Raw genomic sequence first — 72,089 nt, 5'->3', positions numbered from 1 at the left:
GCTTTCTCTGTAAAGAAAGTTGTCCTTTCCCCCTTGCCCCGTCAGTCTGATTTAACCTGACTCATTACTGCCAACCACAGAAGTCCCAGGATAAATAAAGATACTTGCTACATTTTCCATTCTTATGGGATAAAAGGTTCTTAACCCTTCATGTGCTCCTTTAGTGCATTTCAAAGGAGTAAAACATTAAGTAGCCACCAAACAAGATAAGGATTTCATTTACTGGCTTAGTCTTTAAGGCCAACTTAGGCATTCCCTTATTTTCCAGCTATTTTTTTGGAAAATGCTCTTCTCATTTACCATATCTAGAAAGGAAATTCCACAGCATGAAAAGGCTCAAAACCATAACTTTTCAGCTCACATAAAGATGACATCAACAATCTCAAGTAAGAAAAAAAAATTGCAATTGCAGTTGTATTCTCTGATCTGCCACACCCATAAAATCAAAAGCCAATCCAAAAAATTCAAAATGGCTTTACTCACAAAGAAATTGCCTCTTCTGATAATGACTTCCTTTGACAATAAAGTTACCTTGAAACAACTGAACTTGGCCAAGAGAGAACTTATGAGGTAACACAAAGATTTTACATTCTATTAGTCAGCAGCTCAAGATCTTTACTTCCAGAGCAGGTAAAGAAACTAAATTAACAATGAATATTCATAAAACATAATAGCCCAAGCATTTTACAAGTTTAAGGCATAAAATGTACATAATTTTTCCTTTTTATATTTTTCTCCGAAGCCTACAAACCACATAATTGATTAATGCACCACTCAAGTATACAAAGTTTCCATTTAAATTTTTCTGACTTGACTGAGTAGACAAATCCATCAAATTAGAGCTGATGAAAATTGCTCTATTCACCTGCCTCTTGTCAAGAAACTTCAAGACATGGGTCTTAAATACAGTTTTAAGTTCTATATTATTTTTTCAACCTGGCTTTGAAAATGTACAACTAAACATATATGTTAGCGGTCACGTGAAATATTTGAGTGTTTTGGTAAGGAATTAAGATATTTTAAAAAAAATAGGGTTTCAATATTTGGAACAGTAAATTTCAAAGAAACATGATGACATTTTACTTCTGGGAGGTAACAGTTGTTTTCTCTTATCCAAATAATTAGCAGAAAGGCTTAGAAAAGGGGTCACACCTCTCCAGGTAACTTCATACCACCATACACCACATGGAAGTGGCACATTCAACCACTATCTAGGAAAACATTAACCAAATAATAAGCCCCATTGTGTATTAAAACAACCTCTATATTTTAATGTTCAAATTTACAAGAGCACAAGACTCAGAGGCAGCATTTCATTAGAAGGTAACAGGAGAGGCTGAGCACAGAGCAGGGAGGTGGAGGCTCTCTGCTGACCAGGGAAGGGAAGAGATGCTCCCACGGCATCGCTTTGGCTCTGCTGCTGCTCTTGGCTCCTGCAGTCCGGCTGATTTTGGGCTCGTACCAGAAGACATTTTTAGAAAGTAACAGAATAGCACCAGGAAAGAGATCCCGCACCAAACATCAGCTTGCTGGGAAAGTTTTGTCTGTGTTTCCTTGCTCTGCAGACTGGCAGAGGCTGTGTCTGCTGTTCGAAGCCCCCTCTTACCCCAGCCCAGCCCCAGCCCCAGCCGCGCTGCCGGGAAGCGCTCGCAGCACCCGCGGCCGCTCGCCTGGCAACTGAGTCACCCTGCCAGGGGCCATGGCCAAGGCTGAAACCGAGACTCTGCAGCCTCTTCCCAAATTTGCTGCCAAATGGAACGAACAAATCGGTTCCGAGCCACAATTTTCCCATCAAATGCTTTGACACACTTAGATGAAAGGCTGTGCGAGCGCTGCTCTATTACCAGACGCTATTTCATCCTCTCTCAGGTTGTAAATTGCAACTTCCACCTAAAAATGTGGGTATGCAAGCATCATTCATGACATTTTTAGGTGCATGTGGACAAATACACACTGTACAAATATAACCATATTGGTTGACTTGACTCCTATAACTGTACCTTAAGTATTATGCTGGAAGTCTTTTTGCAGCTTTTATTTCTGTCTTAATTCCTATTATCCAGACCTCATTAACAAGCATCCGTACAATTCAATTTTGGCTGCAGGATGGCAGACAGGATAAAGGCACTACTTTTTCTGCAACTTCTACTCACCAGAGAAAAAGTACATGGATAAGACAAAGCCTTTTTTCCCTTCCACTCTCTCTGCTCAACGTTTTATTAACAAGTTTAAATATTTTGACCTCCCCGGCAAATTACAGAAGAGAGTTTACAGAACACACAGATCATGAAATGAAATTGAGAAAGGTCATTTCCGAGAAGCTTAAGTCAAATGTTCAGAAATTCAGCATTTTGCAGGCATGGCCCCACATTTTAATTGTTTTGAAATTAGGGTTATTTAGTCTCTATTTATCAGAGTTTTAAAGATTATTCTGGTAAGCAGCATTAAGTAACCACCAAATAAATCAAATAATGTTCTTGTGGTATATTTATGCAATACATACCCAAGATAGCAGAATAAATTACCAGAAGCTTAGCAGACAGGAGACTATTGTAGGACTATCCAAAACTCACTCCTAAATCATAAGCATTTTTTCATACTGTTATTATTCTTGGTTTAAGTTTAGTGAATATGAGAATTCTAGTAGATTTCTGCCCCAAGTTATCATGAAAATGAGCACAAAAAGCAACTTTATATATTCAGAGGGCCTTCTTTGAGCTTCATGTGTTATCATTTAACCAAAACATAATGCACTCCAGCTCGCAGAAGGCAGTAGTTCAGTTCAAAGAGTTTTAACATACCTTCATATAATTTTCTGAATGACAAATACAAAATTTACACTATGCAAAGCTGTTAGTCCATTATCTATGCAAGTCTTCAGACAGTCCTGAACTTACAGCTAGTCTAAAAAGGAAAGGAAAGTTCTATTTTAGCATTTGGTTTGAATATATTTATTTCTGAACTGAAGGAGGGATGAAGAGAGAGGAACTGGAGCCTGGAGAAGCATACCATGAAGAAACCATACTTCACATTTAAGTAGCATTTTTATTGCCAGTGGTATTGGCTGTGTTGTTGGACTGTTTTCTCCTTTCCCACACCACTCCACTAAACAGAAAAACATTCATAATTCAAAACTTAGGCATTTGGAAAGCTAGATGAAAAGGAAGAATATTCCCTTTATCAAGGTTCACTTTATACAGAGAGCTATCAACATGCTGAACTCAAGCCAGGTGGGAACACAGAAAGAAGCTCTGTATCTTCAACCAACTTCCAGGAATCCAAGACAAGCAGTGAAATGTTCCATAAAACAGTGAGGAAGGACTGCAGGCATCTCTGTAATCACTTTACCAGTGGACCACAGGCGTTTAGGAAAACACTGGGTTCAAGAAAGAAGCTGGCACAAGGGATGGAGAAGTGCCATGGCTCAGCAGTGCTCTGCTTGGACCACAGGACACTGCACCACGCAACACAAGGAAGGCAGCACAGTAAAGGCAAAAATTAATGAATTCAATTTATCCAGGGGTTCCAATTAGCGGCGTTAGAAATAATTCTTACTGTTTCATCTAGCCAAATGTGAAATGACAGCAGAGATGCCTACTGGGAATTCAGCCCCTTAGAAAAGAAAATGAAAGACAACTGAGGATCTGTTAACTTCTGACATGATCAATATATTTCACTCTCCATTACAGCTTGGCAAGTGGATTTAAATAAGACATTTAATATTATTTTTTGCATGAAGGATAGACCATGATATACAGTGTTGTCACTTGCTTACTCAATTCCATTACTTTGCACTTTTTCTAAACTCATTTCCTATGGATTAAGATTTATAACTTTGTTTTTTTATACATCTACTTGGTTCCATTATTAAAGAAAAAAATCCTAACAAACAAAAACCCAAAAAAATCAAACCCACAAACTTACTTCTTTCCTTTTAAAAATAACTGATTTGGGATTCAGTTTCTTCTTTAGTAGGGTGTTTTGTTTTTTTTTAAATCTGCAAGCTTCAGTAGTGAGAGGAAAACATTCTTATCATTAGCAACAAACACTCATCACTTCTTAGACATTTAAAAGAGAAAACATAAAAATCTAGTAAAGTTTACAGTAAGTTTTTATCATGAGCAGATTTTCTGAGGAAGATACTCAGTCCAAAAGAGCTTCCTTGGCTTGCCTTTGAAGTAAAGAAGCAGCACTACCATACAGCATGCTGCACATAAAATCTTCAGCTTGGAGATAAGCACATCAAAAACAAAAGGGCAAGAGCAGATGGGAATATTTGTAAAAGAATTATACACAAGCAAAATGTATATTTGAGTTACTTCCATACATGAGTATCCTTCTCTAAAGTTTCTTTGTGAAGCAAAAAAAAAACTTTTCAGCCATATGAGACCAACTGCTTTTACATTAGCAAGGAATTTTACTTAGTTCATATTCTACTCCATTATCTGCAGAAATCAAATAACTCTGTAAGGGCATTTCCAGAAAAAATAATAAGATTTGCTTAATGCAGATCTCCAACACTTTGTCAACCAGAGTTTCTTCATATTTAAACACTCAGATTATCTATTTCTGTGATTTCTCTGAAAGAAAGAAGTGTTCACTTCTCATTTCTATAGTTCTAGTGATTTACATTGTTCTAGAACTGTACTAGCTTCCTTCATTTCCCAATTAAAAAGAAGAAACAAAAAAAAAAAAAAACCCAAGAAAATAAAAAGGACATAAGAAACCAGCCCAGATCAGTGCCATGGAAGAAACACAATGTGGTATCAGCCTTTCTTCTTCCAGAGGCTTTGCTGTGTCTCAGTGCTCTGCTTGGACATCCATCCAGCCCTGGTGCTACTCTGCAATTGCCATCCTGCTCCTACAGATCCACAAGAAAAAACAAGGAGCTCTAGTTGGATTTCTTAATTACCAAGACAGAAAAGGTTCATTTGCTCCCATCCTCAAGAAAAGAGTGTCCTTTTCAGCATCCTTTGAGAGGAGCATCCTTTCATTCAACAGTCGTCTCATTTATCCCAAATGTGAAGCTTTTCCCAGACACCAGAATTGTTGTCCTATGCTCTCTCAACCCTTGGCCTCTGTGGTCTCACTATCAAATTGCACCTCCTGCTTTGCAGGAAATACATAAATTAGCACTTTAAGCCCAAGTATTTTGCAAACTTCTTACCTGTTCTTATGTATCCACAAGCAGAGGACATGTTGAAGCTGTGTGCAAAAGCTTGTTCCAGCTGAAATTAATCCTTATATTAGCAACCTGCACTCACAAATGCAATCAGTGTCAGTACTGCATGAAACCTGTCAAAAATACACCTGTCCCTATACTTACTGGCTAGCTTAGCAGAACTTACCCTGGAATTTTAATGCCAAGCATGAGACTGGGCAGGTATTAGAACACTGCATGTGGAGGCATCTCAGCTAAGGAACCTTGACTAGGTTGGTAGTTTGGCTTTATTTCTGAAATTCATGTTTTAATGAAATCTCTCATTTTGGTTGTACATGAAGAAAAGACCCTTCAGGAATCAAGTCCACAACTAGAAGCTCTTTTTAAGGAGAGTTAAAATTATGCAAAAAAAAAAAAAATTGTCTTCAGGCTGTGGTATTTTGATGACATTCCTCAAGTGCCATCTCAGGGTTCTGGTCATAAAATCCTCCACACAGGGAATATTTTTGTTGTCTCAATGGCTGCAAAGTTTGTCTCTCCTCTGCAATATAATCTCTATTTATTTATTTTGAGCTTCTGATTCCCAGCATCCGAATACTGCCATAGCAGTATATTAATGTACTTTTGTTCTCTTGATACTAAAAGTAAATAAAAATGGAAACAGCTTGCCAAGAACAGATCCATTTATTTGCTCAAAAAAACATTTCAAGAACACCTGCACAGCTATTTTGGAAACATGTCCATTCAGCCTTTCCTGTTTGTGTAACTTCAGGTAGATTATGTCTACCTAATGTTGGAAAACAGAGCATTTCCCATACGACTATGTTCAAGCTAAAGAACATCTCATTTTTCCTCCTTTTGCTATTTGAGCAACTAACATTAATTCATGTGAAGTTCATATTCATATGCCCTTTTTTCAGGAATATTTAGAGAAAAATGAAGCCATCCCTGAGTACTCTTCTCTATGCCCTAATTTTCAGAAAAAGGGAATTATTTTTTTCAGGATGAGCTACACAATGAAAAAACCTATTTGCTGAACAAGGCCAAGCTACAGCCAAGCTACAGGGAAAAAAAAAGCATAGGTTTGTGTTCACACACATACACTGATGGATAATGAGATGAAGACTAAAAAGCCCTCACCAAAGACAGACCACAGCAGTGAAACATGGCACAGGTCACCTGCTCCAAGAGCCACAAGCTCAGGATGAAGGTCTCACCTGTGGGAGCTGAGAAACTGCTCTTGCCTGGAGCCCTCCATGTCTATCTCATCCCACTGGCTGCACAGACTACTCAAAGAAAATCAGGAAACCTCATCTGTGCTTTTTTACAGAGCACAGCTCTGTTGAGCTCTGAAGAAGCAGTTTAAAAATTTACACTTCAAGAACACTTGAGAATAAAGATCCCTTGTCTCTGTCTCCCTTGCTCCTGCCTCCATTCATGCAAAAGCCATTGGCCACCCATGCTTGTTTTTTGTCCCTGGAAAGCTGACATCTGGCAAACACATGAGATGTGAAGGGGGCACATTTTGGATGGAGAGACGTGCGCTGTATGCCGAGTGGTTGGAACACAGGCAAGGAGGCTAACAGAACTAAAAGTTCATAGCACATGTGGCCAAAATGCTCTCATGCAGATTAACAGATGTGATTGAAGTATAAGAACTGAGAATTTCCTCTGTTTTCAAGTAACTCTATCAAAATCTCCAGTTTGCAATTCCTGATGGCACAGCAAAGACAAGTCTGTGACAGCTGGATCTAGGAATTCTACAGCAAATTGTTAGCAAATCACTCTTTTATACACCAGCACCTAGCCTACTTTACGTGGCACATGTTTTAGACAATGACCAAATGCTTGAAATAGCTCCCTGGTGAATCACAGTGTACAAAAGTGATTCAGAGATGATGAGTCTCTAAATTTGGCTGTACCAGAAGTTCATTGTGGCGCTCTGTTCCCGCCCACCTCATACATTCTCCCAGCCCTGCCAAAGATAAATCTAGCTTCTAGTAGCTTGTACTTAATACTTTCTGCCCCAGCTTCTCATGCATTCTATTTGATTCATGCTGGAGTACCTTCCTTTAGAAGGCACTTCTTACAGAAGTAAGTGTAATACACTTCTTATCATATCTGTGTTAGAAGTCTCTGAGGAAAAAGCAAGTTAACCCTCCCAAATCTTCATCTCTCATAAGCTCAGAGACTTGATATAATTTAGGAGCTAAAACATCAGAGGAGTTAATCCTTAAAAAGCACACTCCATTTTCTCTAAGCTCTTTATACACATCCTAGGGCAAGTAAGTTGGATCAAACTCTAGCAGTAAACCCTAGATTTCTCTTTAATCAGTGTGCTTACTGTGGGATCAGAGCAGGATGCAGTTTGCTCTCTCTGGTACCCTCACCAATTCCATCTCTCCATCCTGACTGCTACTACAAGAGGTGGAGAAAGACCTATCATTCAAATATTAACATCACAAATTGAACACTTTGAAGTTTCCCATTACAGAAGAGTGCTAATTGTTACCAGTCAGCAGTTTGCTTTAAGGAACAAAGACCCGAGCAGTTATTCTGCCAGTCCTGCTGCTAGAGACATGGAGAAGTGGAAAACAGCAAGGCTGCACACCTCCTCTTCACACACAGTGATGACCGTACACTGCGAGAGACCAGTGACCCATGTCTGAGGAAGCTTAAAGCCTCAAGTGTCAGCAAATCCCACTCTGAAGGGTAGGTCGTGGTGTTTTAAACTATTAAATATGGTAAACCATCTCATGGGCTTACCTTACTGCTCACTGATTGTCACTATTGCTCACACTGATTGTCATTCCAGCTCAGGCTCAGAAAACACAATGCTTTCATGCCCTCTCTACACTACAGACATTGCAGCAAGGAAGTAGCTTATAAAAAATTTATTCTGCTCCCTTCCTTCTTTCTCTGCTCCTCTCTCTCAACAGACTGCAGAAACAAAATGGTACAGTCACTGGTAGTTGAGCAACTCCTCTCACAACTGCGCAAATTCTGGGAAATAGGAGAACTCTGGTTTGAGGCCAGCAGACAAGTTCCTGAGTCTGTTACTATATGACTATACATCTCCCTTGCCAACCTCAGGCACTCAGACATTCAACAATCATAAAACAGAAGTGCAGCAGGCAAGTGCAAAGGGATGCACAGGACCCACAACACGAGCAGGTTTTTTCAAGAAAGCACAGTTTTCTTTACTGCCTAAGCAGCACAGCATCACCGCAGGCCAAGACCCTCCTCGTGGCCAGGCTCTCAGCTTTGCTGCTTCTGCAGCTGCACTGATGCCAATACAGGCTGTAATCATGCTGACTGAAATCCTACATTTGAACTGTTTCCACACTCTATTAAATAACTTAAGACTAATATGATTTTATCAGAGAGCTGATCTTACATTTGATCCTTGTGCAAAATAATCCTGAGGGGCATTACTTTAACACAGCTGAAACAGCTCTGGTGAAGTGAAGCTTAATCCAGAAAACTCACTTTCCAGAAGCACTAAATTGCCAAGAGAAAAAGATGATCCTGCATTTAACAGCCTTTGCATCATGCCAGGATATCAAGTGCTTCTCAGACCTCCTCCTGTTAGTTTAGGATTGATGTGCTGTAGGAACACAGCTCTGTGCAAACAGCTGCAGAAGGAAGGAATTATATAGGGTGAATTCTGACTTTCCACCCATCCCTTCCTCCTTCTGTTAGCCCTGAAATACAACAAAAGACAGCCACCACACTGTAAGTGGGATGCACTTATAAAGATTTGACCCATATGTCAAATAGGAAGAGAATTACAAACAGAAGAGAAATAAAAAAGAAAAGAAGAAAAAAAGGGACAAAGTGCCAAATATTTCATTGAAGAACAAAAAAGCTTCTCTTTCCATTTGTATTTAAGGTTTTGACCTAGGTTCTTAGCACTGTTGAGCAAGACTATCTGCTTTATTAGATTCCAACTTCTTACATTAAAATAAAGAAAGTAATTTAGGTGGCACTTCCACCATCTAGGTACAACAAAATCCTGGCAGCCATAAATTAATTACTTATACTTCCAACTCTACAGTTAACACTATTACTGTAAATATCATCTCTAAGAACTACCAATATCAATTCTACAAATGTATTTTGTGAAAGCTCTGCCCTCCAATTCATAGTCTGCTGTGGAATCCAAAAAGAATCCTGGAAAAAGTAATAAAGTAATTTATTTGACACCTCAGTCATAGGGGCTGCTGAGACAGGTATTGTCTTCCTTTCCACTCTCAAAAATAGCAGAGCAGCTTACTCTGCCATGCAAGAAAGTGAGAATTCACAGAGGAAAAGATTCAAAAACATACTTACTCATTCCAGAACTGAATCCACTGAAGACCATATCAGAAATAAATCAAATAAAACTGAAGTTCTTCAAAAAGCTCACTGCAGTAGCTGAAAATAAAAATCTAAACCAGTTCTTTCAAACAGAGAAACAAAAGCAAAACTGGTTCCATGCACATGGGAGGAAAGAAGTACAAAGGTCCTTACTAAATTTTCTGTCTCTTTAATATCTCTATCTGCTGCAAAAGAGAAGCTGCTGTGGAAGCCCTGCATTGAATTAGCATTTAGTCCATGAATACAGCAGATGTAGGGGAAAAGTCATTATAAAGAAACAGGCACAATCAAATAGATTTCATTATTATTGCCTCACTGAAAACAAACTATTCTTTTGGGGCTGTCAGTCTTACTCCTACCCACTCACAGTAAGCATGAATCCTTTGGGAACAAAAAAAATGAACTGGCAAATAGATGTTGGAATTACTTGTTGCACAGTGAGGTTAAATAAGATTAAATGTGCAACAACATGACCAAAAGCGCTGAACATTTCTTAGGAGTACAGCTGGAATAGTTCACAAATATGAAATAAAACCAAGCTATATTCAGTATTTTTAAGAAAAAGGAGAGTTCAGAAATCTATTAACTATATACTGTTCTCTTACTCACACCACAGTCTCTCCAAGCACTTAACAGTGAAAAGTGAAGCTTGATGAAAGCAGAACAAACAAATACTTTACAAATGCCTCATCTGTTGCAGAGCACCCTTATGTCCCTGTACTCCTGAGGTTTCTCATACACTGCTGGAATTTAGATTGCTGCTGTATGTTCTATGCCTCAAAACAAACTTTGCTAAAGAGGCACGACAGTCTAAGTGCTGTTAAAAGTAATGAAATATAGAAAGAATCTTCTAATAGCGACACTTGTGTTTAGTCTATGTGATTTCATATCCTCACATTCCAACAGCATGGCAAAGCTTTCAGAATTAATTCAGGTGAACTGTTCAGAAAAAAAAATTCTTTTCCTGGCATGTGTGAGTTCCCAAGAAGTTAATAAGAACACTTTCATACCTGTTGCTGTCCACTTGAAAGGCAGCTGCCACCCTTTGCAAATACTTTATTGAGAGAAGAAATAAGAGAATGTTAGTAACTCAAGCATGGCAAACACATTTTCCCTTCCAACAAATGTGCAGCACAGTAAACACAGAGTTACTTGTCACTAAGTGACAGAGTGAACTAAGAGTTGCAAACAAAAATTTAGCAGTAATTAAAGCCTCGGGGTTTTCTTGAGGCAAAATACACACTAAAAAAAGAGACATTTTGCTGAGAATTACAGAATACATAACTAAAATAAAAGTTATGGGGAGGAGGATAAATTTTGCAGAAATCCAGAAACTCCCCTGTGCTACAGGATAGTATTTTTGTGATTTTTTTCCAAGAAATCTCCTCAAAACAATAAACTGCCTGTTAACTGATCCAATGGTAAAAAATATTCTTCTGTTCTAAGTTAGCCTAAGAGACCACAGACAAATGCTCAGAAAAAGATGACTAACAAAGGCTTCATTCTGAAGGCTTGAAGATTTTCTTATCTGTAAGGTTTGTCTAAGCACAGGCAGTAGAGAGACACTGAGACAGCTGTTCCACACCAGGAAACAAAGCTGTGGGATAGCAACCCCCAAATATTAGCCTGAAAAGCAGAAAAGTTGACAGTGTAAAGAGAAATTAGAAGAAAGCAAAAAATTTCCTGTCAAAAGCCATTCCTTTTCAAGCCAGCTCATTTTAATACATGATTGAGGTTAACTCACTTTGATGTATTTGCTTCAGCATAACTTTAAATATGGTTAAAGCTCATTCCTCAAAACTGCAGAACAGGGACATAAGCAGATGTGGTTATTTTCAGTAAAAGAAAAATCTTTGAAACACTCTCCTAATCCTGTCAGCTGCAAACAAAGTTTCTGTTTAGAAAATGAGATATTAAGCTTCTTCAAAGATACACAGTTAAAGAGTGAAGTACTGCTTAGATCATCAAACAGCCTCCACAGAAAAACAAACCCAGGAACCATCACTCCTGCTGGGGTTGTTCTAAAAGTGTAATGCAAGGCTTGGTACACAGGCACTCACTGAAATAACTCTAACAGCAAACAACCCAAAATCTGACATGCCCAGCTCCCCTCTACAGGTCATTAGAAAATATTTGTCAGTCAATCATTATTTTAAGAACAGTCACAAATGCAAAGAAACTACCTGATACAGTCAAGTAACAGCTGCTCCATTAATTTAAAATTACCTTTTATTTTTCTCAAGGTTTTCCAACATGTCGTGCATTTTGGCACGGTAGACTTTGAGACAGTTAGCTTCAAGTTTCTTTAAATTACAAACAGTAGATACAGTAGGAATATTTTAAACCAATTTCTTCAAAATAAATGTCAAGTTAAGACCCTTAGCTTTAAAAGAGACTGCCACCATTTCATTTTCCTGATACAAAATTCAAGTAATTTTAAGAGTAGAAAACTGTCCCTATAAAACATCCTATTAAAATTGACCAGCATTCTGAAAATAAGCATCAAATTTCCAGTATCCATTGGGTGCAACTACACATTTAGAAAAATAACTCACTTTAAACAAAGGTCACTTGCTGAAGAAAAGTAAGCTTTCAACAGGATAAGTTCTCAGAACGAATGATAAAACATTTTCTCCTTAGATAAAGGATTTAATCCTCGTCCCATATTGGCAATTAATTTATTTTTTTCCTTCTAAGGGTGTACATTTCAGTATTGACAATGAATTAAGCGACCAGGCTACAGAGACGTTTTCCCTTCAGTATAAACCAACATATGGCATTATTGCTTACCAGAAACAACTGTAAACAAGATTCATTTGATTTTGTTTTTATGCTGTGATTTTCCTTTCTTTGGTTGGTACCAAATACACAGACCACCAAACTTTAGCTGTGTCACTTAACTGAATGAAAACCACGATAAATTTTTCCAATGATTTTGTATTTAGCATTCCTTGGGGTTTGGGTTTTTATCAACGAAGAAATGGGTTCACTGTGCTTTTCCATTTTCTCTCCTTATCCACTCTTTAGGACAGCAGAATGGAAAAACAAGTAGGACATGTTTACTTTGGGACTCAAGGCTCAGAGCAGATATCAAGAAATCTCCAACAATATTAGAACATTTTCTGTTTTCCTCCTTTTAGCCCAAAGTATCTCTGCTGTCTAGTAACAGTAACTTAGTTTCTTTTATCACCATCTTCCAGAAGAGATCTATAAATAAATGTTTATGTAAAGAACACTGCTGTTGAAGAGGACAAAGAAAAATAAAATTAAGGATCAATAAATGATACTGCAATGTATCTTGTGCCATTCAAGATAGGAAGTCCTTCGTGTAAATGTGTAAGTCTTCCTGGGTGCATGAAGCTCCATCCTTTCCTGGGAGACTCAATGGAGCAGTTGTACCTAAGGAATTTACATCCACCTCCCTGTAGTAAAAACACAAACACAATAAATCCCAAATATTTATCTTGTGCTTTAATAAATTCATTTTTATATACTCATTACTTCAAATAATTTGCTATTATTAATAAGCTGGGTTTTTTACTTTTACCATAACTCAGCAAGCTTGTTTATGTGACATTATCTTTAGAACATTAGTTAACATACAAGCATTTGCAATCAGATTTCCTCTTGTCTTGCTTTAGCATTCACTGCATAACAACTCATTCAAGCAATGAATCTGACAAACAGATCTTCAATAACTTCACTACAGATTCTACCAGAGAGAAGCAAATTGTGTTCACAGGCCGTGTTTCAGGACTGCATCCCTACCAGGACAGCATTTAAATAAATCTTAAATTAATTAATCTGGCTGCTGATTTCACTCTGTAGGTGTGCTTTTTAAAATAGTAAGTGTGCCAAGCACATTTATTGGTGTTAAGTACTATGAATGATAAAGGCTTATAAACACAACAGGTTAAATTTCTCTGTAAGTAAAAGTTGGATATTATTGCAACTGCCCTGCCTAGCTCCACACTCTGTGGACTGTCTTATTTGAATCAATATCACACTAGAAAATAATTTAGCTCATAAAAAACTTAAACAGATACAAGACTTAAAAATCTTCATTCTGTGGCTGATCTAAAAAAGAACCATTAGAAAAATTCTACAGAAAAGAAGCCACTTGAGTCAACTTGACACTATTTAAACTCTTTTGAAAAACTGGTTTTCACTGTACAGAAATGAAGCATTTCAGAATTAAAATGAAATGACTAACATCTCCTAAATTTTTCTTCAAACCACTTCTCTCCCACCATCTGAAACCAGCCTGACTGCATCAACAGTTCTGGATCCTGGAGTTGAGCAAATTTAGTGCTTGTCAAAAAACCACAAGGCATAATGTACTCAATTTGTGATGTGCATCTTTTCCTTCTCAGCTGGGTCTCTAAGTATCTGTGTTTGGGTTCTAATATTAGATACTCCAAGGACAAGTTTTAAGTCAGTAACTCACCTGGAAGTCCTCTCCTACTTTGTTGAGGGCGATGTTGATCGTGAAGGTAGAGGAGTCATGGTGAGGTCGGAGCGACCGCTGTCTGTCAGGGCTGTATTTTACAACAAAGTTCAGCAGAGCATAACCCTGCAACAAAACACACAGTCAGACTTCCAGCTGTGAACTGCCAAGTCATACACAGGATTCTTTGACTAAGCTTTGCTTAAGCTTAGTCAAAAGAAAAAATCAACAACATTCATCTTTAACTACTGCTATGCCACATACAAACTCCCAACCAAACCAAACAGCGATAATCATTAAAATAATTAAATTTGGTCACACCATGGAGTCATTTCTGCAGAAGCTTTTAACACATACCTTGGTATAGTAGCCAGCAAAGACTTTTAGTGTTACTGGGGCAATGAACTCTCGTATGAAATGCAGCCATTCATTATCCAGTCCTATTTGCTTCATATGAATGTCATCGGTTGGGACATTTTCATAACCTCCAGAAATGCGGCTGTCCTAATGAAAACACCACAAATAGCTTGGAAACAGGAACATGGGATGTTTCTGACATTTCAACAAATATTTATTTGAAATCTGCAGAATCACAGAACAGCAACAAAGCAATGTTTCAGTGGCTGTCTGTACAGCAATCCCACAGCTAACTGCCAAGGAAAAAAGTGTGTTGAGATACCAATGAGCAAAAACTGGAAGAGTCAAAAATAGGATGAGTCAATATTTGGATGTGTCACCTGTAAATAAAAGAGCTTCTAGGGATAATAAGTTTTATTTACTGAGCTGCAGATGCAATTGAAATTCTATCAGATAAGAGATGACAGGCCTCAACTTGACAGGGTAATAAATGTTGAAATATTTTGAAGACAAAAGTATGTTAAAATTCTTTCTAGAGGCTCCTACTTACAGTACAATTGTGACTATAGTTTCTCATGGTACCACATTTGTGAATAAGATAAACATTTCTCTATTTTAGTGGTAGTTAATAAATATCTTGAATTCTCTGAGAATGTTGACACAACACCTCATAACATTTTCAGGTAACTCCTTAGGGGGACAAGTCTGACAAATTAGTACTTAAGAGAAAAATGGGTAAAACTTGTCTGAACAGTTATCAACAGCTACCCAAAATCAGCCTTGGGTCACTGTAGGTACCTGCCACAGAGCTCCACCACTCTTAGTATCTAATTTGCTGATTCAAAGTGTGCACTGGGTTTATGTGGCACAGCCTGGGCTGCAGGGGTGGCCTTTGTGAGAAGCTGCTGGAAATTTCCCCTGTGGAGCCAATGCCCTACTGCAAAACAACTGCCACTGCCAAGGCTGAGCACAGCAGTGACAGAGACAGCACCTCTGGGGTGGCAGTGCCTTTAAGAAAGGGGATAAATGGCAGGAAGGTGTTTTTAAAATGTCGTTTCATTGATCATTATATTACCAACTGAACCAGATCAGAAAGTAAACTCATTTCCTCAAACTGAGTCTGTTTTGCCCTGTGTTGGCTATTGAATATCTCTCCCTGTCCTTATATCTCAAGTCAAACTCTTTTTTTTTTTTTTTACGTTTTCTCTCCTGTCCAGTTGAGGACAGTGACAGAGTGACTTTGGTGGGTGCCACACCACAATATTAATTGAAGAATGCCTCTAAATCTACTGAAAAACAGCTATGTGATAGACTAAAGTAAGCACTTCATACCACAAAGCAGATGTTTCAGATCATTGGCAATTGCTGGGATGTTTGTTTGTTGCAGTACACCGTGAGTTACTGTGAGTTGTAAAAGTAGTTAAGATCACTCATTAAGATTATGTTTATATAGGCTGACACTTACTTGGTGTTTTCCACCAGACCATTGCCCAAAATGTTCCATTTCTTCTACCAATTCATCACAGGCAGTGTCAGAAAATATGGGAAACCAAAACACATCTGGACATGGCTACAAGAAAACCCCAAACAATTAAAAACTTGATTCTCAAGCACATTCTCACAAAAGCAAAAACTATGAGCTGCATTCTAAGGCCTGACCCAGCACTAAGAATGTGTCAGTGCACCCACATCTTCTGTGCCTTATGGTTCTAAGTGACAACCCCAGTCTTCCACATTACAGGTTAATATGGGAAAACAGCTAAAAAATTAACATTGCTTTACACAGAAAAAACTCATCCCAGCTTTTTAGAGAGGCAAAGTTCATTAAATCACTGTCCCTAATTGTCACAACTGACCATCCAACACAAGTGCTCTGTTCAGATTAGTTGCATAAAAGCAAGCAGCCTATATCAAATGGCAAAAATTCAGTTCTGATCCAAAACATCAAAAAACTGTTTAGTCACAGACCAAAACAGCATTTGCATGGAAATATTTACTGCATGCCAATTTATTACGAGTCACACAAATTTTCAAAAAACTACTTATACTCACCTGTTCTACTATGTTATCAGTGAAGATCTTTGAATAGTTTGGATTTATGTAAGTTTCCTTCCAATCCTAAAAAAAAAATATGATTTAAAAACATTACAACAGAACAACGATACTTGTAAGTGATAAAAAAATAATTTATATTCTATTCATTTGTTCTAATGAAAGCACTGGAAACAATTCAAAATTTTCTTATTCTCATAAACAAACTTGTTCCCATCAGGTCAAAAATCATGAAACCTGTTACCTCAGGGCCATATCTCCAATTTCATGCTCTGGTCACCACCTGGCTTACTGATATGACACACTGTCATTTGCTTGGATGGGTAAAAACACCTTTTAGTACATAATCAATATTTAGCACACAGTAAACAAAGGTTTTCCACATAAAGCCTTCAAATTTCAAATCCTTTACAATGTATAAGTTTATACTTTTTTAAAATGAAATAAAATTAAATTTTTAAAATAATTAGATGCATACCACAGGATTCTCAAATATCTGCCAGAGGTCATTGTTGTAGTGGGAAGTATTGTAATTGGCTGTAGAAAGAAGTCTTCCAAATTCATGTCTGTTGGTAATGTACATGAAAACACCCTATACCAATTAGAGAAAGCATCATTAGCAAAACTGTCCATCTTAGCAATGCTTAAAAAGGTTTTCATGATTGTGCTTTCATAAAATATAATCACATTTGTACCCATTAATTGTAAAGGTGCTGTTAACTTAGCATCCTAATTTTCAAATGGTTGACTCTAATCACCAAGTACTCTTCATAACTCCTTGTTTACAAGCATTTACTTGCATTTATTTTCTAAATACATTAAACCAAAACATAAAACATATATTGTTGGGAACATATGTAGAGTTATAGAAAGGAAAAAGCAGAGGAGTGATTGGTCAATTTGCTTTCCAGAAAACTTAAGACACACTGAAAGAATCTGATCTCAAACTGAAAACACTCACAACACAAGAAAACCAACATCTAGGGTTTAGTTTCAAATTAAAATCTGAAAGAATAAGCTAACAATCAAAGTGTTCATGAAAGTCAGAACAAGAAACTTATTTCAGAGTATTCACAACATGATCCATCTGGTGAATTGGCCTGAAATAAAAAGATATTGGCAAATACAGCACACAAGAAGATTCAGATCAGCTTCCAAAACAGCTGAGCACTCTGAAGTCTGTGCATGTAATTATATGCAAAATATCAAGTGTGGTAAGATACAGCTTCATTATCAAGCGAAGGTATTAACAGAAGTCTCTTGATTAGAAGTAGTAGCAGAAAATAGTATTTTTAAAAAGAAATCTATGTTCTATGGGATACTTTTTAGTTTAAGGTTTTTCAGACTAAAACTTCTTTTCAGAAATATTTGTGACTTTTGGATTTACAGCAGATGAAGACATTACCATTTGGGTACTTTGGTACTTCTGTCTATGTTTTTGTCTGAAAAAGAGTTAAACTGTTAGGAAAGTAATGATTATGTTAAACATGCCCAGTTCTGGGCACTTACCAAATCATCAAATAGCTGCAGCAGGGAGAATAAGGAGGGCCTGGGTCAAGAAAAACAGCTTCAAGTGACAATGTGGTCACTGAGGGGGCCTGGCAGACCTACAAGTGATCTGAGCTTTACTCCTTCCTAGGACTGCTCTATCCATTTTAGCTACAGAAGCAGTGTCAGCACACCTTGACCTCAGAAGCACTGAAAACCCCCCCTGAGGAAACAAAGAGCCTCTATGAGATGCTTTCAGCTGGGCATGAAAAACCTGTCCCTGGCAAAAACCTGAACCCTAGAAGACTGAAGAGAAAGCCAGAGCAGTATTTCATCAGAGGAAGTCGACAGAGGAGAAGTATCTTTCTGTGGTAGAATGATACTGCATGTAATAATAACTAATCAATAAAAAACAAATAAAGCAACACCTTTGGGGCTCTGAGCATATGGAATGTTTCCGAAGAAGGGGAGTCTTTTTCCCTTTGTAAAGTCTAAAATGAAGGAGAATCATCACATCAGTTTTCTGACACAATCTCTTTCTAATTTGCCAGCTACTTTTAGGTTTCCACGGGTACATCAGGGAAATAGCAGCCTTTGACCAAAAGCTGATATGCCTTTACAGACAACATGCATCTCCAAGCAAAGCTCTTCATACACATGTCAAAGCTGTTTCCACCAGCCCCTTCTTATCTGCTGCAGTACAAAAACAAGCACGTACCAAACCCTCCTACAGCCCAGACTGACAAAGAGGAAAAGAGGAAGCAATTTTTTTCATGAGCCAGTCAGATTAGTTTAATGAGCACATGGAAAGCACAGGTTTTGCAGGAACTGATGCTGAGGAGGTTTGAATACAACAGGACTAGACGGGGTTGTTCTGAAGAATCAGTACAAACACAGGAGATCATGCCTTGTTATGAGGGAATAAAAAAATTAATACTTGCCAACTTTTCTTGTTCAATTCAGCAAAAATATTTTTCAATGCTATAGTGTCTGGAAATAGGCCTGGTTTAGGTCTTATTTGTCTCTGTGCTGAAACTAGTGTAAATATCAGTAGAAATATGGATTTACAGGTTCATAACTTTACAGTACAAATAAGTTCTCTCATTACTTCCAGATGAACACAAGTAACATTTATCAGATACAGTTTTAATCTGTCTAGAAAAATTAATGAGTAATTCATGCTCCCTAAGAAGATTCCTAACATTTCTTACATAATCTAGGCTTTTTATTTGACACTGCCCATTGTTAGTTTCAATATATATCTACTTAATAAAAAATGGTAAAATATTCCAACTTAGTCTGCCAGAAGTTTCATACTGTATAAAAATGTGCACAATAGAGATAATCCAAATGAGTTGGTAAATTTTAAGTCATACACAGCAGAGCAGTTGAGCCCTCTTTCATCTACTGAGGTTGTGCCAAGGAGAAAGGTATTTTAACCTCAACAGAAATTTTCAAGGAATTTAACCAGAAAATACCATGCAGTCATTGCATCAGTGCATTGGCCTTGAAAAAAACATCTGTTCTCAACAATTTAAAAAAATACACCTGAAGGGTTTTATCACACAAAAATTGGCTAGTACTTTGAATTAGAAGTAAAATATAATATCCAAGATCAATCAAGTGAAGCAGTCTATGAGTACAGCAGGACACAAAGGAATGTGTGTATTTGAAAGCAAGCTGTTACAGATACACCTTACCATCTCCCTGGCATTCCTGCAGAGTGCCATATCAGGATCCAACTTATCACGCATGAAGTAGTTCTTTTCTTTCATCTCAGATCTGAGAGTCTGTCCCTTAATTAAATATATATTAGCCATATAAGGGATATTCCATACTCCTCTGTTGAAAATAAGAAAAAGAAAAACCAACACAAAAATAGTTTAAAGCTATGAAAACTAATTTGTTGCCTATTCTATTAAATCAGCATCTTTGAATTTGCTGACAAGGCTAAGCAAGCTGCAAGAAAAAGAAGCTGAAAGGTTCCCAAGACACTTGGAAAACTGCATCTGGACATCTCAAAAGTAGGCGTAGGCAGTAATTCAATTTTTATGAAATACTGTTATAAAAATATAGCAAGGTCAAATTCTCTATGGAATTTTAACTACACATGTACTTCATGTTTCCATAGTTAAGACAATCAGTCAAACTCTTTTAATATTATTTTACAATACCAGATGGAGAAAGTAACTCCAAAACAGATTTTTAAATGAGTTTAAAGACTTCACTGAGACTTCACACAGCTGGTCTGACCTCCTCACACAAATACCCACAGACCACAGCAGGCCATGTATTTATGTGAGTTGGGCCAATATCAACAGAAAAGCACTGCTTTCAAAATGCTCCCTCTGCAGATTTCCCCCCTCCCAGTGCCACAAGCACTCTTTTAGTACAGTAGGACTGAAAACAAGCCAGTCCTATTCAAGCAGTCTATTTCAGTTCCTTTTGTTCTTCCAGGGCGTAGAAAAGGCATCACCATATGGAACAGTCAAGCTTAGAACAACTTACATCACATTAATTTAGAGGAGGGATAAACCCAAAAGTTTATCCTTGACAAAAGTATTGCTGAAGAGCCCCTTAAGAGATATGTGACATCATATACAGTAGGAAACACACAAAGAAGTTATAGCTGTTCCATTGATTAAGCATTTACCCCAAGGAGATTACAAAGTCATTTAATGAATATAACAACCATTCCTTGTGCTTGAGATGCCAGGGATGTAGAGTTTTGGGTTTGCTATTTATCTTGCCTTTTTCTGTATTGTACACTGGTAGAGCAACCAGACACCATCAGACAGGTACCAGTAATAGATGTGTCCAGTCCTAACACCAACTCATCAGGTTAAACACTTGGTTTTTTCCCAAGCTGTGAGTGGGAATAAACAAGTATATTTCTATGAAATAGACAACACAAAACAATATACCAAACCTCATCTCTCCAGGAGTAATACCATATTCATATAGCTTCATGCAATATGTTGCTAATAACCATACTGGGTGCCCTTACTCTAGGAATTAGTTTACAGTGACTTACACTCTGTTCCCTTGGACAATGTCCACATAATCTTCTGATCGAGCATAATAACCATCTGGGCTCAAAGCACCCCAGAAATTGGACCAAAGCTTCCCATGGCGGGTTACGAGCGGAGCAATTATCTTCCTGTGAAGTGACATAATGAATAAGAAAATATGAAAATCTGAAATTGAAATTCACATCAGGAATTGCTGTTTGACAGGAACAAAATGCTTTGTGAATTGCTGGCCCCCAAGCCTGTTATGAACTATGGCAATGAAATACCACAAGTAAACAAAGAGGATTTAACTCTGCAAAAACAAATGGGATCTTATTTTCCCTGGACAGACCCCAGAGAATGCTTTCAATTTAGAGGAAATTCTACAAAATAAGAGATTTACTATACCTGTTCTGTTCTATCAGTATTCTTAAAGTTTTGGGGTTTGTCAGCACGACATCTGCATCTATGCTTAAGTAATATTCACATGTTTTATCCTGGCGACAAAGGTCCCTAAAAATACAAAAAAGAATTATTAACTCATGTTAATAATAGTGTCTACATGGACATATGTCCAGAAAAAAATATCACAAACAAAACAAACACAAAGATTTTTAAAAACCCCAAACTACAATTAAGTACTGAACTGATTCATTGCATTAAGAGTCCTCTGCAGCACAGTATTGTAGAGAAAGGTGTCTTTAGACTACGTTAGTTTCATTAACTAGAAGTTTAAAATATATGGATTAGATGCCTTATATTTTTCTTTGGCCTCTAGCCTTTACCAAGTTCAGTAATACCTTCTACAGAGTGTCCTAATAGAAAATGGGATAGGGGGAGCAAGCCATTAATTTATATAGCTGGGTATCAGTACAATCACTTAACAGTGAAGTGTGACCTTATTTAGTAAGCTCCTCTAGCAAGTGGCTGTAATGCTGTCTTTGGAAAAAGAGTCCAGAGATGCAATCTGAATAGTAATTGAAACCTTATGGAGGGTGTAGGACAAACTTATAAACTTATATAAAGAAACATATTTAAAGACTTTTTCTTTGTCTTTTTGATCTACAAGAACAACAAAGTTGGTAAAGAGAAATATAAACCAATTGCAAAGGCAGTGAATTTATACTGGGTAAAATAACTGAATGCATCCACACACTATTTCTATCAGTTGTGATTTTGATCTCAGAAGAACAAACTGCACAAACTCCCATGCCTCCAAGAGAAAGACAAAGAAAACACATTCTACTGTAAATATGAAAGATACACAGACTATGTTTGCATACTTCTGGTAGGGTGGACTTGCTAGGCCAAAACTTGGTATAGTGGATTCAGCCTTCCTGTGCCCTCAGAATAATAGGACATTATAAGAAATCAAATATACTTTTAGAGAAGGTGGAACAATTTCCTCAAGTCAATAATACAGCAATAGCTTCCTATCATGCAGTTTGCATTACTGAATGTTTATTTTCTCTATTTTAATTCCACCATAATAGCTTGAAACATTATCTTACTTTCTTGTTTAAAAATATCTATAATCAGTGCTTTAGTTCAAGTTCCACTTGATTTGATTGTGACTGGCTGCTTTCTGCAAAGGCAAAGATCTCTGTCTCTTCAGAAGATCTGACAAAGTGTGGATGTGACAGGTTACATACAAGTGAAGGTAAGGGCTGCCATGGCTTCCTGCCTGCTCTGCTTCCATCCCCCTCCAACTCTAGCACTAAATCTTCCATCAGAATTACTACTTATCAACACCTTCTGGGTCTTTCTGTTCAAACTTTCTTCTGAAAACTTGGTATAGTGGATTCAGCCTTCCTGTGCCCTCAGAATAATAGGACATTATAAGAAATCAAATATACTTTTAGAGAAGGTGGAACAATTTCCTCAAGTCAATAATACAGCAATAGCTTCCTATCATGCAGGTGGCATTACTGAATGTTTATTTTCTCTATTTTAATTCCACCATAATAGCTTGAAACATTATCTTACTTTCTTGTTTAAAAATATCTATAATCAGTGCTTTAGTTCAAGTTCCACTTGATTTGATTGATTGTGACTGCTTTCTGCAAAGGCAAAGATCTCTGTCTCTTCAAAAGATCTGACAAAGTGTGGATGTGACAGGTTACATACAAGTGAAGGTAAGGGCTGCCATGGCTTCCTGCCTGCTCTTCTTCCAACCCCTTCCAACTCTAGGACTAAATCTTACATCAGAATTACTACTTATCAACACCTTTTGGGTCTTTCTGTTCAAACTTTCTTCTTCTCAAAGGACTCAAGAGGTATGACTTTGTTGGCATCACAGTAGAAGGCAGAGTTTTTTATTCCATAACTTTAAGCACTCCTTCCTTTTCAAGCTTGATCACTAAAGATCTAGCAATAATTTCAGAAAAATGTTTTTAAATACCCATATGTCAGAGATGATCTTCCCACTGCTGCTAAAATCACTGTGTTTGAACACACAGCCAGTCTACATCTCTGGCCAGTCTCTGGGCGTGCCTCACCTGACATCTTATACAGACATTTTTGTGACAGAAATTCCTTAATCAGCACTTTCACATTGCCCCAGCTGAAACCAGCAGGTTTTATTTTGGCCATAACACGGCCCTGCTATTCAGTCTTTATGGTATTTTCCTTTACTAATCCGTTCTGTTCAAAGCTTTACAACCACTGAACACGAGTCACATACAGACTTATCATTGGCTTAATTACAATTATTAATGGCAACCTGACTTTTATACTGCACTTGGCATTAGATGTAAAATTTCTTCCAAAAACATTCAGCTCCTTTATTCTAGTGAGGAAAATAGACCTGAGACCAGACTTGATTTCAGTCCAGGGTTCCAGCCACAACACTTGCCAGCACTACTCCAAAAGCAGGTAAACCCTCTGCTGCTAACAAAAACATGAAGAGAATAAATGTTTTTAATTATAAAAACGTGATGAAGTGGAACAAATTTATATTTAGTTATAGGCAAATATACCTTGAAAATTAATTACATAATAGCAAAATGCATCGTCCTTTAACTTTTGCCTTTTTTTCTGCCCCCATCCCTTTTAAATCCAGACCCAGAAAATTCTATTCTAACTAGTCCCATGTGCTTAGTGTTAGAAACCCTCCTGTGCCTCAGTCACCTAATAATCCAAACCACAAATACTAAATTAGAAGTTTTGGTCTAAGTCACTCTCAGTCATTCAGTACTCTGTTGAGAACTCTCTAAGAGCATTCCTGTCCTAAACAGTCAGGAAACTTCAAGGTTACTATTCTGACTTATTTTTTCCTCCTTATTTCTTTCTCTACAGTATTGAAGACTGGATCACCACATGGCAGAACTTATCCTTCACATTTGACATGATGGCTTGCCTCTGAAAAAGCTGGAAGAATTACGCTGCAAGCATGAAGTTTTGGCATTTGGTGATCCTTTGCACTTTAAGGTCACTAAAAAAAAATCTCCTTAAAACACTACAGGTTTCAGATGGAGAGAAAGTGATAAAAGGTTCAGTCAAAATTAATAAAGCAAGCATGCTCTCTAGAAATTAATGCATCTTATATGTGAAACTATTTGTATGCATATCCAGGTCACTCCAAGGAATACGTGGAAAGTGCTTTCTGGCAAAGCTCATGTGTAAAATGTTTCCTTATCTACATTCAAAGGCTAAACCCTTCAATCTACTTTCCTTCCACTCCACCTGACCTGAAGTAAGACCAAATGTTGAAAAGAAAGCTGCGTCCTTGTACATCACTTAGAGCAATTTCAGTGCAGCAATTAACAACAATTCAGAAGAAAGCCAAGATTTTCGGTTGGCAGTGTGAAGCTCAGCAGATCAGTTTAAAGTATTTTGCAATCAGAGTGATGTCTGACTGAGTTTACAAACCACAAGTCCATCTGGAACAGTGACCTCATCTGAAAATGGGAGAATGTCACAGCTCTTCCCTTCATCACACTTTCCACTGAGACAGTCCAAGGGTCTATTGGTTGTGACAGAGACATATTGTCTACCCAACTTCTCGGCCATTGAGCCATCTCTCTTTTTTTTAGACATAGTTTGAACTTGCAATTAATCAAGTTATCATTTTCAGACCTTTCAGTTTGGAAAGACAATTCCAAATATGGACTGCAAGCACAGAGGGAGAACACTTAAATCATTTGACAGACCTCTGAAAGAAAAGGTGTTCCAGATACAAGTCTGCAAGCAATAGCCTGAGTGATATCTCCTGCCTCCATTTAGGGTTACATTTTGCATCTTTCCAGACAGCCACGATGTGCACATTCCCACTTAACAGCTGAGATAAATGACATTTTTGTATAAAAAGTTTTGGAAAATTCCTACCCTGTCCTGTTACTAATATTTTTGAGGGAGGAACAAAAAAGAACCAACTACCCTGAAAGAGAAATCCTGAAGGCTGTAAGTACCAGGAGAAAAAATATTATGGAAAACATACTTTTTATAAATAAAACCTCAGAAGTGAATATTTCCCAACTTTCCGTTATTACTTGAACATATTTAATTGCTTTTCATGTTTTCTGTCATAACAAATTCTGTAACAGCTGGCTGAAATCTCATCTGCAACCAAGACAAAAACAAAGATGATTTTTCCTTAAAGAAATAAAGAACTAACTGTAAGAACTCATACCTTAGAGACAAAGGCTAAAAAAGAGAAAGACATGGAAATGCCACTCGAGTGTTTCAAGTGTCATTATAAGTCAGTAGGTTCTTCCAAAAGATGACAGGTTTCCAGGTCTTTGGCTGAGATTTAGTATTACTATAGATATTGATGACACTGAAGATTCTGCCTTACGTTGTCAATAACAACAAAAAGGAAAAGGCAATTCCAAAAACTCCACCTCAGTTACACATAACATACACCAAAAAAAGTTTGTCATCAGTGTACATCTGCTTTAGAGAGTGTTAGAAACAGAGAAAGCATGATTTATAAACATGTGAGTGGGTGCTTAGACTACCACTGGACATCTGCAGCATTTCCTAGAAAGGCAAGGGGAGAGGTGTGGACCTCAGCCAGAGATCAGTCTTCCAGTGGCTTCAGCACAACAAAGCCCCATTCAAATAAATTTCCAACAACACCACAGGGACTCAAGACCCTCATTCTTTCAGCTGAGGCTATGAACAGCCTATGCTCAACCTCTGAACAGAAATGGCCTTTTGAAATTGACTTCTGTGCTCTGACACTCAGGGAAGATCTGTCAGAAGAGTGAGTGAAAGTATCATCACTGAATGAATCCTGCTGCAGGGCCACAGCAAGGTGGTCCTGATCCTGGTGGGATCCTGCAGCACTGAAGAGACCCTGTGACAGGCAGGGCTGAAATAGGACATACAAATTCCAAGGTTCAACTTTGGACACAGAAAATGCCAGGTTTAAAAGCTAAAGTTTTGGATGTGCTAGTAAGAACAAAAGAAAAAAGCAAGACCAAACATAATATAAAGTCAGTTGTCTTTGTGAGAAATTTCTGCTTGAGCACTTCTGAAGGATATTCCTGTCTCTTTGAACCCCAGGAGGAAAGAGAATTCAGTCACCTGCACATCCCGGTCAACCATACGTTTAACCATATGGCTTTACCCATATGATTACTTTAATATAATGTCACTTTAGAAAAAAGAAAAAAGAGTAAGCACTAGGACAACAAAAGAGCAATTGTTAAAAGCATATCCAATGCAAAAATTAAAAAAATTCTGCAGTAAGGTAGCTGGAAAACAAAATTACTATGCATTGTCTAGGCCATCATCACAAGACAAGATGACCAACTATTGAAGTAGCCCAAACCAGAGAGATTTTTTCACAATGATCAACAGCTTTTTATATTACACAGAAACCATAAAACACTTGACAATTCATGTCTTATATCTACATCTTTTCTACCACAAAAGCTCCCATTTTCACAGGTGAAGATGTAAACATTAAAGGCACAAAATAATACCTGTACAAGATGAAACAATGTGAGTGTTTGCATCAATGTAAGAGATTTATAAATTAGAACCTACATTCCCATGTTCCGGGCTTCTGCTTGACTCAAGTTTTCTTCAGGTCCAACAATTTTAATATTTCTGATAATATTCTTGGCTTTTTCCCAGAATTTCTTGATGTGCTTTTCATGGTAAACCTCCTGTAATCATGTAAACATTTTTTATTGCAAATGTAAGGCATCAATAAGTATGAATCATAAACACAGTGTCCAAGAACACACTGTATTCTGTCCTAAAGAAACAGATGCCAAACAGTGTTTGAAGATATTCCAGTATCTCTGTCATTAAAATGAACCTCCTCTGTCCAAAAATTTAGAAAAATAATCCAACATGTCATCAATATTACTCAAAGCTGCACAATAATGCAAGATTCACAAACTAATTCACAGTATTTCTCAGGATATTTATGTTACAGTCTTTAAAACCTCCTCCTACAACCTCAGTGGCATGCAGGAGTTTTTTATGCCTCTCCAGAATCACTTTAGAGAGGGAGCTGTACCTGTACAGGCACAACAATTTTTTCTTTAAAAGGCAGTCCCACTGATTGTTCTTTTAATTTCTATTTACCCTCCTCCTTACCTCTCTATTTATTTATATTTAAGAGCTCTCAGCTGCATGCAATACTTCCAAACCAGTGCCCTCACTGTAGCTTTTGCCTATTGTGGCTGACATTAGAATAATTGACATAGGGTAGGGGTTTCCCCCCTCTAAAATAAAAAGCTCTTCAGACCTTATATTCCATTTCAAACACCATAAAACTTTTGGTTGAAGCTACAAAACCTACACAGCCTACAATTCCCATGTGCCAATCACATTTATACCCCCAAAATCCCTTTACAAAACCACTATGAACACTTTAGAGATAAACTCTACTTCTATTACTGATCCCCTTTTGCTGTTGCTTTCATATCAATAGCAATGCATGCACACTGAAAAGTGGTACAACTACATTTTACTCCCATTTCTCTTCCAGCCTCATTTTTTTTTCCAAAAAAATTGCACACATTTGACACCTCACTGATTAAAATCACAGAATCACAGAATTATTTGGGTTGAAAGGGACTTTAAATATCATCTCCTTCCAACCCCCTGCCTTGGGCAGGGACAGCTTCCATTGGACCAGGCTGCCCAAAACAGCAATACTGGCTGAAGTCACTGGGGAAGTACCAGCAATGCCAGATCATTAGGTAATGAGCAGGGAGTATTCAAAAGCAACTAATCTGCAGTGCCAGCCAAAATACATCTGAACACACCAGTCTTACCACAGGACCCAGCAGGAGTGCCAACAGAAACAAACTGGGATATCAGCAAGATGAAGAAGGGTCCCATGTCCACTGTCAGGTGACAGCTGTTCATAATTTGGTGTCACTGCTGCTCAGTCCTGAGGTGGTCAGCAGCTGGCCCAGATGGTCATTGCAGGCCCTTCCAGCTGGAACTGTTCTGTCATTTTACTCTATTGTTTAGGGCTGTCAGTACTTCCTCCAGAAGCACACACTTCAAAATACATTTTTTTTCATTAGTAAAATAATCTAAGCAGTTTCTTTAAATACACTTCAGTAAGTCCTGAGACAATTTCATTTAATTTCTCCAGCTTTGCATACTGAACTCTGAAGGATTATCTCTTCCTATGCATTTTAACTGTGTTCTTATACCAAATCCATATACTCCACGCTCTGATTCATCGCACAATTTCCAAAATTGAAGCTTTGTACAATGATAAAGTCATACTTACATTATTATGAATGAAGATACTGAGTGCCTCCCGTGGGTAGTCCAGAGTCAACAGTCTGTCTAAAAATTTAGTTAGGAAAGGAGTGGGTTGTTCAATGAAAACACCAATTTTTACTCTTGGATATTCCTAAAAAAAATGATATGTTGATACAACCAATAAGACTTGCCTCTTTTCTAAGATTAATTATAATAAAGGGCAACTAATGTCATATAGTAAACAGTCCACACAGCTTTCAAACAATCAAAACCAGTGTGCTCAGAAGTTTATTTTCACTGGCTTAAAAAAATAAGCAAAGATAACGGATTTAATATTGGTATGAAACACACAGTGGAAGCAGAAAATAATGCAATATGGTTTTAAAATTCTTACTTTAAAAAACCCACTAAAACAGCAAAAGAATCATTTAAGGAAATATACCTAGAAAAGAATGTAAAATTCTTTTTTTTTAACAAGGTACAAATGCAGACTACATTTACAAGAAAATATAGAGGAGAGCAGTTTTTTAAAAATAGTTAAAGAATAAATACCACTAAATATTTTACTCAGCTGTACTTTAAGCCAAAGACTACAATACCCTTCTATAAATGTATATGCACTATTTCTCCCCATTCATTTGAACTGAGCTCTGCATTCCTTCCCTACTCACTGATTTTAGAAAGATCTTCAATAAACTAATGGAGCTGCTGTCCTTACATCCAAGAATACTGAACTTTCATGGACCTTATGTTAAAGTGAATTCACATCTTTTGATGGTATTTGGCTGCTTTGAATACGCTTGACAGAGATCATGAGATCATGACCACTAAAAGAAACGCAGACAGCACTTATTTTCTAGTCCTGAAGTGTATTACTGCAGTGTGCAAGACAAAAAAGTTAACCTTCAAAGGCCTCAACTCCTACACAAAGAAATACTGACTACAAATTATTTCCATCTCTAAACCAGACAATTACTATAAAAATCGAATCCATTACAAGGCTCAGAGAGAAACCTTATATGAGCATAAAAGGCTGCCAGCGAGCTCTTTAAGCAGGCCAACACCCACTTGAGAAGTGTCTGGATAAAGCATCAACACATGCTGAGGTTTCACAGTGTCACTGTCTACACGACAGTGTTTCTGGGAGCCCAGAAACACCCAGTGTTTACCCTGACCCCTCCTGCTCACAGCTGCATCTGCAAACCTCGTAAGGGCTGCTGGGAAAGCACAGCCTCACAGACACCCCAGTAACTCCAGAACAATCAGCAGTGCACTGATGGCCAGGGACAAGGAGAGGTGCCCAGGCTGAGCTGGGCACACTGAGCTAGCAGTGCTACAGCTGCTGCAGCCACTGTACTTTGCACATTTTTCTAACTCAGAGTCATTCCCCCCTTGTTCTCCAGGGGAAAGAGAAAGAGGTTCTGGCTGGATGTGCAAAGGCTATGGGGACAATGAGGAATTACTGACACTGCTTCATTACACTGAAATGTGAACTGCTTGGCTCCACGCTGAAATCTCAGTGTAACCAAAGCATAATGGTGTTTAAAAAAATTAGGGGGAAAAATTCCTGTAAACTTCATCTCCTCAAAGCACAGAGTTCATCAATTCAGACCTTGGTTTACCACAAAGAGTTGTCACTGCCTAATCTGAATCTAGGTCACAATGAGCATTTTGAGCATGTGAAATCAGAAGTTGCCTCTCAGCAAAACCTCTTTGGGAATACCCAGTCTGCACCCAGATGCTGCATTTTCTCTGATAGATTTTCTCATTTTCAGTGAGGTCATGTATTTGACTTTTAAAGTTTACTTTTTAATAAACAGTAGTTGAGTATAAGACAATTTTTGGAAGAAACACAGGACAATGTCTCAGTACAATTGCACAGAGCAAAGTCCAGGATCTCTTGCCACAAGACTTGCCAGTGAAATGAGAAGAGTGAGATCATCCTTTTCAGCCACATTGGAAAGTCTCCACACCAGTAAGAAGCTTTAGAATTTAAAAGCATTTCTAGGGAGGCTAAGTTGGGCAACAAACTTAATTTAGGTTTCAGGGAAAAAAAAACAAAACCTTAAGAAAGTAGCAACAATTTGCACTTATTGAGTCCAGGTGCCCTCTTCAACTTATTTTCCATTATGCTGCTTCTATCTGAACAGATGGTTAATTTGGGGCTGGCACAGGCTGCTGACATTACCAGAACAGAGCAGTTTCCCACACCTCAGCCATGATTGCAGAAGATGCTGTTTCTGTCAAAAGGACAAAGACTGAACAAAAGACCATGTGTACTTCTGAGCTCCTTTGTAGGCCATCCCAACAAGCAAGCAAAATCCTCAGAAGATATGAATGTATAAATGCAGGCAGTTAAATAAAACAATATGGAGAAAATTATTAGAGGCACAGAAAAGGAACTGCTCTTTTCACTGAAGATTTCTTGTTAAGTAGCAACCAGACTGGCCTGAACAGAGAGCACGTTCAGAAAACTAAATCCTGATGTACTTAGAAATGCCTGAAGTAAACACTTCCACCGAGGCCAAGGAAAAGCCTTGTTATTTCTTCTGGCAGTGTGACTGAGGCATGAAGTCCAAAGAATGCACTACAGTAAAGACACATTCCAAGTAGATGTACATAAACTATAGGAAGCTATCCAGTAAATCATTGCGTCCCCCTTACTGGCTTTCAGATTTAACTGCTCCAAAACCACATCTTGATTACCAACACCATTGGAAAAAAATCTTTGACAACATCTTTTCCTCAGGTAAACTTTATGATGGGAGTGCAAACACTATCTAATTATAACACCATTCAACTGTTTATCTTAAAAGAGAAAATAAAATTTAAAAACAGAAAAAGAATATGAAAGTTATTAAAATTCCAACAACAACTTTTTTAGTTTATATTCCAGTTCATTAGCTATTTATTGCCCAGAAATGTTTTCACTTTTTCCTTTCATTGCAAAGATAACAAGCCACTATTTCTTTCATGCTCTCCTTCCAAAGACCTGTTCTCATTCAAATCTTCAATACAGAACAGAAATGAAACATCTGCTGGAAAGATCCTGTTAGACATAATCAGAATTTACTTTTTCGTCCAAGTCTTACAATTCCACATGGTAGAGGTCAGTATTTACTCTGCCTCAAATTTACTGTCTACAAGCTGAAATATTTACAGAGACATGAAAGACATCATGCTTGGAGTGGAAGAGCCAAAGCTGCCAAGTACTGGATATACACACGTGCCATGTGTATGTGTCCTACAAGAATGCTGAAAACTGTACTGAAATCCAATCATCTTCTACAGAAACACATTTGCTTACATCATACAAATATTTGTATTGCCCTCAACAAGGCAAAGCAGTTTTGCACTATTTCATCTCAGAAAACAGTAATTGTAACCATGCTAGTTAGCTATTAAACTCCATTTGCAACGGAAGTTGTTCAAATGATCCATATTGACTGTTTTGTACGTCAAAAAATCTGAAATATCTAGAATTTTTCTACCTCTTCCAAAATTCTAATTACTCTCTAGAACCTTGCACAATTCAGAAATTGTTCATTCACCCTCAGTGAACAGAGGTGAAGATCTAGAGGGCTTTTGGGGTTGGCATCATCTTCAGCAACACTGTGCAAAGCTATATTAAAATACATGCATAAAAATGTTCCTGAAAGTAGTAAAACATATTGCAGGAAGAAGCCACTTGACCTCAGGAATCACTGAACACCCATCAGCTGCACCCAAAAGGGCCTTGTTCCAGTGCAGAGTATTCTTACCTTTACTGCTGACAGGTCTAGTAAGTCCAAATCACAAACACTGCAGCCAGTTTCCCGTGTCCAAGCATTGGGAATATAGTTTCCCAAATAATTCAGGTGGATCTGATACAGAAATGAACAATTTAAATTAATGAAAGATGAGTGCCAAGGATAATCTATACCTTTCAAACAATCCAGGTTAACTCATTTAATCACTTGTAACTAAAGGCAACTGACAGGAAACAAACATTAAAAAATAGCAGGTAAAAACTTGATCTTATTCTTTTTGCTGACAAAACAGATTACATATGTACCATGAAGTCTACAAAAATAGTATTTCATAAAAATGACATGCATTTGAGGTGAAAAATAAAAGTATTACACATCGGAATGTAAAAATTATTTGGTACACATTTTGAGAGGTGTATCTAACCAATGCAATTTACTAATCTGCAGATTAGTACAAAGTACAAAGCAGAAGTATCTCATGAATAAAATACTTTAAACAGTTGGGAGTGAATTCTGGGAATTTTTTAATGCTAGTTTATTTACAAACTAGAGAAAACTTTTTGCCTAATATATTATTATCCTTTTGATTCCATCCTGCACTTAAAACAGAAGAATTTAACCACACTGACAAAGTGATGCATAGCAAAAGGTTCCTCTTGGTTTTACATGAAATTAAAACCAAACTGTCACTCACTTTAGTTGGACCATTTCCATGAATGGTGACTGGTAGGGTGTCATACACTGAATTCCTTGCTCTTACTTTTCCTTCTTCAAATTTCAAGAGGACTTCATCTGCAAATCAACAAAGCAGTAGAGTAAGTTCATAAAAAAGCTAAAATTTCAGATTTTTAAGTCCTTGATGATATAAAACACCTTGCTGTTGCTGTCACTGTCAGTATTATTTATTTAGAAGCTTTTGTTCACTTTTTCTAATTAGATCTAGAATTCTAAGCTCCTTATGATAAAAAAGGTAACATCAAACTTCATAGTTTCTCATCAGCAGCTTCAGTATTGCTATTTATAGAGAAATCAGTTATTTCAGATATGATCTGACTAGAAAAAAGTTATTCTAAAATTAAAGGTCAGATGTAAGAAAGGAAGTTTGCACAGATGCACTTTTCCATTTAAATTCATGACAGTTAAATAAAGAAAGTTTTACATTATTTGATATTCAACTTCATATGTATAGTCGTTTGCTTGAGAACATCTAAAATGCAATTTTAATTACTAATCTTACTCCTGTAATTAAGTTTTAGAAAGGCAGATAGAAAAATTAACCTTAACTTTATATTTACTGCCAACTTCATTTATTTAGAACTATTTTCTCCATTTTAAATTAAATATTTTACAATGAGATAATTCAACTAATAATCAACCCAAAAGCCCAGTAACTAATCTGGTGATCAGTTTTACCCATCCAATCACTTCCTTAAAATAATCACATGTTTAAAGAACTACACTCATGGTTAAGCAAAAAAAGAAGTGCTAATAACAGTTAATGAAACAATGTGCCAATCATACACTTACCAACAGCTCCATTTAGGGTCTGGAAAATTGTACATTTGTGGTCCAAAGTAATGTTAATGCGCTCCTGAAATCAAAGAACCAAAGCTGTTGAGGCGTTCTAAAAGCCAATGTTTTTACAGCAACACTGCAATTATACCACAGTGGCAGCAAGGAATCAGGGAAAATGTGTTCTTCAAATTGCTATATTTGTCTGTATTCCCAAGTTGTGCAGTTCTACAGCAATCAGTTTTGCATATGCAGAAACTTTAAACTTGAAGGATAAAGGTCATAACTCTCCACAGGAACTGTAATTTAGCAGTATAAGCCAAAGAAAATTTGTGTATTTAAAAAAAATTAACAAGTCTTTGCCAAGAAACAAAACATACTGTGTTTCAGAGTCACAAAAATATAAAAGTCAAATTTAAGTATCATGTCAGAATAGAAAACACTGGTGGTTTTAAAGCATGTTCCTAATGTTGTACTACTAATCCTAGCTTATTTTAAATACCATGTTTTACCATCTTTAAAATGCTGATCCAAGTATGTAACATTCAAAACACCCTTAAAAACAGATGACGTCCTTTGTTTTGGTCTTCCAAGATTTTCTTACACATTCTACAGCATTGGGCACATTATTACTACACAGAGAATCAGTGGTAATGTACAGTAAGCACCATGGAAGTGTTTTGAACCACAGCGCAGCAGTGCTCTGCACAGATACACAATTTTGGTCTAGAAGACAATCCATTTAGACAACCAATTATGTTACTTCTGACTTGGATGCAGAATCAGCTTTAATATCTCTACACCCTGTCTCTTCAATTGCATACCTGGCATCTGACTGAACTTGCACATCAGCAACTCAGTCATTAAAGGCCGGAGGGAATTTCCCGTGAGGAGCAGCTGAGGTTTGTCTAGTTTAGAGGAGCAGGCTGAGGGGCCCCTCCGTGCTTCCTACAGCTTCCTGAGGAGGGGAGGGGGAGAGGGAGGAGCTGAGCTGTGGGAATGGTTAAAAGGTGCACCAGGGAAGGTTCTGACTGGACATTAGGAAGCATTTCTTTATGAACAGGGTGGTCAAACCCTGGATCAGTTCCTACAGAGGTTGTCAAACTTCCAGCCTGTCAAGTGCTTAAAAAGCATTTGGGCAATGACCTTAGTAACACACTTCAGCTTTTGATCAGGCCCATACTGGTTAGACAGTCAGACTAGATGATCACTATAAGTCCCTTCCAACAGACATGTTCTATCCTATTTCTGAATCTCTAGCCAAACAGAACTGATTTTCCATTAAGTTATGCCAGAAACAACATGTATATATTTCAAAAACTTTGCATCTGTCTTAAGCATACCAAATTACCAAAATCCTTCTCAAAATTCTTCTGTATCAGCTTCTAAAGTCTTTTTGCATCAGTATATTGTCAGCTTCCCTTATCCCTCTTTTTCCAGCAGCAGGGACACACCTCTAACACCTTTCATGCTTTAATGCTGCAATTCAGCAGAGAACTTTGTTAAGTGAGGACACAGAGGGGTCTTCACCCCAAATTTACAATGCAGCTTTATTGAACTTATTTGCACAGAAATGGCAGCAAGCCAAAGTATAAAACGTTCACCCCAAATTTACAATGCAGCTTTATTGAACTTATTTGCACAGAAAGGCAGGATCTGAAATGGCAGCAAGCCAAAGTATAAAACACTGGATCAGCAAGTAGTTCAGTGACACCCTGGCAAAATGCCACATTCTCTGGCCGTCAAACTGCCAAGTACATGGGACCCTCATTGAGATAAATGTGTCTGATCATACACCTCAGAGCTGTTATTTTAACAATGAAGCACAACCTGCCTAGGGCTGAAGACAGCCTGAAATAATATATCAAGTCATGACCCTTTGGGAACCTGTTCATCATTCCAGCAGTAAGAACCTCAGGAGAACAAACAACTGTCAACATGGGACTCCAGTATAGACAGCATTCCTTGTCTTTTCATCTCTTGGTGTTTTATGAGGAGCTGCATGTTATTTCAAGCAGAAAGAAAAGAGAAAGCGAGTTACTACCTACCCTTGCCAATGGGTCAACATAGATTTTGGTGTAAAACAGTTGGTCATCATCATTATCCTGCAGGTTCCATTGCTGCACAATACGATTTATGGATGGAGCATAACCAATAAATCCTGCAACATCACACACATAGGTTATTTCTATAAAAAACACTACCCTGTCAATGCTGTCCAACAACCAGGGACTTCATTCTGAGTGCTGCCAGTAAAGAAAAAGTATGAAATCTATGAAACTTGGCTCAAAAATCCAATCTTCTTCCTGAGGTATGTAACAGGTCTGTTTCAAAAAGTTAATAATTATTGGCTATTTTTATAGTAATGGTATTTTAAGGAAAAAAATAAATCAGATCTGTCCAGAATGGTTCTGAGAGCGCCAAAGCATGATATCAGACTATCACTTTCCCAAGAAGCCTATCTGTGGAAAAAGTTTCCTTTTCATCAATCACTTCTTACTGGCAGAGACTCCTGAATCTAATACTGCCAGAAATACAATGAGAATTCAACTCAAAACCAATATACACCAAAATAAAAAAAAAGACAGGACAAATAGGTGAGGGAAAGAAACAGGGACACTCCCAGATCTGCACACTGAAGAAGGGTGCCCCAGAAATGACACACTCAATAGCTTCTACACAGCACAGTGTTTGTATCAGTGCATGCATTAATCAAGTGCAAAATTATTAGCAAAGCTGGCATTTAAAGGAGAATTTCAGAATTCATCCGTCATTGAGATTACAGGAGTAGCTCCCACTCCTTGTAGAAGGAGCTGTGTAAGCCATGCTGCCAGGCCAGGCTGAGCTGCCAGCACATCCACCCTGTGTGCAGAGATCTCCAGGAACCAGGCAGCCAAGTTTGGGAATTCTGTGACCAGGCTATAAATAGCACATGCTGCTCTGCTGGGCTTGTGCACTGCATTGTTTCTGCAGCAATGGGGTCATCCTTGCACAGCATTACACTGCCACACACAGCTGCTTGCTAGACCCTGACTATATTTATCTGCTTTTTACAAGTTATTGCCAAACACACACTGTGCAAATTTGAATGAAAACTATGCCTGAGCACAGAAGAGGAACAATTCAAGTGGGGAGGGGAGGAAGATGACAGCATATCCAGTCATCAGTTTTGTACTTGGGTAATTGAGGAACAGCTCCACATGCAACAAGGACATAGAACAGATAACAGAGACGGGTCATGCTCAAGTTCAAGTGTTTGAGGATCCCACTTGCCTCCTGCGTTCAGGAATCGTTTCCCACTCCGGACAACAGGATACTTGTCAGCCAGCCTTTTATCTGGCCAAATTAGTCCATCTGCTGCAAACACCACTTTGTGATTAGTTTCCTGAAATTTCTTTAGCAGCTCTTCAGGGCCCCCAGCAAAGATAACATCATAGCTTAAAAGGAAAGAAAATACACCCATGAGGTTAATTTCATTGTAATATTTCTGTGTTCAAAACAAGTCATTGGACTATTCATATTTAAAAATCAAACAGCCCTTTCATTCTGAAAAATGACTCAATTAAACAATATTTAACCACCATGTAAAAATTCAATACTCTTCTAGGAGAGGAACTTCAATCAGTGCCCTTTCATTCTGAAAAATGACTCAATTAAACAATATTTAACCACCATGTAAAAATTCAATCCCTTCTAGGAGAGACTGAATTTCTAGTAGAGAAACTACTTATCCAAAGTAGTTTCTCCTTCTGCTTTTTAGCCTTCCACATTTTGGACATTCTTGTTTCTTCACATTTTGTTTATCTGAAATTCCTTTTTCCTATTTCTTTAGTTGGACATTCTTGTTTCTTCACATTTTGTTTATCTGAAATTCCTTTTTGCTATTTCATGTTTTTTGCTTAAGAACAACAACTAAAAATATCAAACTTTAACAGATGAAAAGTAGGACTGAAAGATGACTTAGATGACTTTCACTGGGAAAATCTAGATTATCTTGTTCCTAAACACAACAACACTGACTCTTCTAAAAAGTCTTATCAGGAATGTACTAAGATCTCAATGAAGTCTAGTTGCCCATAAAAAAAAAAGTAGGACTGAAAGATGACTTAGATGACTTTAACTGGGAAAATCTTGTTCCTAAACACAACAGCACTGACTCCTCTAAGTCTTATCAGGAATGTACTTAGATCTCAATGAACTCTAGTTGCCCATAAAAAGTGTATTGCATCCTGACAAGGCACAGATTTCTCATTCAACCTCTTTAATGTGCTGAAGACTTAAAAGATTCAAAGTATCACAATACCTATTTATGAAAAACTTTACCTGCCTTTGAGTCACAATTCCTATTGAGGATAAAGACCTAAAGGTGGCGGGGCTCATCTTTGGCTGTTAGACACAGCCAAAGGTCAACAGTGTGCCAAACCAGAATGAAACCTGCCTGGTTTGGCCAAGGTCCTGCAGGAATGGAGCATCCCAAGCCTGGTGGTTTCTTATGGCTGAGCCAAATCTAAATCAATGCCTGGTGGGCACAGGGGGTTGGGAACACCACCAAGCAAACAAACCAATCCCCCCACCATGGGCAGGGATGCCACACACTAAACCAGCCTGCTCAAAGCCCCATGCAGTCTGGCCTGGAACTCAGAATTAGCCAGGGACTGGGCACCCACAGCTGCTCTGGGTGACCTGTGCCAATGCCTCCCACTTCAAGGTTCACTTTACACAGCATGAAGAATGTCACAGCGAAATTGGAATCACATCACAGATTAGTCTCTGGCTGAAGCAGCAAAATAATTTAATGGCAGCATCACAGCCTTGCAGTTTCCTCATCTGAAAACAGGAATATTCTTGCTCTACTCACATACCTTAAAAATTGAAAATCACTAGCCCTGATAACAGGCAAAGTAACAGTAGAGCTACCAAAAACCAAGGTCTAACCTTGACTAAGACTTTTCTTGCAAAGCGTTTTAGCTGGGCTAATTAGGACAGCAGCACCCCACCTGCACTACACAGAATATTTTGCATTGCAATGGATTACCCAGCAAAAGTGTCAACAGATCAACCATTACTGTCTTATGGTACTCCTTTATTACAGTTCTGAAATTATTCAAGATGTCATTTCTTCAAAAAGGATTTCATGAAATTGGCCTAAGAGAACTGAACAACAGCTGGCTTACAAATGTAAAAAAAGATTTTCACCACAAAGCAAAGTATAAACCCTGGAGAGGAACTGTGTTATGTAGTATATAAGTAAGTGGTTTTCTGAAAACTCTGTTATGTTTTTCTGCAACTTTGGCAGAAGAATGCATGACAGAAATTGTATATTTTGGACCTTCCCCAGTTTCACAAAAAAAAGCCTGTTTCTGCCCAAATTTACAGGAATACATTTCACTCCCCTTTCCATTCAATTTCTGTAGCCCGACTCAATGCCAGACCGAGCCTGTAGAACACACAAGAAACAGGAGACACATTGAAGACAGACAAAAAGAGATCTGTCTGAGGCTTTAGCTTAATAGCTCATGGCAAGCTGTGCTTCTCCTCCGTGATCAGGGCAGTGCTGCTGCTGCTAGCACTTCCAGCTGCAGGAAGGAACCAAACACCCTGGAACATTGCTTCCAAGGACTGTCATTCTGCGAAAGAAAGCCAAAGTTGAGCAACATGCTGGGCCAGCCACAGGCTCTGCTTGTGAAAGGGATATGCTACTTAGTACAGCACAGTTTATAATCCTAAACCCAGAGCTGAGCTGCTAAACTGCAATGGATATTATGCTAATCCAGCAGGAACCTACATTTGCCATTAATGGTCAAGGCCCTCTTGTCAAGAGGTGACTTGCTGTCACCACACCTCTTCCTGGGCAGGACCTCCACCAGCCTTCAACCCTCCTTGCTAAAAGTACCCTCATCAGCTGATTTGTGAGGCTCCCACTTTTCTCTGCATGGAAAGGAAAACTTCTTAACACCTGAAATGCATCATTTGCCTTGTTCACCTGCTCTGTCAGATTACATTCAGCCTAGTCAGCCCCCACCTCCTGCAGCAAGGGGGGATTCACATCAGGTCTACACCACTAAAGCCATCACAAAACAGGTCCCAAGACTATCCTTGACACTTTATACTATTATTAGGGGTGACACAATGACTTACTTTAAACAGGACTTCAAAATTTGACAGGGAAAAAGACTGTATACATATCCAGGAAAAAACAGGCTTCCCTGGCAAGCAGAAACAGCTCAGATACTCTTTTATTTATTCTTCATAAATCCTTCAATTTAAGTAGAAAGCAAGAAGAAAAAAAAAAGAAAAAAAGAAACCAGAAAGTTTCCACAACCTAATCCCATTTCCTGAAGCTCCCAGATGGCAGATGCTTGGGACTGGAATCCACCCCTCCCTCCCTCTCTTTTGCAGCAGCAAAGCATGCTGGCTGTGCACCCTGCACTCCCAGCAACCCAGGGAAACAGCAGCAGAGACTCAGGTGCTCTAGAACTGACCTTGCAAGTTCTGCATCCACAACTTCAACAATGAGAACTTGCTGCTACTGGAGCTGCAGGGTAAGAGCTCAAAATATAAGACAGTGCCTACTAGCGACTAGCAAGGTCACAAAACAGACACAAAACTGTTTTGTCACATAGACTGTGTCCCCACCAGGGCCACACCTTAGCCATTTTGAGATACATAGAAAATATAATTATCCCTTAGTTTCTGATGAATGTTTAAATAAATACAACAAAACAAACAACAAACTGAGAGGCTTCAAGATACAAAGAGATGTCTGTGAGAGTTCTGGATGAACAGTCACAGCACCAACCAATTTATCCAGTCTACATTGGCCATTAGCCAGTTCAATATAAAATGGTCCAAAATAAACCAGAAGTTGGCTGGAGGAAAAAACAAGCCTAATTTAAATAGTGTTCCATCTGCAGGCATTTTGCTATCTACACATAGGCACAAGCTGTCCACAGAAGAAGCTCAAACTATTTCCAGAATTCTGAGCCATAGAAAAAACTGCTGGAAAAAAAAAAAACACACCAAGGAACTAAGTTTGTTAAGTAAACAGCTCCCTAAAAATTACTTTGCTAGTTACAGTAAGCAAACCAGACATTTCCTTTCCCCACCCCCAAGATTAATATTCCAAATGCTTCACAATGAATATAATAAAAAACACTTGAAGAAGAAAGGAAGTTCATGACATTTGTCTTTTCCAAACTTACTGCTACATTGATCCGCGTTTAAATTGCAAACCAGGATTTCTGGAAATGCAAAAGCTCATTAGAATTAAAATATAATGCTAGAATCAGCAGACTGTTTTTTTCTCTCCTGTCTGGAATCAGTTCCACCAGCTTTAAACAAATATGTACTTGGGATTTCGGACTTCTGGAACTTGGGAGGCCTTAAATCCTGTGATTTTTCATGGGAAGAAAGATTATGGCTTTTGCACTTGGACACACATGGTCCTCTGTACTCTCTCACCCCTGCAGCAGACAGCCTGCCCCTCCAGAGAGCAAATTATGATGGAGAAAAATTTGAGCTAGACCTCTGTACAAATGTGATAATAAATTTGCATATTTTACCACATAGGAAGAAAATAGCGATGAATTAGGATAATAAATTCAGAAACAAAGAAATTCAATGTAAGTAGAAAACATTTGGGAAATGTTCGTTTTATCTGAGCTTTAGCACAGAACAAAATTTTTGAAATTAACCTTTGAAAGTTTCAGTTCTTGTATGATTAGCAGGACAACACTATGAACAAACAATATATTTACTTTTAGAAAGATTATTTTTCCATTTAGCAAATACAGAATTGAACAAGTCAATAAAAAAAATTCAAAAACTTGATATGTATCTCCAAACTAGGTAACTTTTACAAACCTAAGCAAGCATAAAAAATATTCAGCATAATAAGCATCCCTTATTATGTTTATTTATAAATTAGTGACAATTTTTTGCTTTCTAGGTATTTTTTATTCATCACAAGAGGTAAAATTGGAACAGAAAATTAAGCAACGTATTTGAATTTACTACCAGTTTAATAGGCCACTCCAACTTTCCCAAAGTGTTAACTTATGCAAAACAAATTAACTTTCCATAAATTGCCAGTGTCTAGCCACTTTGCCTTGTGATGATCCAAATGCTACCAAGCTCCTGCCTTGAAAAAGTGCCCCTAAGTTTCTTCAATAAGTTTTAAATAAATAAAGCAGATTAAAAGCTGAAAGAGTATTCTGGAGCAGACACTCCAGCATGACGTGGTAACAGCAGCATGGGTGAACTCATCAATGGATCTCTCCAAGCCCACACTCAGCTACCCTCTCCAAGGCTACCTGTCAGCCACTGGAGCTTCCTGTCCCTGATCCCAGACCTGGTCCCACGCCTTCCCTGCAGTGATTGTTTCAGAGCTGTGACCCTGCTCTGGTTAACACAAGTGTGGAAGAACCTGGTGTCTGCTGCAAGCTGGATTCTGAGCTACTCTGATCATGCTGCTGGCACAGGAGGAAAATAAGAGGAAGAGAAAAGGAAGAGGGAAGCAGTAGAGAAAGTGTTTTGGATACATTTGAGCTCTGTGCTCTCTGTGACAGAAGAAGCCTATCTGGCCTGCAGGGAGGATGTTCAAGCATAGCTGTGCTATGAGCTACAATCTGGCACCTGCAGCAGCACTGTCTCTCTGTGCTTCCATCACACAGAGAGCACAGGCATCAGGCTACATCTGACACCAAGACTCTTGTTTCAGCTCTCTAACACATTCTCCTGTTAAATGCTTTCCTCAGGGAGCCATTTTCCAGCTTCCTCCATATCACTGTTACTTCGTGGAACAAGGTTATGCCTCTGGTCCCTATTGGACATTTTATTTCTGGAGCTGCTTTTGCTCCCCCTCCCATCCACACTCCCAGCCTGCAGCCACATCCTGCTCTCACTGCAGCTGAACAGGGAGAGGACAAATGCTTGCCTAAAAGCCTCTCAGCTCCCAGCAACATTTTTTTACCCTCTCGAGGCAGCAGAACTATGAACCGCTCTTACATCTGTAAATCTGTTAAAAAGTAACAACTGCTCCAAAAGCAATCCACTATTTTTATGAATGAAGAAAAAAAGACGCCAACTCTCTCAAAATAAAACAGTAAAGAACAAAAGCATCATACAACTTTCAGCATGTCACAGCAGCTACTTTTGCATATCTACCCAAATTAAAACAAAGACAAGGAGCCAGGTTTGCTCACCATTCCACAAACAGTACAACCAAGTCCTCTTGGTCAGCATAGCTTTCAATGCCCTCTTTCAGCAGTCGAACTTTCTGCCCTCCGCCAATAGAGTTGGGCTGGTCACCACCTTTCCATTCTTCACCTTTTCCAAGAACCTGGAATAAAAGGGCAAAAAAAGCACTTTTTGCTAGTACCCAAACCCATGAGGCTTTTTCAAAGCACACCCTTATTGAAAACAGATGCTAAAGCAGAAGTAACACATTAAAGCATAGCAAGCCAGCACTTCCAGCACCATCGGTTTTCCATGTCTGAAGCAACATTCAGCACAATGACATCACTGCAAAAACATGAGAGAGACATTTCTTAACCAAATAAGAATCAAGCAATTGCCTGCTACTGCCATTTATTCAAATGTGTCTCCTTCAGGAAAAAAGGAAAAAAAGAAAAAAAAAAGCCAAGGATTGTTTCAAAATCTGTATTAGAAAAACATTCTGAATGAGACTTTAAAAATTCAATAATATCCCTTTAGGACCAGGAGGCACAAAAGACCTTGGTGGATCAAGGTATAACTAATTTGAATTGCAAGTTTTTTGTACGAAAAGGGAAGGATAGGTTTCCCAGTACACAGCTCACTGCTAAAACTGAGTTAAACATAAAACTACTCCCCAGCCAAGCACTATAGCAGATTACATGCCAAAAAAAAGAAAGAAAAAAAAAAAAGCTCTTTATGTGTTTTGAACATAAGGTTTTTGGAACATATAAAGGCTGAAAGAACTACACTGCATGATATTTTGGACAAATCTGCAAAGCTAAAAGATGTATCCAGAGCTCAGGCTGCTCAGGTGCTCTAGTACAGCTTTATCATATTAAGAAAGGCTCTCTCAGTCCTCCAAATTCAGTGATAAAAGTCAAAGACACAAATAATTTCCTATTTATAGTGCAAGCACTGTGGTAAGTAAGAAGAAAAATTTCATAACAGCATCTGAATATCTGAATTCCTGGATTTTCTCTTGGCAAAACCAATTTGTGGGGAAAGTTTAGAAGGTTAGTGCCCTCCCTTTTTCCCAAGGTCATGCAGAGGCCAACCTAAGTACGTGACATACAGAGGCATGGAGCAAGGCAGAAAAGGCTGGAAAGAATGATAGAAACACATTGTCCTCTCAGAAATTACAGGCTCCTGGGAAACACAGAGAAATTTTCAGTTGTGAGCCTCCCTCCTTCATTGCAGCAGTGCTCCAGCCTTGCTTAAGGAAAAAGATCCAAAGATCCAAAGCTCCCAGAAGTGTTCATGCAAACAAAATTTCCCTCCTTCATTGCAGCAGTGCTCCAGCCTTGCTTAAGGAAAAAGATCCAAAGCCTTGAGTGCAGTACAGCTCCCAGAAGTGTTTATACAAACAAAATCGGCCACACTGAAAAACAAGGCTCTGAGATAAAACGTGCCAGAGCCTGTGAGTGAGGAGGATGCTGACCATGACAGCTACAAACCCCTAAAGCAGCTCCTAAGGCAGTGGAAGCACCTCCCTGCCACGGTGGTTCAGAGAGACACCAGCAGGTAAGCAACAGGGAGAGCAGCAAGTGCCCTTCCTGCCCCCCAGCTCTGCTGTTGTTTCTCTCTGTCCCAGCACACAATGAAGTTAAGGCAAGGTCAGCTACCATTTACTGGTTGTTTTACAGCATGGACAGCACAAATACTTGGTACAAAACACACAATACCTTTACTGTGTAGTTGAAATGCTTTGCAGTTCGCATGAAACGGTGAAAGCCATCGGTTTCTTTAGTTGCTACAGTAAAGACTAGAAGTTTATCTGAGAAAGAAAAGGAAATAACATATATTAATATGCTTTCAGGGCACAGTTTGTGACAAAATGCAATGAACAACAGCACTAGTTAGTTGCTACAGTAAAGACTAGAAGTTTATCTGAGGAAGAAAAGGAAAGAACATACATTAATATGCTTTCAGGGCACAGTTTTGACAAAATGCAATGAACAACAGCACTAACTCAGGGGGCTCTACAACTTTCTGCATCTCATTCAAAGAGAGGAGGCAAATATGCTGCCACAGAACAGATGTGAGATATTGCCAAACAACAACTGCTATGGCCAAGGTGCTGTATTTAAAATTATCCTCGGGAAGACAAAGCAAATAAGTCTATCTACTCTGTAAACAACTAGTTCAAGACACAAAAACAAGAAGAAATCTTACTGGACAAGAAGAAATCTTCAAAACAAAAAAAAATTTACTACTTTTCAGTCTGAGCTAATCCTGTTACCTCTTACCACAGAAATGAGTGGTGGTAAGAGAACTTCACCCGAGCCCAGTAGCTCCCCTGAAAGCCACCAGTGCATACTCTCCATGAAAATAAGTCAAAAAAAACCCAACCAATGAAACCAATCCCCCAACAAACAGCGTTTAATGCTTTTAAGTCCTTGGACAGAGACAAAAGAGCAAGGAGTTTGCTTGGTTGGTTTTTTTATTCAGAGCACAGGTACATTACAGCACCGGTAATTTTGCCCTCTTATTGCACACAGGCAAGTGACCATGCAACCAATTTTCTCCTCACATTCCAGAGCTTTTAACACAGTTCAAATGGGATCATGAATTTCCACTAAATAGCTTCCCAATTAAACTACTGAACAACATTTTGAACCCTATGTAATATGCTGCATAATGAAACTAAATAATTTGAAGCTATGAGAAGGTTTTATCCCTATCTAAAGTCAAGTATTTAATCAAACCAATCTGGATGTCAGAGTACAGTGCAGCTTCCCCAATTCAGGCCCAGCTCAAGCAATAGCTGTGCTCTAACCAGAGCCCATGAGATCAATCCTTACAATAAAATAAAATTAATCACCTATGATGAGTATTCCAGACAGAGTGCCTGTTACTGCATTACTTGCCAAAAAAACATCTTCTGGATTTACCTTCCTCGATCCAGTAACATGTGCAAGAAGTGTCTGCTATGGAAAACATTCCTATTAACTCTTCAACCTCATCCACCACCACAGCTTTAGCAGCCCTCAGACATCCAGGACATCATCCTGAGTGTATTCAAACCACTGACCACTTCCCATTTTGTTTTATGTGACACCAGCAAAAGTTAACACAAAAGATGATGACCCAGTTCCCACGCTGTAGAAGAAATGCACCTTGCAACTCACTCATGCAATGCTCTGCAGCCAATACTTCAAGTGTATTGACTCAGGCAGAAATACCTGTCAGAATGCATACATAGTTTGTAGAGCAGCATAAATGAAATTTATGGTCTAATGAAATTCAAGTCTGTCTGAAGTACAGCGGACAAACTCTGCACCAGTCTCATGTGGCACTCATGTTTCCACTGAAATACAGCTCAGATTCAGCCCTGGTCACCTCCAGAGCATCCTGCCAGGTCTGACAGTGGTCTGGCTGCTCCATCCTCACCAGCAGCTCCACTGGTGTACGTGGGGTAGAGCAGGGACAAGACAAACAAATGTGACACTTTCTCTGCTCTTGCTACTGGTCTCAGTTTAAGGGTCTTCCTGGCTCAGGTGGTGTTTTTGCAAATTGCAGAACACTTGATCTGCTTTGTGACCTTGCTGTTCCTCAGACACTCCTTGAACAGGTGAAACCTTTAAGCAGTGACAGCACCCTGTGCCCAGTACCTACACCACCAAAACCAACCTGTGCCTTGAGCAATTTTATCTGACACTGCCCAAGTTCCTCCGCTACAGATGACATCTCTACCTGCCCTCCCCACTACACACAATTTTGTGGATTTCTCTCACATCCTCCTATTGCCTTTTTTTTTTTCCCCCCATGGGTGGGGAGGTCTGGGAGGCATGTCTGTGAACAGTGGGGCAAGACACAATCCTTTTCCTCAAAAGTCCTAGAGACAATTTTAACTGCTGGCTCAACCAAACCAGACTGACACTCCACCAATACAATATGCAACAAAGAAGAAACTGGAAATATTGTAAATTCTTCCATCAACTCAACTTGAACATCCAAAATTTTGGAAAGCCAGATTTGGAAGGTAATTTGCTCCACCTTTTTCCCCCCTTAAGTGCTAGTAGACTTTTGCAGCAAAGAATCAAAAGAAAATCCTCCAAATACATCTCAAAAGGACAGGAGGACCTCACAATGCAATGAGTTCACATGGATGCACAAAGAGACAGAAACAGGGAAATAATGGCTCAATACCTTCCAAACAGTTCATTACAAAGATCATGCAATTTCAAGTAATTCTACTGAAATCACCACAAAAAGAATAAATACCATTGTATCTTAGACTGTGACTAAAACAGAACTGAAGGCAGAGGAGGTTTTTCCTCTATGAAGGAAATTAAGACTACTTTTTGTTCAAGCACTACATTTTCAAGTTACAGGGAACTGGAAAAATCTGATCATACCAGAATTGCATCATCAAGCCAACTGGATCCATTATTAAAAGTTTCCTAGGTGACCAAATCACTGACTATAACCATGGAATTTGGTTTGAAGAAGGCATATTTCACACCTACACATTGCTAGGAAATGCTAACAGCAAAGATCTCAGAAATCTGTACTTGACAACATGATGTAAATGACAGAATGTGGGCTGCATCAGATTCCTTCCACAGTTACTAAGTCAAAGAAAGTTTAAACTAACATACAAGTACAGTTTGGCAAGCAAGAAATAATCTACTGTTCTTAATGGGATATTGTTACTCTCTCTTAATGGAATACACATTATTCATGTATTTGAAGATTCACTATGGAGTCTGGTATGTTACTTGACTTTTGTGGAACAGGAGGAAAGAGAATAATGTGCCAAATCATAAGGGATTTCAACCTGAACTACACAAAATGAAGAAAGCTGAGAAGGCAAATAATACAGTTTATACTGATATGAAATGGTGAAAGAGCCTGTAGTGCACCAACGGACAATGAAGCAATCTAAATAGGCTGCCAGACTGGGGTTTGCAAACAGCCACAGAACAAAAGAAGGCTATTTTAAAGGTACTATTTACATGGGAGATGTTTTCTTTTTAACACGTTTACCCATGGTCTTGTTTTTTTTAATTAGACTTGAAGAAGTTGAAGAGGCTTTATTTTATGTCTTTGTTGCACCACTGACTTTTAAGTGCAGGTGGTACTTAAATAACTTTTTTAAGTGCAGCAGAACTGTAATTATAGCATTTGAAGTCCCCTTAGAATTAGTGCTTCTTTCTAGATTACTTAATGGGGCCTCTTTTGTTTTGGTTTGTTTGGTTTTTGTGGTGGTTTGGTTTTTTTTTTAAGCTGTGTCTGACCAAAGAGCAGAGAAACATGTTTTTATTCTATATATAGTATAAATAGAGAGACAATGGAAACTGCAGTAAATGATAGTTACCTTGGCACATTATGGAAGGTATTATTAACCAAATGAGGAAAGCAGAACCATTCTCCTCCAGCTAATACAAATATTAACCTAGTTCCTGTAGGTTGCTGTGATTATATTTAAATGTGACAACTTGAACAGTTTCACTGGCAGATTTCCACTAAATGTAGCATGGGAGATGTTTGTTTCTTCCAGTGGAAGTGAGTGAAGAGAATGCTTCTGACCACTAAATGCCTCTGCTAGTTTCTTTTCAACTTCATTCACTTTGAAAAAATCTACTCCTTGCTTACTACATTTAGGTACAACAATTTCTTGGAACACTTATCCCAGTTGTGCACAGCAACATGGATACAAAGTGACTTTCATGATCTCACAGGAGTGTCAATTGAAGCACAACATTCCCAAGGCAGTAAGTTTATCCAAGTGTCATTTCCATTTCAGGATGCGCTCAGCTGTTTCAGCTGCTGCCACCCACAGAGTGCCTGGGCACAGAGCAGGTTTGGCCCAGGATGCCCTGTGGGTGCAGAGGTTCAGGGCTGCACCAGAGCCCTCCCTGCACAGAGAGGCTGAGTGAGAGCCCCCAGCAGCATCCCTGAGGACCCAGGCACAGCAGTGGACAGATGTCTGCAATTACTCAGACCCCAACCTGCCACTGCAGCCCGGTACTCCCCAGTGAGAGCACTGCAAAATCCCCACAAGGAATTCCAGCTGCAGCTAGACACCATTCCTGCTTCAGCATCCCCTGCCTTCCATCGAGGTGTGCACCCCCAGGAGCTCTGCTGCGGGATCTCACAGGCTTCAGCTCTGCAGTTAAGCCCTGACTATCCACCCCACACTGGGACAAATACAATCTTGGGAGTGTCTTCCAACAGGAACAGTGTCCTCAAAGTGCAAACTCCCGTGAGACCAAGAACACAGCAGGTGGTCCCCCTGCTTCCCACTCGCAGGGTGCTGAGATGCCACAGTGGGTTTGGGCTGGCAGCTCCCCCGCACACAGCCTGCCAGAGGCACCTTGGCACTCGCCCAGGGGATTGCTGAGCTTGGCATTTATTTCCACAAGTCAGTTTGTATAAAAAGGAAATGTAAACCCTATGCTGAAGTTCAACAGGAAGGCATGAAAAAAAATCTCCCAGGAGCTCCATGCCAGGTATGCGTTCAGTTACTAGGACGAAATTGTGTCAGACAGATTTCCGATAGTTACACCCACAAAACAGCTGCTCTGTTTTGAATACAAGCCCGAGAGGGCATGAGTTTAGCCAAGAAAAGTATATCCAGTGACTAACAGAATTCATTTTTACATGCAAATTAGAAATCCTCTAGCACACAAGTTGTGAAAGACAACAACACTGCACACAGAGGACATGCAGCGCGTTAGGAAATCCAGTGAAAGTTTATCAAAACAACTCACACTTCTAGTCTTTTTTGCTGCTACCTTCAGAGACCTGACCGCATGATAAATATTTATTTCCAGAAAGAAGATCAATAAACCAGAGATTTTGTCTTCAGTGAATTGCCTGGCAAGGTCTAAGCCAGGAACTGCTGTGGCAGGACTGCTTTAAGCAGCGGTGACCTTTCTCCTTGTATCCTGGCAAAGAAGCATGCAAAGAACTACAGTCATTCCTCACACACCCACATGGTTCTTATTTATCTTGAATGAACACTCTCAGAGATTACTACATAATTTCTACCAGGGGTTGTGGGCACTGGTATAGTAGCTTCAGAGCAGCCAAAACTGAGGATATTGCTCACAGCCACAAGGAAGCTGACATTTAGTTCTTGGATTCGAGTACTACAGACTTCTCTGAGTAGAAGTGAGCTGGAAGATCAAAGGACATCTGTTCATGGTACCACATTATGACATTAAAATCTATCTCTATCTTTAAAACCAGTAGCTTATAATGGTAAACAAATGATGTTTGGTACTTGTAATACATTTTTATCCATATTCTACATAGAACAGCTTACTTTCCTGCTTGCAGATTACATCCCACCCTGAGCTGCTCAACACAGGAATGATTGCTCATTTAATGGAAAGATTGATACCCTAAGTCAGTTATTACAACATGCAAAATAAATCAACAGCAAGCTAATAAATGAGTTGCTAGATATCACAGAAAAAGCTTGGAAACTGGAAGGATACAACACTTCTGTGGATTTAAGGAAAAAAAAAAAAAACCACACAAAAAGGAAAAGAAAGGTCTGGTAGTACTAAAGCATGGGCCAAACAAATACCTGGAAGAAGCACATGGATGCATCCAAGCTCATTGATAAAGCTGTGTAATTATCTACTATGTCTCCTGAATCTCTGGTAATGTGGGAAACCAACAGGATAAAATTTCCCAAAAAACAAACAAAAAAAAAGAAATAGAAAGAAAAAGGAAGGAAAAAAACCCAGACAAACTCCAAGCAAAGCACAGACTTGATTCAGCATGCCTTGACACCTCACAGAAGCCTGCTTCTCTGTCATTGGAGAAATGCACTAAAGCTCAACACAACTGAAAAACTGTTTTCAGCATGGATTCCAATTGTTGAAATTTAAGAGCACAAAACCCAATTTTTCCACATGCTTTCATGGCAAGCTGAAGCTCTGCAGATAGCTAGAGAATCACCCTATTTATATGGACTCAGATTGTCTGTTGAAGCTCTGCAGATAGCTAGAGAATCACCAGCAGTGCCAACAGCAACTTCCCTATTTATATGGACTCAGATTGTCTGCTCAAAATCCCAAGAACCCTTAAGACAGCTAAAATACCATAGAACACTTTCAAAATCCAGGTCTTTTAGCACAACACAATCTTACACTTATCACTGACAAAGGCAATATAAGACTTTAGAAAAAGGAATTTGGATTTTCCACTATGAATAGGAGTTATTGCCTAAACTTAAGATTCTGTGTCAAAATATTTGAAAATCCACATACTCTGAGAAGATGTCAAACAGCTGGAGATGGGGAAAACCCATCATATACAATGTAACCGTGATTATAAGTTATACCTACAGACATATGCTTGGTAACTGTAATCCAGCAGCAAAGATCTTAAGTACAAAATGAGAAAAACACAAACTATATCTGTGTATATATATATATATATGTATAGACGTCCAGTGAGAGTTTATGACTTACACATGATCAAATAAAGTAGTAAGCCAACAGAAGAGTTTCTGGTCAAATAAAACTTTTGGCATAAAGAGAGAAAAGACAGAGCCATCCGACAGCTGTTTATTTTCCCCCCTAGGATTCTTTAGAAACACAACAATGTGCTGAAATAGCAAACATGGTCATCTTCTTTTCTCAGGAAATAAATGTGCATTACACTGCAGGAGGGGGAAAGATGACTGGGGCATAAAACAATACTACTTCATACTTGGGAGTCCTGAAGTTTTTTAAATCTGATCTTCATACAATGCAGTCATCTTCTGCTCTGCACAGAACACTGCTGCATGCCTCCACTCATCCCACACTTCACTGCTGCCCCAAGAGGCAGACTGCTTTCAAAGCCCCACTAACCATAGCCATGATCACATAATACGATTGGATTCTCTGCAGTTCAGTAGTATGGTTGGATTGATGCTAAAAACTATCCTTGGATGGGAGACAAAATATGCTTGAAAAGCTCGTGAAAGATCAGAAAGCAATACAAAAATAAACAAAGCAGTTAAAATAAACAATAAAATTAGAATTAACAGATAGCAAGATAAGAGCAGTCATGGATTGCCAAACACCTGGTACATACTGATTTTCTATACCAACACAATTTTTGTGTGAGAGAGAAGGTTTTCTAAGAACCAATGCCTTTAAAGGCCAGAATTGAAGAAACTGACCTTAATGTACAGACCTCAGGTTGATCTGTTTTCCTCCCTTTAATCACTGCACTTCGGTGCATACTGGTCTTACTGCAACATACAGACAGTAACACAAATGTTACTTTCGTAATTTCCAAAAATTTATGAGGTTCTTCTAAGGTACTTCTGTTTTTAAGCTGTTGCAAACAGTTTATAACCACAATTGGCATATACGATTATTATTGGCATTTATCAGGATCACTCAATGTATGGGCTGTCTCTGGATAATCCTTCCTGTGCTCTTCCACGTTATCTGTAAACCTTGCTGAAGTTACTGAGCAATAGCTACTGGTACTGAAGATGCCAACACTGTCCCAAACCAGGGAATAGACTTAATAAAGGCAAGAAGCATTCAGGAGCTCTCTAGGGAAAGAAATGTACAAAGTAATGATACTTTCCCAGTTTCAAATAGCCGGTACTGTTGCAACTTCCTCAGGCACAATACATGCTGTCTGTTACAGGGTTCTCTCTTCTCCTGGGTTTCACAGGAACAGAGAAGCTGAGTGAGCAAAAACACATTCTTGCACTAAGCCGGAGCTGCTCTCAATTTTCACAGTAGAGAATCTATGTTAGATTTGCACTTGCTAACATACAGCCCCTGGACAGGACACTATTTTTTGAGGTTTTTTTTCCTTTTCTACAAACTGAAATTCCCTCAGGCTTTATTTCACAGCTCACAGTGGCATGAACAGGCATTTTCCTCTTCCATGCAGACTGACTCAAATGGCAAGTGTAGAGAACTGTTGCTCACTGCTGGTTTTTATCACATTATTTCTGATGTCACACTGATACAGCAGCTAAAACAGTTCCATTAAAATGACCAAATGTTGAACAGAGCCAGTTCAAAACCAATCAAATAAACATTTATGGCACACAAATCACAGCTCTGTGTATGTTTATCCATACCTACACACACTTTCAAAGGTTAGCAGAAACTCCCAATATACAACTGATTTCAGGAAACATTTGAAAGCTGATTATGTCCCAGCTCTTAGCTTAGTTTCTTTTAATTCAGTAGTATTGAATATATAGTCAACAAGAGCTCATTAAGAACTGTATGTGCACTCATCAATCACGCACGTCAGCACTGGCCAGTGCTCAGGCCTGCACTCACGCTAATGCAAGATTTCCTTGTTTTGATAGTTAAACAAAGCCAAATACAAGCAGCAGTAAAGTGCTTTTCCATCAGCTTCAGAGGACTTGGATGAGACTCTGCATACTGAGTCAGCTATTCTGCAGTGAAGCAAAGATAAGACGTGTTCCTTAGTTCCCAAACTAAGAAAAAAATTAAAATCGACTGTTTGTAAATGACATCATTGCCATGCATGAAGGAACTCCTAGCTGCCTAACTTCCTGACAAATGGGGAACAGATCAGGTTGCAGCTGTTTATGGGTGCCCAACAGAAATGAAACCACAAACATCTTGTGAGGGAGCGGATGGAGTCATGGCACAGGCTGTGTCTTGCCTGAACGCACGGCTTGGACAGCCCCGCTATAAACTGTCATCAGGGACGTGCAGCTGAGAGCAGGACACAATTAGCATCAGCTGGCTAAGTGAGAAAGTTTACTCAGCTTCTGCCTTTTTGCAAGCTTGCCCTCTCTTGTCTCTCTCATAAATATGTATCTGCAGAAGAGCATGTTCCTTCTTGGGCTGCTGTTTAACAAACCCAGCTGTTTAAACAGAAGCGGTCGCACACGGCACCAGACATTGCAAAAGTCAATCTTTTGACAGTTAATCAATCCACCAATGAAACTCAGCAGTTAAGATTTGCAATAATAGTTTCTCCTTCAACTAGTCTTTAAAAAAAGGAAAAAAAGAGGAATTGAGCTGGAAGTGGGGCCATCCTGAAGACCCACAGCTGTCCTTCATGCCTGCACTGTGGTTCATGCTGTAAGCAGATGCTACCACCCAGATCAGTCAGTTCATTTTAAAAAGCTGCCCTGCAGCTTCACATCTGGCCCTGTGTCCAAACACTGGACACGTAAAATTCTTCACACACAAGTGACACTACCGCAGAAATAAATAAAATTTTAAAAAACCACACTTCTCGAAGTCCCCTTCTCTGTGTGAACAAGAAATTCAAACTCCACACTTGTGCCCTGTTCTGTACAATTCAGTCCTTCAAATCGTGAAATAAAAATTCTGTCCTAGTTGTGACACAAGACACTATGACATGGCATGTGTCATGTATATTTAAAGATGTTTTTAACATCATACATTTCACCCAGCAGCCTCAGGTATTAAAGTTATGGGCCTGGTTCTGATCCAACACAATGGCTTTACAGTGAAGTAAGGCAGAAGTTAAATGCTTACAAAGACACTGTATTAAAGTTTTATGTGACTTACAAAATTAAACAATCTATTTTTACTTAAAAAAAATAAAAAATTAAAAGAGCAATGCTATCAGACACACAGCTGATTTCGGCAAGAATGGGCTAATTCAGCACATTAACACAGAACTACAGGTACAGAATCCATTCTCAGAGGAGTGGCACTTAAATGACAAGCCTACTTTTGTTTAGCTTTTTTTTCCCCTCTTTGTTTCCTTACAGTATGTCTCCATTAATTACAAATACTGGAGCTTTAAAAACATACTTGCTCTTTCCTTACAAAAATAGGTATCTGGGATAAAACTGCAACCTTATATATTTAGTCTCCTTATCATCAGTGTAATCCATATTTTTAAAATCAAACTCATCTTAAGAAAAAAATTGAGAAGCAGTTCTATTAATCCTAAACCTAATTCTAGAGTCAGGCTGTGCTTGCAAGCATGTATTGACAGTTAAGTGTCATTTATTCTCTAGAACTACATTACCACACATGAGAAACAAACCTGCTGCTAATCTGTTTGGTCAAGCTGTATTTTGTGCTGGAGACAACCCTGCTACTGTTCAAATTAAGAGGGATCAAAAATATTCTTCCCTTTCCAACCTGTTTACAACTGGTCCCTCAAAAACTGTAAAAAAATAACATCATAAACTAAAACAAAAATGCCCTTTACTGCAAGCATGCTTACTCCCCATGACAAGGGAATTCACTTAAACAGCATGTCAATTAATTTGTAATTCAGACTGGCAGCTCTACAAAATGGAAAGATACTGCTTTTGATTACACAGTGCAATAGTGCTAATTCAACAGACAAACTAAACACTTCCCCATGAAAAGACAAAGTCGCTGATGTTTATATAAGCAGCAGTGAAAGAAAAATCTAAAGGCTTGCCCATAAATTATGATTCCCCAGAATATGCCAGCAAGCAAAAGAAAACCCTGAAATAATGTTAGTTTAGGTCCTTGACAGAAATACATTTCACACAAACTACCCCTGGCTCAGATAAATTCCACTGTGCCCCTTCAGTGCAATTTACAGCATCCAGCGCTGCTGATAAAGGTCACAACTGCTTTACTTCTCCTTGCTTTAACTGAAAATGTATTTTACAATCAAAGTTGCAGTAAACCCACTGTATATCAGAGCGAAGCAATGACACATCCAACCCTGTGGTGTTAATTATTACTTATTACCTTCATCTATGAAAATAAAGAAAAGTCTGACCAAATAAATCTACAGGGTTTTTTAGGTTGGTTTTTTTTTGCCAATGAGACTGGCATTGTGCAGCCTCTAACCCAAGTGCTACAGAGAATTCAGACTGCAAACCTTGGGTGTCTTCAAGGATGAGTATTTTCCAGGAAAAAAAATACATGATGAAAGCACAACTTCACTGCTCTGCACCTCTACCACAATGTTTGCTTATTTTTAACTTCCAAACACTCACACCTCCCACTACACACTGTTTCATTTGTCATATTTCAAAACTGGAAGCTAAAGATATCTCCATGAGTAGGTAATTCCCATCTAGGTAGTGCACACTGATGGCACCTGCATGATGTGTCCCAGACAGGTAACCCAAGCACTGCCCACTGCACAGCCAGTTCTGGCTTCATCACCCTCTGCTTTTCCCCTTCCCCTCCAAGGAGCAGCTTTTCAATACAGCCCTCACAAAAAGGGTACAAAACTCCCAAGAGATCTGGAGGAGGTTTTTCCACAACACAGGTTTATGCAGCAGTTTTAGGTACTGTGGTGACAAGAGGAGACAGAAGTAGTGTCAGTAAAGAGGCAAGAGACAGAGGCAGGCACAGGGAGCTGTGCTTACGGCCTCTCCTTCCCCAAGCATGCCGAGTCTGTCAGTGCTTCCAATAAGTATATCAGGATGGTTGAATGACTAAATTTTCTTGTTTGGGCACCACAGGTGACCCAGAAGGAAAGGCCTATCGATCGCTGTCACTCAGACCACTTAGGCTGAGCCCAAATTAACAGAAATGGCAGCAGTACATGCTGTACCTCAAAGCGAGTCCTCGCAGAGTTACACCAGCCAGCAATTACTGCTTGAATCATTTGTGAGCAGCACTTGAGGGACACTGGGGTGGAGGAGAGCCCAGTGGCTCCACAGCCAGCTGAGCCGCCACACCTCCCAGCCCAGCTGCTCTGGGAAGCCACCCACGCTGCTGGAGCCCCCCAAGCCACCCCTCCTGCTTTGGGAGGGCACAGAGACAGCAACAAACCATGGGGCCCACCTCAACCCCCGCCTGGGGGCCACCATCACACCCTGGGCCCCGGCGCCTCAGCGCGGCTCCGGCCGAGCCGCCACAGCCGCTCTGGGGCACAGACTCAAAGGCTGCAAAGTCACTTTCCACGCAAAGAGCTGACTGATAAAACATCCCAGGTGAGAACATCACTTACATCTGCTGCCAACAGAGTGTCTGCCTCTCACACAATCACGAATGTCGTTTCCACTGACTTTCTGTGCGTCACAATAAGCAATCTGCAAGCAGCAAGCGTGGTGCAATGAAAATATTTCAGCGCTGATGTTTTAACACAGGAACTTTTGCATCTCCAGCACACAGGAGCCAGTGTTTCAGAGCTCAACAGTGCTCTTCTCTGTGACTGCCTGAAACACAACCCTGCGGCCAAGGAAGGAGCGCAGAGGGATTTCTGCAAACATGCTTTGCCACAGGGCCGCACTGATTGCTCCCTGTTAGCAGTGCTGTGCAACAGGCAGCTCTCCCAAAATCACTTTTCCAAGCCTTTCTGAGGAAGGTCTTATTAAGAAATAAAGATGCAGCTTGGCAGGCGGTTCCAGACAGTCTTGTTAGAGCTTTTGTTACAAGTAAGCAACACTAATGGACTGCAGTAGAAACTGACATGTAAATTGTGCCTTCACCGGCTGTTTGACACTGAATTTTACAAAGTATCAAGAGACTAGAAATTGAAAAACAGATTTCTAGAAATAGAGGCACCATAAGGTCTGTTTAGTGTATTACTTCTTCAAGTAATACAGCACAGACCTAGGGAAAATATTTAAGGGTTAAAACTGGAATAAAAACAAGTAACACAGCAGGCAGTGTCTGAGGTCAAGAAACTACTCTCAGAGTAGTTTCAGTTCAGCAGAGATTGCTACAATTCAGGCTGCTCGTGTCTAAATTAAAAAAGAAATAAGATCTTCCTGCATGAACACCTTATATAAATCTACCAGTGCTTTCTTGCACTGTAACTTGTGTAGAATAATTTTTATTATTGATATAGACAAAGCGTCTAATTTTGGGTTGCTGAATCATACATTGCTGTCTGGAATAGAAACTCTGCTTTGCACACATTTGAAAAGCAGAAGGATTAAAGAAGAATCCTTACCATGTCAGCTATTAGTTTACACCAGCCTGAGAGCCCACATTTCAAGTGCAGTTAAAACATTATTTGAACAGATATGTTTGCGGGAATAACTGTTTGCCATAACTAACTTCCAAAGAAGTTCAACTTACAATCTCACTGCCCTGAAAACAGGGATAGGAGCTCAACTTTCTGCTCAAACCTGTCCCTGGGGGGTGCATTCCGAGGGGCAGCAAAGGCTGAAGGTAATGCCGTACCCCCCCAACACACAGCAACCACACCACAGCCTTCAGAGAAATACTCTGAATGACCAAAAGTAGCAAAGTATTACAAAAACTGGAAGTTAGAACTTCATTGAATGGTCTGGTATTTTTCAACAGTTTTGGATTTTTAAAATTATTTTAACTTTTCATACTACTTATCAACTAAAGCAGTAGTTTTAATAACAAAGTTAGAACCTGCTGAAAAAACTTGCTGCTCAAATAAAGAAGCCTCCTTGCTCACTCCAGAAGAAATCAAGCTAGATACTAAAAATAACTTGATAACTCCTGAGAAAACAAGCCAAGAAATGAAACTATTTTGGATTTCATGTGATAATAATGTAGTGGGATTAAATACCTTTGTATGCCTAGAACAGAAATCAGAAGTACAGACTCTAAACAGTATTACAGCAAAAAACAGGTTTGGGCATATTGTTGGAAATACATGTGCTTGGACACCTCTCACTGAGGGAATTTCCTGTATACATTTCTTTATTTTCCATACTGAAGATAAACGTTGTTTCTACATCCTGGCTCCGTGAAGCAAACACCACTACATGAGTGAAAGGCAGGGAAGGCTTTGCAGGATGGGAAGGGGCACTGGAGTCTCCGGCTGACTTTTGCACGAAGTAGGAAACCTCATCAGAGTTGCTGAAGTTCAGAGAAGCAGTGACTGATGCTATTGCTTTTCCGAGCACTGGAAAAATATGTTCATCAACACCTTGTCTCGTGGAGACGGGAGAGAAAGGGCGGGGGAGCGGGCAACGAGAAAGCTGAGGAGTCTCAATTCCCCTTAAGGAATCCTTTTTCTTTTTCTTTTTTTTTTTTTTTTTCCCCTTAAGTGGAATTAGGCATCTATGAACTCCTGGGCGGGTTAAGACAGTTTCAGCCGAGCGGTTCGTCTCGACAACAACCTGGGGAGCGCTGCCCCGGCGGCCCCTTGCCCCAGCGCTCCGCGCTACCGTGCGGGGCAGGGACGGGCCGGTGGGAAACAAATACATAAATAAATAAATAAATGAACAAGCCGGCCAAGCGGCGGGTCCCAGCGTTCCCTTCCCGGCGGATGTTGCCGAGCCGCCAGGCACAAAGCGGCGGATGCCGCCCGGCCAACAGCGCATCCCCGCCGCCCGCACACACCTCCCGCGGGCACGGCCACCGCATCCCAAGCCCCGCACCGCATCCCAACCCCCGCGGGCACGGCCACCGCATCCCAAGCCCCGCACCGCGCTCACCTGCGGGGCCGGGGCGCCGCTCCGCCGCCGCCGGCAGCGCCAGGGCCAGCAGCGCCGGCAGCAGGAGCCGCGGCCACCGGGCGCCGCTCCTCGCCATCTTCGCCCTCCGCACCCGCCGGCCTGCCCGCGCCACCAGCCCCCGACAGCGGGGGAAAGCGGCGGGCGTGGAGAAGGAGCGGGGAGGAGAAGGCGCCTGGGGAGCGCGGCGGGCAGACACCGCTCCTCCTCGGCGGCGGGCAGCAGCCGGGGCGCTCCCCCCGCGCCGGGCTTTATAGGGCGGTGGGAGGGCCGGCGAGCCGGGGCACCGGCGGCGCAACAGGAGCCGCTGTCGGCGCACGGGGCCGCCGCCGCCGGGGAGGGGCGAGCGGCCAAGCCCCGCCTCGGGCCCGCGGGCGCGGCGCTGCACAGGCGCGGCACCCGCGGGGATGGGGCTGCGGGCAGCGCTCTCAGCGCCTGCCGGGGCCGGGCAGCGCTCCCGCCTGTGCTGTGCCTGCCCCGCCAGACACTTGCTCGGTGCTTTCACTGGCCATTATGTGTCGGTGAACGTGTTCCCGAGCATGCGGTTTTGTTCGGGAGAGGGTGAGTACCTGGAGGCGCTGCGCCGTGAGCCCATGGAAACGACGCGACCGTTCCGCCTGTGTGCCCCGATGGCATCGGGAGCGCATTGCCCATCCGCTCTGCTGGAGAAGGACACGTCTGTCAACGCCTCCATCGCCTCAGCATTCAGCTGACTTGGTTCGTTTGTCTAATCAAAACACACAAGACTGCTACATTTTTACCATTAAATAATAGCCAAAAAACCGCTGCAGGCAAGCTCGGCGATGATAAAGAAGTGGACTGGCCCACCTTCACTCTTTTTCTTATTGTGATACAAAGCATATTCAAATAAATACCATAAATGTTTAAAAGTGACATAAAAAGCACATCCAATACCATAAATGTTAAAAAGTGACATGCAAAACATATTCAATACCATAAATATTTAAAGGTGACATAAAATTTTAAAAGCAGCTGTCAACCTATTGGAATCAGTGTAGATTTACACCTTGGAAATACTATTTGAAGACCAAAGGCATGATCCAATACAAAAATTAGTGGTGAAAGTAAGATTCATGTATTTGAGTTCCACGTATATAACCATCAAATAGACACCTCATTTTTTATCCTAAATGTCACTATGGGCTTAACAGATGTTATTTTTTGGACCTACAGAGAACAGAATAACAAGGGGGAAAGAAAGGGAAAACTTGACCTGGCTCTAAGTGCATGCTGTTATTTGGAACCCAGGGCAGAAACCAGAACCTGCATTATTCTCCTAGATGCCTTTGTGGTTAATTGGAAGAGCTCATTCTTTCTGGGTCTGACTGCACAGTCAGCAGGGATGGAGAGCAAACCAAATAAAAAGACTGGGTCCTTGGTCTGAAGGAGCATCTGCAACATAGAGCCTCATGAAGGCAGCAGCTGGGAACTAAAAATGTAATAATGCAATTGATAGAGTGATCCTCCAGTTCTTGGGAAATTACTCATTATGTGCTTTTTCCTCCCACCTCTTCCAGGCAGAGAACAAATATGTTGTGAATGCAGACAGTATGACCACATTACTGCACACATCCATGAACAGGCTCTGCTCACTCCAAGAAGCAGCACCAGTGCTGCTGATCACCTCACCACATTAGCTGAAAGTGAGCAATGCCATGACTGGGATGATCCTGCAAGTACATCCATCTTCAGGTTTGGTTTTTCAATAAAAAAAGTTCAAGAAATTTGGCTAATGGAAAATGAAGATGGAAAAAAATAGTTAATCTATCACAGCTGTAGTTTTAAGGTAGAAAACAGTTCAAACAAGCATTTCAAAAGAGGTTGTCAACAGATCAAATCTTACCTCAGATCCAGAACAGTTTAATGGTAACACTTGTACTGAGAGATAGAAAGTATAATTGCAAAGCTGAAAAAAAACCAAAAAACCAACCTCATTGAGAATAAATCACTGAAGACATGTAGAACACACTCAGTACCATCAACCCTGAAAGAAATCACAGATTTCTTCAATAAAGTCTGAGAGGAAAAAACAGGACCATTGGGTATAATTTCAGAATACCATGGAGATGATGTCATGGCTCCCAGGGATGGAATGGAAATCAGACAAAGCTTCAGCCCCTAGAATTGAGAGTAAAATCAGTGGCTGATGGTCACGTACATACCCAGTGCTTTGAGAAATCACAGCCATAAGCAGCTGCTTTCACCAGAGAAAATACACAGGTCCTGAAACAGCTCTGTTAGGTCGAAACTAATGGGCATAAAGAGGAGAGAGTGTCCAAGAGGAATCCTAAGAGGCATTTCGTTATCAAAACCTACAAGTAAACAGTAGCAGGGAAGAATGAAAAGAATTGGTGAAAGAACTCTGTAAATATGCAACAGTGAAAGGAAAGGAAATAGCTGGCAAAGACAGATTTCTAAAGTAGGAGGAAAATGGGTTGAGGGGACTGTGATATAAACACTGCTCATACCTGTAAGTGCAAGCCCAGACTTGGACTAGAAATGTATGCATTTTCTTGTTATTTTCCATGGTCTCTTGAAGGCTAGTTTCAATTTTAGACTGTTCTTAGAAAATGCAAGCTTTGTCCCCAGAGAGAAAACAGAGCTGAAAGCTACCCAAAATACTGCTTTCAAAGTGACAGATGTGGTCAAGACTTCTCCTACCCCCAGAGGCTTCACTCGGACATTGGCTGATGGAAAGGAAAATGCTTGTGAAACTCCAGAGCTGAGCTGCACCAGCTGTGCAGTGCCCAGGGGCTCTCTCTTGCCCTGCTCGCACATACACTTGGGTTGGAAATGCTGCTTTTGTGCACAAATACCAACTACAAGGCCTGAACTGGCAGCTGGTGGTTAGCAGGGTCTTCAGCTCTCCTGATGCTTTTGCAGGCTGCTTCAGAACTGTACTGCTGGTGTAGCATCTGCAACACTTAAAACATTTAAACATTAGAGCTCCTAAGCTGAAACTTACCCTCAAACCAAAACAATTTTAAAGAATAACATAGGCAGTATTGAGTGAAATATCCAAGTATGTCTGTTAAGCTACAGAGGTTAACTCCTGAAGCAATTCCTATAGATGCTCCAAGAAACAGGCTTACATTCTTGCTATTCTGACTATTTGTTCCTTTGATTTTTTTACTTTATTGAGCCTTTTTCCCTTCCCTCTGCAACAAGGCAATTTCTTCATAAGAAATGTTTTGTCAAGTAGGCGTGGAGGACGGAAGAGAGTTTTAGTTGTGAGGCCTTGAATGTGGGAGCCCAAGGATTTGTTTGTCCTAAAACTACAGTAGTAGTGAGAAAAACAAGAATGAGAGCAACTGCAAGCAGTCCTCACTTCCAAAAGTAACTGTGTAAAGCAATTTTCAGACCCTGTGCATTTGCAACAGCTCAGCAATAATATCTGAAATCCAGCTGGTAAGTATTTAGACAAAATTCTACAGGACCTTTGCAGAAGACAACAGTTTCCTGAATTGTTTCTAACCCTAATTCTTTCGGTAGCTCTTCCTCGATATTTAGAGAGCTCTTTTAGGGTCTCAGTAACTCCCTGTCTGTATCTGCCCATCTGCACCTCCTTTTCCCTTTCTCCTAATTGCCTGTAGGAAATTATCATGAGGTTAGAAACCCATCTTACCCAAACCACCACCAATTTTGTATTTCAAAATGCATGTAGCCAATGCCACGTGGAATGGAAACAGAGGCAGTTCACTGCAGTACCAGCCCACCACTACAGTCAAAGGGAGGGAGGTCCTGTTGCAGAAAGCCTTCTAAACCACAGGAACTTTTTATGAGACCTTTTTCACATCCTCTAATTACTCTTCATCTCGCTGTCGTTAAAGCAAAAACCAGTGTGTGCAGTTGCAGTGCTTTTCCTCTCCTTGAATTTACCTCACCTTGCATCTAGGCCTCAAAACCATTCTTTTATTCTGGAGCCCCACTAGATTACCTTTTCCACAAATGCTAAAATGGAGAAGCATTGGTCACATGAACTTCCTTCCCTAACTTTGTAACACTAAAACTATTCATTATATATTAATTAAAACAAAAGAAAAATAACAAGATTGATGAGTGGAAAGCCACAGACAGAAGAGATTTTCAACAATTCCCCAGCAGCAGCATTCCAAGAATAAAATAAAATCATCGTGCAAGGATCCCAAGTCTCTAACCTCAATAAAGATCATGGTTTTATAACAGATAATAAAGTTTTGTCTGGGCAAAATCAGATATTCCCCATGTATATTCAATAGCAGCAGTCATTAGTTATTTGCTATAAAGAACAAATTGATTCGTCTCCTATTCCAGATTTTCCTCTCAAATGTCTTTCTTGTTGCATAAATTTTGTCCTGTCTGTGTGTTACAGCAGTAATTCCACAGCAGTGTTTCACTGCCTGGGTCAAGTGGATTTAAACTATAAAATTAAATAAAAGGTTTTGACTTCTTGCTTATATCATGGGTCTAATTTATTAATAAAAGTAGTTAAATGAGTTCATTTTTGAAGCTAGATCTGTTTTTACATGAATTTGGGGTAGCTGAAAATAGATGTTTGCTATTACAAAATAATACTAATAGGAATTGACATTCCAAATTAATTTTAAAAAATAAAATCTCCTTGTCAATCATAGGAAAAAACCTTCTTCAGATATAGTTTAGGTGCCTGAAGTTGTTTAAATTTGACGCAAGCCAATGAAACACTAGCATTAAACTATAATTAATTTTTCTTCTTTAAAAAAACATATCAATAGGGATGTGAAAGTCCATCTGGCATTAAACCGTGCATCAGACTGTCTGACTTAGTGTGTGTGTGCAAGCCTGCAATGAGGCCTCTTAAGTACTTCAACCCTAATATGAACTCCTCCACAGACAAATTATTTCCAAAGAATCGGGCTAAATGGCACTGAAATTCTAGTCTTGCTTTCTTAAAATAGTTTCTCTTTGGTTGCCTCCCTTTAATTTAACCTCAATTTCAACCAGAATATTTCTCTGAGGTGCTGCCCCAGTGGTGTGATTGTGGGTGTGATCCAACCATGGCCAAGAGCTGCCAAGGGCTCCTCAGGGATGCTCAGCACCTTTCACTGTGGGGCACTGGGGGAACCTTTTGGGTTGGAGTCAGGGTTTCTTTCCGAAACCACCCAATCAGAAATTACTTTGCATTCACTCGTTTATAATTTTTGCTATAAACAGCCCATATGAGCAAAAGATTAATAGGGCTAGCAAGCATTTCCAGGGTATAATCGGCTGTCATCCCATAATTACTCAAAGAGATTGAACGAGTGGCTTTGAAATTACAAGGAGAGTTGCATTCTTTTACTGAGATGGGAGCAGCAAAACATGAATACCCATGAAAAGCCCTGCTAAGTTTTTGTCTGTGGTTCATCCTTTAGCATTTAGGACACGGTTGCTCCAGCCTCAAGGGCCTATCCTGTGGTACAGAGGTCAGTGAGTGCCATAAGAGTGTTAATCCTGCTGATCTTGCCTTAAACCAGATGCATTAGTCCTCTGGTATTGCTTCTGGGGGACACAAAGGTCTGATCCTCATCTTTCACTTCCATTGCATTCATTTTTATGTGATTTATATAAGCAAAGAAACTGAGAATTAAATCCTGCAGAGTAATCCCTGCTGGTCATGGTTGATCTTGTAAAGATTTCCCTCCCATCACCCAATAAACTATAAAATCCTTCCCACAGCCTCAAATGAGAGGTGTTGAAATGCACAATTAATCAACATGACTAAAGTGTTGCTTTTGTTATAGTTTGGAGATGCAGAAAAGAATATAATAGAAAAGGAAGCAACATTCAAGAAAACTGGCAAAAAGAAAAATAATTTTAAACATTTGCTGTGTGGGATTAATAGAAACTAGTAGAAAAAAAGCCTTTAAGAAATCTTCTGGAGCTGGGAATTGATTTGATTGGAGTTTTGTGTCTGTCAAAACCCCATCACTGCAGAAGCATTCCACTGAAGTGAGCCTGTGGTGCTGAGCAGGCTGAGGGGTGTCACACGTGTGTGATCGACGGAGGGGGAGCTCATGGTGTGTTTTACATAGTTCCCCTAAAGCTGACTATTTTTGTGATTTCAGAAAACCAGAGAAGAGTTCTAGAGTGAGAGTTTGAAAAAACCACTGGAGCAGAGAACCATGTATTCCCCTACGGGAAGACATCAGATTTCTTACCCTCCGTTACTGAAATGGTTTTGGTCAAAATTTCTTTTCCTTCTTCCCCTGCTCTGGGAGTTTTATGTCTGTTCTGTCTATCCACAATGATCTCATTCTCTCCAGCTGACTTGTTTGAGGTAAATAGAAACTGCTGTCCTAATTTTGACAGGTAGTTGGTTTTTTTAGTAATTTAGTTTGATTTATAACAAAACTGCCATTAAATTAGTCTTATTCCTACTTCCTGTATGATGCAAATGAGGAATCCCAGATGGCCTGAAAACAACTTCTGGCAGCATTTCTGGAGCACTATATTCAAGAGAGAAAAGAAAGGAGATGGACTGGCCATTATTTTGCTGCTGCAGAGTCCCTTTCCACAGAGCCTTTCAGATCCCACTTTTCAGCAGGCAGTGTGTGAAAGAGCAGCCTCAGGAAAGGTGAAGGAAAGCTAAGAACCACAGATTATTTTTTTTTTTAAATTTAGTAGCTGGTCAAAATATTATATGGCTTTTCAATACCCAACTATTTTGCCTCTTGACAAAAAACCTTTTACAGGAAAAAAAGGTGGCAGCCAATAAAAACAAGGAGAGTAAAAATAGCACATTTAAATGAACAGTTAAATACAGTTACCAGGAAAGCTGAGGTTGTGAGCAGTGTCCCTGGCACAAGCAAGGAAGCAAGAAAATCTCATGACTCAATCAGTAGAGGAGTGTGCTTTCAAACTCAGAAACATTTAGGAGCTTTACACCTTGGAGAGTTTTTTCCTCATCCTCTTCTCCCATCTTGGACTGTGTGTGTACATGGCTTTGTTTGATAGCAGGGGATATGAAGGGATGGTAGGTTCAGATCACTACTAGAAAGCTCTCTGCAGAGCAGGCATCTCAGCTCACACTTGTGTACTCCATCACTTCACCCAGTGGCTGCTCAGGCAAGTGTGAGAGCAAAACAGATTCAGAGCTTTAACACTGAAATGGCCAGGAGTTACTGGAGGGATAAAAAGAGTCTTAGGTTACAGCCTGTGTACTGTGAAAGGGAAATGCATCCAGTCTCAATGGTTCTTGTCAATTGTGTTTTTTAGGCCAGTGAGCAAAAGCACACATCCTTTTTTTTTTTTGAGGCTGGGAGCTTGACTGTTCTCAGCTTACACAGAAAGGGGCACAGAGGAGGCAAACTTTGAATAGCAGCACAGTTCTAATGAATGTTATCCACTCTGTGTTCAGGACAACTCACCTGTCTACTGTTCATAGAGAGACTGAAATAAATTGAGAACTCCCAACAGAACCTCAAGAGAACTCTTTTCAAAGGATTTTGAAATTTAATTATTTTTTAGCACATAACTCAACAGAATCCAGGAGGATGGCTACTTTGAATTCAGAGACTGCAATTTGTGCTTATTTGGTTTGGATGCTCAAGAAGATGAAGTCTCTAACTAAAATAATTCTGATGACTTGTCAAGATTGGCAAAATCTGACATTGGCAGTACATTTGGTTCTGGCTTTAGGAGGGTAGTTTCAGGGATGATCTGGCTCTTCACATCCAGGCAATCCTAAGCCTGTGGTGTTCAAGGCAACATACAGATTGATTCTGCATTAGGGAACATGATGGAAAGAAATTCCTTTTTCCATTAAAAAAAAAAAAAAAACTAAACAAACTTTATGCATTGGAAGTCAGCAGTATCCTCCAGAGTGGGGAGAAAATTGTGATGGATAAACAGCAGAAGTCCCAGGTAGCCCTGCAGTACCCCAGCACTCTGAATGGCTGCTCATAAAGTTCCAGGCAGAATTAAGAAAGTGGCCAAAATGGCACATAAACTGAATAGCAGGTGCTGACAAACCTGGTCTCTGTCTTGTTCTGCTTTTCCCTCCTCCTCAGTCCTTTTTCACTTCATCAAGAGGATATGTGTAGTATAAAATGCTGTAGCCAAAATGACTTTTGTAGAGTTTAGAAGATTGAAAATTACAGTACTCAACCTAACAGTAGCCTCAGACAAACTGCAGGCAGCCTCTGTTCCAGGGTACCTCAGGGAGGAGGGACACTCGGTAGGCACAGAGCACACATCCCCAGGAGGCTCCTACTAAATGGCCAGGAAAAAGCCAAATTGTTGTCATGGCAAAGAAAAGGGGTTAACACAAGTTCCTTTTCCTTGTATCCCTGCACCAATGTAAGGCTATACTGGCCTTTGAGACATTTACACATTAACAATGTTCTTTGATAATGCCAGAATGAAATAAGGAAAAACCTCTAGTTCCTGTATCTAATTCTGGCAGGCAGCTAAGTAGCAAATTATCACCTCTGCAAAAACTTACATACAGGAAAGTCTTATTAATGTGGCTGTCCCATCATGCTTACATTCTGCCTGCTACAATTTGGAATTTAGCTGAAAATATGATTGCAGAACTCACTGTGGCTCAGCTATAATGCTCCCCACGTGTAGTGAGAATACTGATTATTACTTGCATTCAGGTTCCTAGAGTGGGATTTGTACATGTGATTCAGGAAATACTGAGGTCAGTAATACTACTTTTGTTACTCTGCTTGGAAAAGCTACACAAACATTTGTGTTAAGCCACTAAATCTTTCTAACCAGAGATATGTGATATAAATTATAAACAAAAAAAAAAACCTGTTTATATCAGTTATTATCATATTATTTCCCTTTCATGTATCCTCATTTTCAGGATGCTTCTTGACAGAAGTTTTTCAAAGATAAAAAGTATTTAGGAAACATCTTTCTTCAGAAGGATCATTAAGTAATCTTAGCAAATTATTATTAATTAGATTTTGTTATTGGTATCCGTTTGGTAAATACAGTATTGTTTGACTCCAGAGAGGGGTCAGACACATTGTGCACAGTATTGTAGTGACAGTCAGTATTGACAGCCTGCAAAATCCTACTGAGCACCACCTGGGCTAGCAGGGGGCTAGCAGTTTGAATGATGATGTTGAGACTGTTACTAAATATTTACTGAGCCATCAGGACTCCTCAAATCACTGTATAAAGCTATTGTGAGGTATTATTATTGCCACAGGCTATTCATATTACCCAGTTTCAAGGTTCACCCCCCAACAGGTAACAGTGATAACATCCCCAGCCTTCCAGTCTAGAGAATAGAAATCAGTTGCTTCCAAAATAAAATATAATCTTTAAATTGGACCCTGCTCAAATAGCTACCAAAGCCAGAGAGAGCATCATGACACAATTTCTAACACCTATTGAAGACAGTATAAAGGCAGAAAAAAATCCCCTCTAAATAACAGATATTCAAGAAAATGTATCCGCTGCTAAAGTCAGGCTTCTGCAAAATCTCAGTGGCAGCCTGTTTCTGTTCCTGATACCTCATGTGTCTTTTTCCAAATGAGTATGAGAGAAAATGAAGATTATTTTTGTTTTAGTAAGACCAGGCCATTTAATCCTGCTCTTCATCTTTTCCTTCTGCTGTTCATGAGCAGCCCAGATTGCTGTTTATCAATATACATTTGTTCAGTTGAGTTATTACAAATAATTCTCCAGTTCTCAAACATAATTCTAGCTTTTTATTCCCCCTATGCTCTAGGACTATAATTGAGACAGCTGATGATGTAGCTGAATATAAACTTCCATAAACAGACACTGTGAGCTGGAACTCAGCTGCACGTAGGCCAGCCACACACTTTTTCCACTCTGACTCTTTCTCCCTGCATCCAGTTGGGGAAGTTGTTTCGGCTGTGACTCCCCTGTGGCTTATTCCACGTCACACCAATGACCAACTGGAGTGAGGAAAAAGCTACTGGCTAAATGTCCACAGTCCTCAGTCAGCACATCAAGAATCTCAGGTGAGATGTACTCCTTTTGTCTTCTGAAAGGGATCTGCACTCTCCAGACAACCTTCAAAGCCTTGCAGCTCTGTTTGTGGAGCCTGTCCTCCTCACCTCTCCAAAGACAAGGAACTTACTGCAGCAGTCAAAACTTTACTGGCTGTGTTTGTTTTTCATATAGTGCAGACAGGGGATATTAGGCAGGAATTTTCTTTACAATCACCGTTTATATCATTTACCCTTGTTCTTTTCATCCCAGAGAAAGCCCAACCTTTTCCCATGGAATTTCTTTAAAGTGAGTCACAGAAGTCAACTGCTGCCCAGGCACTCACAGGAAAGGAGGATTTACATTTCATGTGTGTTTTTAGGAACACTCTCCTGTCACACCATTCGTCTCCATGACTAAATTAGGTCATTCTTTTGCTTTTTCCCCTCTTTGTATTGTAGAGGAAAACAGACGTGATTTATCAGTCTGTCATTATGGAGGAGGCTTCATTCTGAATTCGTCCATTCACTCCTAACTCCACGCAAACTTCAGCCTGTGATTCCCATCATTTTGGGACTCCATAACCAGAGAGCATGACTGGGCAAAGACTTGGATACTTTGGTGATTAAATATTTATAAAACACCTAATTTGGATGGTGGGTGGATGAAAGCAAGGAAGCAACACTTCTCTGTGATGTGGTGTCCTCACAACCCACTGGAAAATATTTGGCAGTAAGCAAAGATGCAGAAAGCAGGTACTAGAAAATATGTGTGCTTTGTTTCTCCATGTGTGCTGTGCCTGAGGTGCCTGATGGCAGGTCCCTGGGGACAGCAGGTGTCACTGGCAATGGGACCTCAGCCCCCCTGCACAGCCCTAGAGCAGCGCTGTAGGGGACCCTGCAACTTTCCACTGGTGATGAGGAAGAGAATGCTACTCTTAAGGATGTGAATGCTTTCCAGACTTCTGCAGATTTTAAATTTATCGAATGAATTTTTAATCTTGCACCAAAACACCTTTGGGAGCTGCATATGTAAACTTTTAAACCAATGTAATCTTTTGCACTTGTGATCTGCTCCATTAATAGCATGGAACTGATGGGACTTGGAAGAAACTCATTTACTGCTCCACAGTCACAGAAATCTCCAACAAACAGGGCACTGTCTAACTAAGTCTAATATAATCATTAACTCCAGGATAATTATTTAGAGAATTCCACCATATACAAAAACTTTAAACACAAAATTGCTAGATTAACAGGAGCATCCTCATCGTTCTACCTGGCTGCTTTTATTCTTTTGGGAGAAAGAAATTATAGTTCTTATATTTCAACACGAGAAGAGACACTTGATCAGGTGTTCTGACCAGAATGTCACACTCACTGCATTTCTCTTCAATACACTCATATTACAGCCAAAAACAAACATGTGTTAAATTAAAACATTTTGGTCCTCAGCAAAGTAAACTGTTGATGCCATGCTGACAGCCTGTTAACAGCCATCAGCTATTGCTAGAATTGCTGTGGGAGTTTGTAGGAAGGCATTTGCAAATTCTTTATCAATACAGATTTACCTCAGCAGCGAAAGGACAGACAGCATCACTTGTTGCATCCTGGGTGGAAAATGCCTTATTCTTCCTCCTAGCCAAAGAAAAAGCACCTGAATCAAAAAGAATTGCAGGGAGACAGCTCAGGAGCTGCCTGGGGTGGAAGCTAACAGTCTCAGGGAAGGAATGAAGCTTCAGGAATTGCAACAGTTTTCCAATTTTTACCTGCAATCAGACAGCACACCTCCAAAGAAAGCTCCCATCATGCTCTTTTGTCCAGTCACTCCAGACTGCAGCTTGATTATTCAGCTGAGATTTCAAGCCCTGGTATTTTTAGCATCATTCTCTTGCTTTTTCCCTTTGTCAGCAGGTATATTTGCATTTTTAAATAGTCAAATTCTAATCATAAATGTAGAATAGTGAAAAATCTGTATATCTGTAGCTAGATATAAATACTGCTCTGGCTGGATCTGGGCTGGGATGCAGAGATTTTTCAGTGGTGTTAGGTGCCCTCTGGACCAGGTAGCTGCTTGCCTTTGACTTTGTCCACCTTGGATGAAAGGATTTTGAAGTCAAATGTGTTTTGCAGATGTTCACACTCATTACCTCTTTCTGAAAAGATAAAAAATTCACTTGTGCACACTTCTCTCTTCAAACTTTCTTTGATTTCCTCTGATAGTGAGGGCTTTTGCTAAGTTTCACCACATAATTACTGAAGTGTAAATCCCCAGGAAAAACAGTTTGCTAAAAAGATTTCTTATTTGCAGCTCAAGAGATGCTGATTAGTTGGTGTTTTACTCTGGCATCGAATTGTAGTATCTTCCTTAGAGCATGCATAACCACTGATTTTTTTTTAACTTATTTTCATTCCTTTTCATTAATATGCAATTTTGCACAAATATTTCCTTCAGCTACGCATATTGCATAAAAAGTTGAACACCATAAATGGAGCACAACCACTGTACAAAAATTTTGTTGATTTATTCAACAGATTTTGCCTTAGTCTGTCTTGCTCTCTTCTCTACCACTACCACATTAACTAATTCTTTTTTCCCTTTTTTTTTCTTTCTTATTTTTTTATGTTCTGCAACACATAGGTAAGTTCTTATTCATTTCAATGGCTGGCTTTAATTCTTGGTGCAATGTAATATTAGCTTACCACCTCTAATAGCCTTTCCAAAGTTTGTTCAGTGGAAAGGACAGGGCACAGTGAGCCCTTGTCTGTGTTGAACAACTTTGCTTGTATTTCTT

The 72,089-nt window shown here is 39.6% G+C and overlaps 1 protein-coding gene across 3 annotated transcripts; it reads right to left on the bottom strand.

The window, feature by feature from the left end:
- Nucleotides 1–11,731: 11,731 nt before the first annotated feature.
- Nucleotides 11,732–61,032, bottom strand: PLOD2 (procollagen-lysine,2-oxoglutarate 5-dioxygenase 2). Of its 3 annotated transcripts, none has more exons than XM_039722301.1 (20): nt 59,926–61,032; nt 44,718–44,809; nt 43,023–43,159; nt 37,093–37,256; nt 35,868–35,980; nt 33,835–33,898; nt 33,002–33,099; nt 32,320–32,421; nt 28,584–28,709; nt 26,870–26,991; nt 21,284–21,388; nt 20,899–21,024; nt 19,565–19,706; nt 18,293–18,355; nt 16,855–16,968; nt 16,377–16,442; nt 15,790–15,894; nt 14,325–14,471; nt 13,968–14,093; nt 11,732–12,942 (listed from the first exon to the last, which is right to left on the bottom strand). In XM_039722301.1, the coding sequence occupies exons 1-20, from the start codon at nt 60,008–60,010 to the stop codon at nt 12,787–12,789; spliced, it is 2,253 nt and encodes a 750-aa protein (XP_039578235.1). In that variant the 5' UTR covers nt 60,011–61,032; the 3' UTR covers nt 11,732–12,786. The 3 variants fall into 3 exon arrangements, with proteins under 3 accessions (XP_039578235.1, XP_039578234.1, XP_039578236.1); XM_039722300.1 differs by lacking the exon at nt 59,926–61,032 and adding an exon at nt 59,339–59,677; XM_039722302.1 differs by lacking the exons at nt 18,293–18,355; nt 59,926–61,032 and adding an exon at nt 59,339–59,679.
- Between the last annotated feature and the right edge of the window lie 11,057 nt (nt 61,033–72,089).

The sequence above is a fragment of the Passer montanus genome, unplaced genomic scaffold, assembly GCF_014805655.1.
Source record: "Passer montanus isolate IOZ18808 unplaced genomic scaffold, ASM1480565v1 scaffold48, whole genome shotgun sequence".
Lineage (NCBI taxonomy): Eukaryota > Metazoa > Chordata > Aves > Passeriformes > Passeridae > Passer > Passer montanus.
The sequence above is the reverse complement of the archived record's forward strand: the minus strand, read 5'-3'. Positions and strand labels throughout refer to the sequence as shown.

What these genes read in the sequence shown, in the direction of transcription:
- PLOD2 (XM_039722300.1), bottom strand. Translation starts at nt 59,435, where the DNA reads ATGGCGAGGAGCGGCGCCCGGTGGCCGCGGCTCCTGCTGCCGGCGCTG. An exon ending in TAGACCTGTCAGCAGTAAAG is followed by an intron (nt 28,710 to 32,319) that starts GTAAGAATACTC and finishes CATTTTTTTTAG; the next exon opens with GAATATCCAAGAGTAAAAAT. An exon ending in ATATGCTCAGAGCCCCAAAG is followed by an intron (nt 16,969 to 18,292) that starts GTGTTGCTTTAT and finishes TAATTGGTATAG; the next exon opens with GGTGTTTTCATGTACATTAC.